Below are 70,728 nucleotides of genomic sequence, written 5' to 3'. Positions count from 1 at the left end.
GAGCCTGGAGAGGACAGTGGGGCGTGGAGAGGACAGTGGAGCCTGGAGAGGACAGCGGAGGAGGACAGTGGAGCCTGGAGAGGACAGTGGAGCCTGGAGAGGACAGTGGAGGAGGGCAGTGGGGCCTGGAGAGGACAGTGGAGCCTGGAGAGGACAGTGGAGCCTGGTGAGGACAGTGGAGCCTGGAGAGGACAGTGGAGCCTGGAGAGGACAGTGGATTCTGGAGAGGACAGTGGAGCCTGGAGAGGACAGTGGAGCCTGGAGAGGACAGTGGAGCCTGGAGAGGACAGTGGAGCCTGGAATGGACAGTGGAGGAGGACAGTGGAGCCTGTAGAGGACAGTGGAGCCTGAGGGGGCAGTGGAGCCTGGAGAATACATTGGAGCCTGGAGAAGACGATGGAGCCTGGAGAGAACAGAGGAGCCTGGAGAGGACAATGGAGCTTGGAGAAGACAGTGGAGCCTGGAGAGGACAGTGGAGCCTGGAGAGGACAGTGGATCCTGGAGAGGACAGTGTAGCCTGGAGAGGACAGTGGAGCCTGGAGAGGACAGTGGAGCCTGGAGAGGACAGTGGAGGAGGACAGTGGAGGAGGACAGTGGAGCCTGGAGAGGACAGTGGAGCCTGGAGAGGACAGTGGAGGAGGACAGTGGAGCCTGGAGAGGACAGTGGAGGAGGATAGTGGAGCCTGGAGAGGACAGTGGAGCCTGGAGAGGACAGTGGAGCCTGGAGAGGACAGTGGAGGAGGACAGTGGAGCCTGGAGAGGACAGTGGAGCCTGGAGAGGACAGTGGAGTAGGACAGTGGAGCCTGTAGAGGACAGTGGAGCCTGGAGAGGACAGTGGAGCCTGGAGAGGACAGTGGAGCCTGGAGAGGACATTGGAGCCTGGAGAGGACAGTGGAGCCTGGAGAGGACAGTGGAGCCTGGAGAGGACAGTGGAGGAGGACAGTGGAGGAGGACAGTGGAGCCTGGAGAGGCCAGAGGAGCCTGGAGAGGACAGTGGAGCCTGGAGAGGACAGTGGAGGAGGACAGTGGAGCCTGGAGAGGACAGTGGAGGAGGATAGTGGAGCCTGGAGAGGACAGTGGAGGAGGACAGTGGAGCCTGGAGAGGACAGTGGAGCCTGGAGAGGACAGTGGAGGAGGACAGTGGAGCCTGTAGAGGACAGTGGAGCCTGGAGAGGACAGTGGAGCCTGGAGAATACATTGGAGCCTGGAGAAGACGATGGAGCCTGGAGAGAACAGAGGAGCCTGGAGAGGACAGTGGAGCCTGGAGAGGACAGTGGAGCCTGGAGAGGACAGTGGAGCTTGGAAAGGACAGTGGAGCCTGGAGAGGACAGTGGAGCCTGGAGAGGACAGTGGAGGAGGACAGTGGAGCCTGGACAGGCCAGAGGAGCCTGGAGAGGACAGTGGAGCCTGGAGAGGACAGTGGAGCCTGGAGAGGACAGTGGAGGAGGACAGTGGAGCCTGGAGAGGACAGTGGAGCCTGGAGAGGCCAGAGGAGCCTGGAGAGGACAGTGGAGCCTGGAGAGGACAGTGGAGGAGGACAGTGGAGCCTGGACAGGCCAGAGGAGCCTGGAGAGGACAGTGGAGCCTGGAGAGGACAGTGGAGCCTGGAGAGGACAGTGGAGGAGGACAGTGGAGCCTGGACAGGCCAGAGGAGCCTGGAGAGGACAGTGGAGCCTGGAGAGGACAGTGGAGCCTGGAGAGGACAGTGGAGGAGGACAGTGGAGCCTGGAGAGGACAGTGGAGCCTGGAGAGGCCAGAGGAGCCTGGAGAGGACAGTGGAGCCTGGAGAGGACAGTGGAGGAGGACAGTGGAGCCTGGAGAGGACAGTGGAGGAGGACAGTGGAGGCTGGAGAGGACAATGGAGCCTGGAGAGGACAGTGGAGCCTGGAGAGGACAGTGGACACTGGAGAGGACAGTGGATCCTGGAGAGGACAGTGGAGCCTGGAGAGGACAGTGGAGCCTGGAGAGGACAGCGGAGCCTGGAGAGGACAGTGGAGGAGGACAGTGGAGCCTGTAGAGGACAGTGGAGCCTGGAGAGGACAGTGGAGCCTGGAGAATACATTGGAGCCTGGAGAAGACGATGGAGCCTGGAGGGAACAGAGGAGCCTGGAGAGGACAATGGAGCTTGGAGAAGACAGTGGAGCCTGGAGAGGACAGTGGAGGAGGACAGTGGAGCCTGGAGAGGACAGTGGAGCCTGGAGAGGACAGTGGAGGAGGACAGTGGAGCCTGGAGAGGACAGTGGAGCTTGGAAAGGACAGTGGAGCCTGGAGAGGACAGTGGAGCCTGGAGAGGACAGTGGAGGAGGACAGTGGAGGAGGACAGTGGAACCTGGAGAGGCCAGAGGAGCCTGGAGAGGACAGTGGAGCCTGGAGAGGACAGTGGAGGAGGACAGTGGAGCCTGGAGAGGACAGTGGAGGAGGACAGTGGAGCCTGGAGAGGCCAGAGGAGCCTGGAGAGGACAGTGGAGCCTGGAGAGGACAGTGGAGCCTGGAGAGGACAGTGGAGGAGGACAGTGGAGCCTGGAGAGGACAGTGGAGGAGGACAGTGGAGGCTGGAGAGGACAATGGAGCCTGGAGAGGACAGTGGAGCCTGGAGAGGACAGTGGACACTGGAGAGGACAGTGGATCCTGGAGAGGACAGTGGAGCCTGGAGAGGACAGTGGAGCCTGGAGAGGACAGTGGATCCTGGAATGGACAGTGGAGGAGGACAGTGGAGCCTGTAGAGGACAGTGGAGCCTGGAGAGGACAGTGGAGCCTGGAGAATACATTGGAGCCTGGAGAAGACGATGGAGCCTGGAGGGAACAGAGGAGCCTGGAGAGGACAATGGAGCTTGGAGAAGACAGTGGAGCCTGGAGAGGACAGTGGAGGAGGACAGTGGAGCCTGGAGAGGACAGTGGAGCCTGGAGAGGACAGTGGAGGAGGACAGTGGAGCCTGTAGAGGACAGTGGAGCCTGGAGAGGACAGTGGAGCCTGGAGAATACATTGGAGCCTGGAGAAGACGATGGAGCCTGGAGAGAACAGAGGAGGAGGACAGTGGAGCCTGGAGAGGACAGTGGAGCCTGGAGAGGACAGTGGAGGAGGACAGTGGAGCCTGGAGAGGACAGTGGAGCCTGGAGAGGACAGTGGAGGAGGACAGTGGAGCCTGGAGAGGACAGTGGAGCTTGGAAAGGACAGTGGAGCCTGGAGAGGACAGTGGAGCCTGGAGAGGACAGTGGAGGAGGACAGTGGAGGAGGACAGTGGAACCTGGAGAGGCCAGAGGAGCCTGGAGAGGACAGTGGAGCCTGGAGAGGACAGTGGAGGAGGACAGTGGAGCCTGGAGAGGACAGTGGAGGAGGACAGTGGAGCCTGGAGGAGGACAGAGGAGCCTGGAGGAGGACAGAGGAGCCTGGATAGGACAGAGGAGCCTGGAGAGGACAGTGGAGCCTGGAGAGGACAGTGGAGCCTGGAGAGGACAGTGGAGCTTGGAAAGGACAGTGGAGCCTGGAGAGGACAGTGGAGCCTGTAGAGGACAGTGGAGGAGGACAGTGGAGGAGGACAGTGGAGCCTGGAGAGGCCAGAGGAGCCTGGAGAGGACAGTGGAGCCTGGAGAGGACAGTGGAGGAGGACAGTGGAGCCTGGAGAGGACAGTGGAGGAGGACAGTGGAGCCTGGAGAGGACAGTGGAGGAGGACAGTGGAGCCTGGAGAGGACAGTGGAGCCTGGAGAGGACAGTGGAGCCTGGAGAGGACAGTGGAGCCTGCAGAGGACAGTGGATCCTGGAGAGGACAGTGGAGCCTGGAGAGGACAGTGGAGCCTGGAGAGGACAGTGGAGGAGGACAGTGGAGCCTGTAGAGGACAGTGGAGCCTGGAGAATACATTGGAGCCTGGAGAAGACGATGGAGCCTGGAGAGAACAGAGGAGCCTGGAGAGAACAGAGGAGCCTGGAGAGGACAATGGAGCTTGGAGAAGACAGTGGAGCCTGGAGAGGACAGTGGAGGAGGACAGTGGAGCCTGGAGAGGACAGTGGAGCCTGGAGAGTACAGTGGAGCCTGGAGAAGATGGTGGAGCCTGGAATGGACAGTAGAGCCTGGAGAGGACAGTGGAGCCTGGAGAGGACAGTGGGGCGTGGAGAGGACAGTGGAGCCTGGAGAGGACAGTGGAGGAGGACAGTGGAGCCTGGAGAGGACAGTGGAGCCTGTAGAGGACAGGGGAGGAGGACAGTGGAGCCTGGAGAGGACAGTGGAGCCTGGAGAGGACAGAGGAGCCTGGAGAGGACAGTGGAGCCTGGTGAGGACAGTGGAGCCTGGAGAGTACAGTGGAGCCTGGAGAAGATGGTGGAGCCTGGAATGGACAGTAGAGCCTGGAGAGGACAGTGGAGCCTGGAGAGGACAGTGGGGCGTGGAGAGGACAGTGGAGCCTGGAGAGGACAGTGGAGGAGGACAGTGGAGTCTGGAGGACAGTGGAGCCTGGAGAGGACAGTGGAGGAGGACAGTGGAGCCTGGAGAGGACAGTGGAGCCTGGAGAGGACAGTGGAGCCTGTAGAGGACAGTGGAGCTTGGAAAGGACAGTGGAGGGTGTACAGTGGAGCCTGGAGAAGATAGTGGAGCCTGGAGAGGACAGAGGAGCCTGGAGAGGACAAGGGAGCCTGGAGAGGACAGTGGAGCCTGGAGAGGACAGTGGAGCCTGGAGAGGACAGTGGAGCCTGGAGAGGACAGTACAGTGGAGCCTGGAGAGGACAGTGGAGCCTGGTGAGGACAGTGGAGCTTGGAGAGCACAGTGGAGGGTGTACAGTGCAGCCTGGAGAAGATAGAGGAGCCTGGAGAGGACAGAGGAGCCTGGAGAGGACAGTGGAGCCTGGAGAGGACAGTGGAGCCTGGAGAGGACAGTGGAGCCTGGAGAGCACAGTGGAGCCTGGAGAGGACAGTGGAGCCTGGAGAGGACAGTGGAGGAGGACAGTGGAGCCGGGAGAATACATTGGCGCCTGGAGAAGACGATGGAGCCTGGAGAGGACAGTGGAGCCTGGAGACGACAGTGGAGCCTGGAGAGGACAGTGGAGGAGGACAGTGGAGCCTGGAGATTACAGTGGAGCCTGGAGATTACAGTGGAGCCTAGAGAGGACAGTGGAGCCTGGAGAGGACAGTGGAGCCTGGAGAGGAGAGTGGAGTCTGGAGAGGAGAGTGGAGCTTGGAGAGGACAGTGGAGCCTGGAGAGGACAGTGGAGCCTGGAGAAGATGGTGGAGCCTGGAATGGACAGTAGAGCCTGGAGAGGACAGTGGAGCCTGGAGAGTACAGTGGAGGCTGGAGAGTACAGTAGAGCCTGGAGAGGACAGTGGAGGAGGACAGTGGAGCCTGGAGAGGACAGTGGAGCCTGGAGAGGACAGTGGAGGAGGACAGCGGAGGAGGACAGTGGAGCCGGGAGAATACATTGGAGCCTGGAGAGACAGTGGAGCCTGGAGAGGACAGTGGAGCCTGGAGAGGACAGTGGAGCCTGGAGTGGACAGTGGAGCCTGGAGAGGACAGTGGAGCCTGGAGAGGACAGTGGAGCCTGGAGAGTACAGTGGAGCCTGGAGAAGATGGTGGAGCCTGGAATGGACAGTAGAGCCTGGAGAGGACAGTGGAGCCTGGAGAGGACAGTGGGGCGTGAGAGGACAGTGGAGCCTGAGAGGACAGTGGAGGAGGACAGTGGAGTCTGGAGAGGACAGTGGAGCCTGGAGAGGACAGTGGAGGAGGACAGTGGAGCCTGGAGAGGACAGTGGAGGAGGACAGTGGAGGAGGACAGTGGAGCCTGGAGATTACAGTGGAGCCTAGAGAGGACAGTGGAGCCTGGAGAGGACAGTGGAGCCTGGAGAGGAGAGTGGAGTCTGGAGAGGAGAGTGGAGCTTGAGAGGACAGTGGAGCCTGGAGAGGACAGTGGAGGAGGACAGTGGAGCCTGGAGAGGACAGTAGAGCCTGGAGAAGATGGTGGAGCCTGGAATGGACAGTAGAGCCTGGAGAGGACAGTTGAGCCTGGAGAGGACAGTGGAGCCTGGAGAGTACAGTGGAGGCTGGAGAGTACAGTAGAGCCTGGAGAGGACAGTGGAGGAGGACAGTGGAGCCTGGAGAGGACAGTGGAGGAGGACAGTGGAGCCTGGAGAGGACAGTAGAGCCTGGAGAAGATGGTGGAGCCTGGAATGGACAGTAGAGCCTGGAGAGGACAGTTGAGCCTGGAGAGGACAGTGGAGCCTGGAGAGTACAGTGGAGCCTGGAGAAGATGGTGGAGCCTGGAATGGACAGTAGAGCCTGGAGAGGACAGTGGAGCCTGGAGAGGACAGTGGGGCGTGGAGAGGACAGTGGAGCCTGGAGAGGACAGTGGAGGAGACAGTGGAGTCTGGAGAGGACAGTGGAGCCTGGAGAGGACAGTGGAGGAGGACAGTGGAGCCTGGAGAGGACAGTGGAGGAGGACAGTGGAGGAGGACAGTGGAGCCTGGAGATTACAGTGGAGCCTAGAGAGGACAGTGGAGCCTGGAGAGGACAGTGGAGCCTGGAGAGGAGAGTGGAGTCTGGAGAGGAGAGTGGAGCTTGGAGAGGACAGTGGAGCCTGGAGAGGACAGTGGAGGAGGACAGTGGAGCCTGGAGAGGACAGTAGAGCCTGGAGAAGATGGTGGAGCCTGGAATGGACAGTAGAGCCTGGAGGACAGTTGAGCCTGGAGAGGACAGTGGAGCCTGGAGAGTACAGTGGAGGCTGGAGAGTACAGTAGAGCCTGGAGAGGACAGTGGAGGAGGACAGTGGAGCCTGGAGAGGACAGTGGAGGAGGACAGTGGAGCCTGGAGAGGACAGTAGAGCCTGGAGAAGATGGTGGAGCCTGGAATGGACAGTAGAGCCTGGAGAGGACAGTTGAGCCTGGAGAGGACAGTGGAGCCTGAGAGTACAGTGGAGGCTGGAGAGTACAGTAGAGCCTGGAGAGGACAGTGGAGGAGGACAGTGGAGCCTGGAGAGGACAGTGGAGGAGGACAGTGGAGCCTGGAGGACAGTGGAGGAGGACAGTGGAGCCTGGAGAGGACAGTGGAGCCTGGAGAGGACAGTGGAGCCTGGAGAGGACAGTGGAGCCTGCAGAGGACAGTGGATCCTGGAGAGGACAGTGGAGCCTGGAGAGGACAGTGGAGCCTGGAGAGGACAGTGGAGGAGGACAGTGGAGCCTGTAGAGGACAGTGGAGCCTGGAGAATACATTGGAGCCTGGAGAAGACGATGGAGCCTGGAGAGAACAGAGGAGCCTGGAGAGAACAGAGGAGCCTGGAGAGGACAATGGAGCTTGGAGAAGACAGTGGAGCCTGGAGAGGACAGTGGAGGAGGACAGTGGAGCCTGGAGAGGACAGTGGAGCCTGGAGAGTACAGTGGAGCCTGGAGAAGATGGTGGAGCCTGAATGGACAGTAGAGCCTGAGAGGACAGTGGAGCCTGGAGAGGACAGTGGGGCGTGGAGAGGACAGTGGAGCCTGGAGAGGACAGTGGAGGAGGACAGTGGAGCCTGGAGAGGACAGTGGAGCCTGTAGAGACAGGAGGAGGACAGTGGAGCCTGGAGAGGACAGTGGAGCCTGAGAGGACAGAGGAGCCTGGAGAGGACAGTGGAGCCTGGTGAGGACAGTGGAGCCTGGAGAGTACAGTGGAGCCTGGAGAAGATGGTGGAGCCTGGAATGGACAGTAGAGCCTGGAGAGGACAGTGGAGCCTGGAGAGGACAGTGGGGCGTGGAGAGGACAGTGGAGCCTGGAGAGGACAGTGGAGGAGGACAGTGGAGTCTAGAGAGGACAGTGGAGCCTGGAGAGGACAGTGGAGGAGGACAATGGAGCCTGGAGAGGACAGTGGAGCCTGGAGAGGACAGTGGAGCCCTAGAGGACAGTGGAGCTTGGAAAGGACAGTGGAGGGTGTACAGTGGAGCCTGGAGAAGATAGTGGAGCCTGGAGAGGACAGAGGAGCCTGGAGAGGACAGGGGGAGCCTGGAGAGGACAGTGGAGCCTGAGAGGACAGTGGAGCCTGGAGAGGACAGTGGAGCCTGGAGAGGACAGTACAGTGGAGCCTGGAGAGGACAGTGGAGCCTGGTGAGGACAGTGGAGCTTGGAGAGCACAGTGGAGGGTGTACAGTGCAGCCTGGAGAAGATAGAGGAGCCTGGAGAGGACAGAGGAGCCTGGAGAGGACAGTGGAGCCTGGAGAGGACAGTGGAGCCTGGAGAGAGACAGTGGAGCCTGGAGAGGACAGTGGAGCCTGGAGAGCACAGTGGAGCCTGGAGAGGACAGTGGAGCCTGGAGAGGACAGTGGAGGAGGACAGTGGAGCCGGGAGAATACATTGGCGCCTGGAGAAGACGATGGAGCCTGGAGAGGACAGTGGAGCCTGGAGACGACAGTGGAGCCTGGAGAGGACAGTACAGTGGAGCCTGGAGAGGACAGTGGAGCCTGGTGAGGACAGTGGAGCTTGGAGAGCACAGTGGAGGGTGTACAGTGCAGCCTGGAGAAGATAGAGGAGCCTGGAGAGGACAGAGGAGCCTGGAGAGGACAGTGGAGCCTGGAGAGGACAGTGGAGCCTGGAGAGGACAGTGGAGCCTGGAGAGGACAGTGGAGCCTGGAGAGCACAGTGGAGCCTGGAGAGGACAGTGGAGCCTGGAGAGGACAGTGGAGGAGGACAGTGGAGCCGGGAGAATACATTGGCGCCTGGAGAAGACGATGGAGCCTGGAGAGGACAGTGGAGCCTGGAGACGACAGTGGAGCCTGGAGAGGACAGTACAGTGGAGCCTGGAGAGGACAGTGGAGCCTGGTGAGGACAGTGGAGCTTGGAGAGCACAGTGGAGGGTGTACAGTGCAGCCTGGAGAAGATAGAGGAGCCTGGAGAGGACAGAGGAGCCTGGAGAGGACAGTGGAGCCTGGAGAGGACAGTGGAGCCTGGAGAGGACAGTGGAGCCTGGAGAGGACAGTGGAGCCTGGAGAGCACAGTGGAGCCTGGAGGACAGGGAGCCTGGAGAGGACAGTGGAGCCTGGAGAGGACAGTGGAGCCTGGAGAGGACAGTGGAGCCTGGAGAGGACAGTACAGTGGAGCCTGGAGAGGACAGTGGAGCCTGGTGAGGACAGTGGAGCTTGGAGAGCACAGTGGAGGGTGTACAGTGCAGCCTGGAGAAGATAGAGGAGCCTGGAGAGGACAGAGGAGCCTGGAGAGGACAGTGGAGCCTGGAGAGGACAGTGGAGCCTGGAGAGGACAGTGGAGCCTGGAGAGGACAGTGGAGCCTGGATAGCACAGTGGAGCCTGGAGAGGACAGTGGAGCCTGGAGAGGACAGTGGAGGAGGACAGTGGAGCCGGGAGAATACATTGGCGCCTGGAGAAGACGATGGAGCCTGGAGAGGACAGTGGAGCCTGGAGACGACAGTGGAGCCTGGAGAGGACAGTGGAGGAGGACAGTGGAGCCTGGAGATTACAGTGGAGCCTGGAGATTACAGTGGAGCCTAGAGAGGACAGTGGAGCCTGGAGAGGACAGTGGAGCCTGGAGAGGAGAGTGGAGTCTGGAGAGGAGAGTGGAGCTTGGAGAGGACAGTGGAGCCTGGAGAGGACAGTGGAGCCTGGAGAAGATGGTGGAGCCTGGAATGGACAGTAGAGCCTGGAGAGGACAGTTGAGCCTGGAGAGGACAGTGGAGCCTGGAGAGTACAGTGGAGGCTGGAGAGTACAGTAGAGCCTGGAGAGGACAGTGGAGGAGGACAGTGGAGCCTGGAGAGGACAGTGGAGCCTGGAGAGGACAGTGGAGGAGGACAGCGGAGGAGGACAGTGGAGCCGGGAGAATACATTGGAGCCTGGAGAGGACAGTGGAGCCTGGAGAGGACAGTGGAGCCTGGAGAGGACAGTGGAGCCTGGAGTGGACAGTGGAGCCTGGAGAGGACAGTGGAGCCTGGAGAGGACAGTGGAGCCTGGAGAGTACAGTGGAGCCTGGGAGAAGATGGTGGAGCCTGAATGGACAGTAGAGCCTGGAGAGGACAGTGGAGCCTGGAGAGGACAGTGGGCGTGGAGAGGACAGTGGAGCCTGGAGAGGACAGTGGAGGAGGACAGTGGAGTCTGGAGAGGACAGTGGAGCCTGGAGAGGACAGTGGAGGAGGACAGTGGAGCCTGGAGAGGACAGTGGAGGAGGACAGTGGAGGAGGACAGTGGAGCCTGGAGATTACAGTGGAGCCTAGAGAGGACAGTGGAGCCTGGAGAGGACAGTGGAGCCTGGAGAGGAGAGTGGAGTCTGGAGAGGAGAGTGGAGCTTGGAGAGGACAGTGGAGCCTGGAGAGGACAGTGGAGGAGGACAGTGGAGCCTGGAGAGGACAGTAGAGCCTGGAGAAGATGGTGGAGCCTGGAATGGACAGTAGAGCCTGGAGAGGACAGTTGAGCCTGGAGAGGACAGTGGAGCCTGGAGAGTACAGTGGAGGCTGGAGAGTACAGTAGAGCCTGGAGAGGACAGTGGAGGAGGACAGTGGAGCCTGGAGAGGACAGTGGAGGAGGACAGTGGAGCCTGGAGAGGACAGTAGAGCCTGGAGAAGATGGTGGAGCCTGGAATGGACAGTAGAGCCTGGAGAGGACAGTTGAGCCTGGAGAGGACAGTGGAGCCTGGAGAGTACAGTGGAGCCTGGAGAAGATGGTGGAGCCTGGAATGGACAGTAGAGCCTGGAGAGGACAGTGGAGCCTGGAGAGGACAGTGGGGCGTGGAGAGGACAGTGGAGCCTGGAGAGGACAGTGGAGGAGGACAGTGGAGTCTGGAGAGGACAGTGGAGCCTGGAGAGGACAGTGGAGGAGGACAGTGGAGCCTGGAGAGGACAGTGGAGGAGGACAGTGGAGGAGGACAGTGGAGCCTGGAGATTACAGTGGAGCCTAGAGAGGACAGTGGAGCCTGGAGAGGACAGTGGAGCCTGGAGAGGAGAGTGGAGTCTGGAGAGGAGAGTGGAGCTTGAGAGGACAGTGGAGCCTGGAGAGGACAGTGGAGGAGGACAGTGGAGCCTGGAGAGGACAGTAGAGCCTGGAGAAGATGGTGGAGCCTGGAATGGACAGTAGAGCCTGGAGAGGACAGTTGAGCCTGGAGAGGACAGTGGAGCCTGGAGAGTACAGTGGAGGCTGGAGAGTACAGTAGAGCCTGGAGAGGACAGTGGAGGAGGACAGTGGAGCCTGGAGAGGACAGTGGAGGAGGACAGTGGAGCCTGGAGAGGACAGTAGAGCCTGGAGAAGATGGTGGAGCCTGGAATGGACAGTAGAGCCTGGAGAGGACAGTTGAGCCTGGAGAGGACAGTGGAGCCTGGAGAGTACAGTGGAGGCTGGAGAGTACAGTAGAGCCTGGAGAGGACAGTGGAGGAGGACAGTGGAGCCTGGAGAGGACAGTGGAGGAGGACAGTGGAGCCTGGAGAGGACAGTGGAGGAGGACAGTGGAGCCTGGAGAGGACAGTGGAGCCTGGAGAGGACAGTGGAGCCTGGAGAGGACAGTGGAGCCTGCAGAGGACAGTGGATCCTGGAGAGGACAGTGGAGCCTGGAGAGGACAGTGGAGCCTGGAGAGGACAGTGGAGGAGGACAGTGGAGCCTGTAGAGGACAGTGGAGCCTGGAGAATACATTGGAGCCTGGAGAAGACGATGGAGCCTGGAGAGAACAGAGGAGCCTGGAGAGAACAGAGGAGCCTGGAGAGGACAATGGAGCTTGGAGAAGACAGTGGAGCCTGGAGAGGACAGTGGAGGAGGACAGTGGAGCCTGGAGAGGACAGTGGAGCCTGGAGAGTACAGTGGAGCCTGGAGAAGATGGTGGAGCCTGGAATGGACAGTAGAGCCTGGAGAGGACAGTGGAGCCTGGAGAGGACAGTGGGGCGTGGAGAGGACAGTGGAGCCTGGAGAGGACAGTGGAGGAGGACAGTGGAGCCTGGAGAGGACAGTGGAGCCTGTAGAGGACAGGGGAGGAGGACAGTGGAGCCTGGAGAGGACAGTGGAGCCTGGAGAGGACAGAGGAGCCTGGAGAGGACAGTGGAGCCTGGTGAGGACAGTGGAGCCTGGAGAGTACAGTGGAGCCTGGAGAAGATGGTGGAGCCTGGAATGGACAGTAGAGCCTGGAGAGGACAGTGGAGCCTGGAGAGGACAGTGGGGCGTGGAGAGGACAGTGGAGCCTGGAGAGGACAGTGGAGGAGGACAGTGGAGTCTGGAGAGGACAGTGGAGCCTGGAGAGGACAGTGGAGGAGGACAGTGGAGCCTGGAGAGGACAGTGGAGCCTGGAGAGGACAGTGGAGCCTGTAGAGGACAGTGGAGCTTGGAAAGGACAGTGGAGGGTGTACAGTGGAGCCTGGAGAAGATAGTGGAGCCTGGAGAGGACAGAGGAGCCTGGAGAGGACAGGGGAGCCTGGAGAGGACAGTGGAGCCTGGAGAGGACAGTGGAGCCTGGAGAGGACAGTGGAGCCTGGAGAGGACAGTACAGTGGAGCCTGGAGAGGACAGTGGAGCCTGGTGAGGACAGTGGAGCTTGGAGAGCACAGTGGAGGGTGTACAGTGCAGCCTGGAGAAGATAGAGGAGCCTGGAGAGGACAGAGGAGCCTGGAGAGGACAGTGGAGCCTGGAGAGGACAGTGGAGCCTGGAGAGGACAGTGGAGCCTGGAGAGGACAGTGGAGCCTGGAGAGCACAGTGGAGCCTGGAGAGGACAGTGGAGCCTGGAGAGGACAGTGGAGGAGGACAGTGGAGCCGGGAGAATACATTGGCGCCTGGAGAAGACGATGGAGCCTGGAGAGGACAGTGGAGCCTGGAGACGACAGTGGAGCCTGGAGAGGACAGTACAGTGGAGCCTGGAGAGGACAGTGGAGCCTGGTGAGGACAGTGGAGCTTGGAGAGCACAGTGGAGGGTGTACAGTGCAGCCTGGAGAAGATAGAGGAGCCTGGAGAGGACAGAGGAGCCTGGAGAGGACAGTGGAGCCTGAGAGGACAGTGGAGCCTGGAGAGGACAGTGGAGCCTGGAGAGGACAGTGGAGCCTGGAGAGCACAGTGGAGCCTGGAGAGGACAGTGGAGCCTGGAGAGGACAGTGGAGGAGGACAGTGGAGCCGGGAGAATACATTGGCGCCTGGAGAAGACGATGGAGCCTGGAGAGGACAGTGGAGCCTGGAGACGACAGTGGAGCCTGGAGAGGACAGTACAGTGGAGCCTGGAGAGGACAGTGGAGCCTGGTGAGGACAGTGGAGCTTGAGAGCACAGTGGAGGGTGTACAGTGCAGCCTGGAGAAGATAGAGGAGCCTGGAGAGGACAGAGGAGCCTGGAGAGGACAGTGGAGCCTGGAGAGGACAGTGGAGCCTGGAGAGGACAGTGGAGCCTGGAGAGGACAGTGGAGCCTGGAGAGCACAGTGGAGCCTGGAGAGGACAGGGGAGCCTGGAGAGGACAGTGGAGCCTGGAGAGGACAGTGGAGCCTGGAGAGGACAGTGGAGCCTGGAGAGGACAGTACAGTGGAGCCTGGAGAGGACAGTGGAGCCTGGTGAGGACAGTGGAGCTTGGAGAGCACAGTGGAGGGTGTACAGTGCAGCCTGGAGAAGATAGAGGAGCCTGGAGAGGACAGAGGAGCCTGGAGAGGACAGTGGAGCCTGGAGAGGACAGTGGAGCCTGGAGAGGACAGTGGAGCCTGGAGAGGACAGTGGAGCCTGGATAGCACAGTGGAGCCTGGAGAGGACAGTGGAGCCTGGAGAGGACAGTGGAGGAGGACAGTGGAGCCGGGAGAATACATTGGCGCCTGGAGAAGACGATGGAGCCTGGAGAGGACAGTGGAGCCTGGAGACGACAGTGGAGCCTGGAGAGGACAGTGGAGGAGGACAGTGGAGCCTGGAGATTACAGTGGAGCCTGGAGATTACAGTGGAGCCTAGAGAGGACAGTGGAGCCTGGAGAGGACAGTGGAGCCTGGAGAGGAGAGTGGAGTCTGGAGAGGAGAGTGGAGCTTGGAGAGGACAGTGGAGCCTGGAGAGGACAGTGGAGCCTGGAGAAGATGGTGGAGCCTGGAATGGACAGTAGAGCCTGGAGAGGACAGTTGAGCCTGGAGAGGACAGTGGAGCCTGGAGAGTACAGTGGAGGCTGGAGAGTACAGTAGAGCCTGGAGAGGACAGTGGAGGAGGACAGTGGAGCCTGGAGAGGACAGTGGAGCCTGGAGAGGACAGTGGAGCCTGGTGAGGACAGTGGAGCTTGGAGAGCACAGTGGAGGGTGTACAGTGCAGCCTGGAGAAGATAGAGGAGCCTGGAGAGGACAGAGGAGCCTGGAGAGGACAGTGGAGCCTGGAGAGGACAGTGGAGCCTGGAGAGGACAGTGGAGCCTGGAGAGGACAGTGGAGCCTGGAGAGCACAGTGGAGCCTGGAGAGGACAGTGGAGCCTGGAGAGGACAGTGGAGGAGGACAGTGGAGCCGGGAGAATACATTGGCGCCTGGAGAAGACGATGGAGCCTGGAGAGGACAGTGGAGCCTGGAGACGACAGTGGAGCCTGGAGAGGACAGTACAGTGGAGCCTGGAGAGGACAGTGGAGCCTGGTGAGGACAGTGGAGCTTGGAGAGCACAGTGGAGGGTGTACAGTGCAGCCTGGAGAAGATAGAGGAGCCTGGAGAGGACAGAGGAGCCTGGAGAGGACAGTGGAGCCTGGAGAGGACAGTGGAGCCTGGAGAGGACAGTGGAGCCTGGAGAGCACAGTGGAGCCTGGAGAGGACAGGGGAGCCTGGAGAGGACAGTGGAGCCTGGAGAGGACAGTGGAGCCTGGAGAGGACAGTGGAGCCTGGAGAGGACAGTACAGTGGAGCCTGGAGAGGACAGTGGAGCCTGGTGAGGACAGTGGAGCTTGGAGAGCACAGTGGAGGGTGTACAGTGCAGCCTGGAGAAGATAGAGGAGCCTGGAGAGGACAGAGGAGCCTGGAGAGGACAGTGGAGCCTGGAGAGGACAGTGGAGCCTGGAGAGGACAGTGGAGCCTGGAGAGGACAGTGGAGCCTGGATAGCACAGTGGAGCCTGGAGAGGACAGTGGAGCCTGGAGAGGACAGTGGAGGAGGACAGTGGAGCCGGGAGAATACATTGGCGCCTGGAGAAGACGATGGAGCCTGGAGAGGACAGTGGAGCCTGGAGACGACAGTGGAGCCTGGAGAGGACAGTGGAGGAGGACAGTGAGCCTGGAGATTACAGTGGAGCCTGGAGATTACAGTGGAGCCTAGAGAGGACAGTGGAGCCTGGAGAGGACAGTGGAGCCTGGAGAGGAGAGTGGAGTCTGGAGAGGAGAGTGGAGCTTGGAGAGGACAGTGGAGCCTGGAGAGGACAGTGGAGCCTGGAGAAGATGGTGGAGCCTGGAATGGACAGTAGAGCCTGGAGAGGACAGTTGAGCCTGGAGAGGACAGTGGAGCCTGGAGAGTACAGTGGAGGCTGGAGAGTACAGTAGAGCCTGGAGAGGACAGTGGAGGAGGACAGTGGAGCCTGGAGAGGACAGTGGAGCCTGGAGAGGACAGTGGAGGAGGACAGCGGAGGAGGACAGTGGAGCCGGGAGAATACATTGGAGCCTGGAGAGGACAGTGGAGCCTGGAGAGGACAGTGGAGCCTGGAGAGGACAGTGGAGCCTGGAGTGGACAGTGGAGCCTGGAGAGGACAGTGGAGCCTGGAGAGGACAGTGGAGCCTGGAGAGTACAGTGGAGCCTGGAGAAGATGGTGGAGCCTGGAATGGACAGTAGAGCCTGGAGAGGACAGTGGAGCCTGGAGAGGACAGTGGGGCGTGGAGAGGACAGTGGAGCCTGGAGAGGACAGTGGAGGAGGACAGTGGAGTCTGGAGAGGACAGTGGAGCCTGGAGAGGACAGTGGAGGAGGACAGTGGAGCCTGGAGAGGACAGTGGAGGAGGACAGTGGAGGAGGACAGTGGAGCCTGGAGATTACAGTGGAGCCTAGAGAGGACAGTGGAGCCTGGAGAGGACAGTGGAGCCTGGAGAGGAGAGTGGAGTCTGGAGAGGAGAGTGGAGCTTGGAGAGGACAGTGGAGCCTGGAGAGGACAGTGGAGGAGGACAGTGGAGCCTGGAGAGGACAGTAGAGCCTGGAGAAGATGGTGGAGCCTGGAATGGACAGTAGAGCCTGGAGAGGACAGTTGAGCCTGGAGAGGACAGTGGAGCCTGGAGAGTACAGTGGAGGCTGGAGAGTACAGTAGAGCCTGGAGAGGACAGTGGAGGAGGACAGTGGAGCCTGGAGAGGACAGTGGAGGAGGACAGTGGAGGAGGACAGTGGAGCCGGGAGAATACATTGGAGCCTGGAGAGGACAGTGGAGCCTGGAGAGGACAGTGGAGCCTGGAGAGGACAGTGGAGCCTGGAGAGGAGAGTGGAGTCTGGAGAGGAGAGTGGAGCTTGGAGAGGACAGTGGAGCCTGGAGAGGACAGTGGAGGAGGACAGTGGAGCCTGGAGAGGACAGTAGAGCCTGGAGAAGATGGTGGAGCCTGGAATGGACAGTAGAGCCTGGAGAGGACAGTTGAGCCTGGAGAGGACAGTGGAGCCTGGAGAGGACAGTGGAGCCTGGAGAGTACAGTGGAGGCTGGAGAGTACAGTAGAGCCTGGAGAGGACAGTGGAGGAGGACAGTGGAGCCTGGAGAGGACAGTGGAGGAGGACAGTGGAGGAGGACAGTGGAGCCGGGAGAATACATTGGAGCCTGGAGAGGACAGTGGAGCCTGGAGAGGACAGTGGAGCCTGGAGAGGACAGTGGAGCCTGGAGTGGACAGTGGAGCCTGGAGAGGACAGTGGAGCCTGGAGAGGACAGTGGAGCATGGAGAGGACAGTGGAGCCTGGAGAGGACAGTGGAGCCTGGAGAAGATGGTGGAGCCTGGAGTGGACAGTGGAGCCTGGAGAGGACAGTGGAGCCTGGAGAAGACGATGGAGCCTGGAGAAGACGATGGAGCCTGGAGAGAACAGAGGAGCCTGGAGAGGACAGTGGAGCCTGGAGAAGACAGTGCAGCCTGGAGAGGACAGTGGAGCCTGGAGAGGACAGTGGAGCCTCGAGAGGACAGTGGAGCCTGGAGAGGACAGTGGAGCCTGTAGAGGACAGTGGAGCTTGGAGAGGACAGTGGAGGAGTACAGTGGAGCCTGGAGAAGATAGTGGAGCCTGGAGTGGACAGAGGAGCCTGGAGAGGACAGTGGAGCCTGGAGAGGACAGTGGGGCCTGGAGAGGACAGTGGAGCCTGAAGAGGACAGTGGAGCCTGGAGAGGACAGTGGAGCCTGGAGAGGACAGTGGAGCCTGGAGAGGACAGTGGAGCCTGTAGAGGACAGTGGAGCTTGGAGAGGACAGTGGAGGGTGTACAGTGGAGCCTGGAGAAGATAGTGGAGCCTGGAGAGGACAGAGGAGCCTGGAGAGGACAGAGGAGCCTGGAGAGGACAGTGGAGCCTGGAGAGGACAGTGGAGCTTGGAGAGGACAGTGGAGCCTGGAGAGGACAGTGGAGCCTGGAGAGGACAGTGGAGCCTGGAGAGAACAGTGGAGCCTGGAGAGAACAGTGGAGCCTGGAGAGGACAGTGGAGCCTGGAGAGGACAGTGGAGGAGGACAGTGGAGCCGGGAGAATACATTGGAGCCTGGAGAAGACGATGCAGCCTGGAGAGAACAGTTGAGGAGGACAGTGGAGCCTGGAGAGGACAGTTGAGGAGGACAGTGGAGCCTGGAGATTACATTGGAGCCTGGAGAGGACAGTGGAGCCTGGAGAGGACAGTGGAGCCTGGAGAGGACAGTGGATCCTGGAGAGGACAGTGGAGCCTGGAGAGGACAGTGGAGCCTGGAGAGGACAGTGGAACCTGGAGAGGACAGTGGAGCCTGGAGAGTACAGTGGAGCCTGGCGAAGATGGTGCAGCCTGGAGAGTACAGTGGAGGTGGACAGTGGAGCCTGGAGAAGACGATGGAGCCTGGAGAGAACAGTGGAGCCTGGAGAGTACAGTGGAGCCTGGAGAAGATGGTGGAGCCTGGAGAGGACAATGGAGCCTGGAGAGGACAGTGGAGGAGGACAGTGGAGCCTGGAGAGGACAATGGAGCCTGGAGAGGACAGTGGAGCCTGGAGAGGACAGTGGAGCCTGGAGAGGACAGTGGAGGAGGACAGTGGAGCCTGGAGAGGACAGTTGAGGAGGACAGTGGAGCCTGGAGATTACATTGGAGCCTGGAGAGGACAGTGGAGCCTGGAGAGGACAGTGGAGCCTGGAGAGGACAGTGGATCCTGGAGAGGACAGTGGAGCCTGGAGAGGACAGTGGAGCCTGGAGAGGACAGTGGAGCCTGGAGAGGACAGTGGAACCTGGAGAGGACAGTGGAGCCTGGAGAGTACAGTGGAGCCTGGCGAAGATGGTGCAGCCTGGAGAGTACAGTGGAGCCTGGAGAAGACGATGGAGCCTGGAGAGAACAGTGGAGCCTGGAGAGTACAGTGGAGCCTGGAGAGTACAGTGGAGCCTGGAGAAGATGGTGGAGCCTGGAGAGGACAGTGGAGCCTGGAGAGGACAGTGGAGGAGGACAGTGGAGCCTGGAGAGGACAATGGAGCCTGGAGAGGACAGTGGAGCCTGGAGAGGACAGTGGAGGAGGACAGTGGAGCCGGGAGAATACATTGGAGCCTGGAGAAGACGATGCAGCCTGGAGAGAAGAGAAGAGCCTGGAGAGGACAGTTGAGGAGGACAGTGGAGCCTGGAGAGGACAGTTGAGGAGGACAGTGGAGCCTGGAGAAGACAGTGGAGCCTGGAGAGGACAGTGGAGGAGGACAGTGGAGCCTGGAGAGGACAGTGGAGCCTGGGGAGAACAGTGGAGCCTGGAGGGGACAGTGGAGCCTGGAGAAGATGGTGGAGCCTGGAATGGACAGTGGAGCCTGGAGAGAACAGAGGAATCTGGAGAGGACAGTGGAGCCTGGAGAGGACAGTGGAGCTTGGAGAGGAGAGAGGAGCCTGGAGCGGACAGAGGAGCCTGGAGAGGACAGTGGAGCCTGGAGAAGATGGTGGAGCCTGGAGAGGACAGGGGAGCCTGGAGAGGACATTGGAGCCTGGAGAGGACATTGGAGCCTGGAAAGGACAGTGGAGCCTTTAGAGCACAGTGGATCCTGGAGAGGACAGTGGAGCCTGGAGAGGACAATGTAGCCTGGAGAAGACGATGGAGCCTGGAGAGGACAGGGGAGCCTGGAGAGGACAGTGGATCCTGGAGAGGACAGTGGAGCCTGGAGAGGACAGTGGAGCCTGGAGAGGACAGTGGAACCTGGAGAGGACAGTGGAGCCTGGAGAGTACAGTGGAGCCTGGCGAAGATGGTGCAGCCTGGAGAGGACAGTGGAGGAGGACAGTGGAGCCTGGAGAAGACGATGGAGCCTGGAGAGAACAGTGGAGCCTGGAGAGTACAGTGGAGCCTGGAGAAGATGGTGGAGCCTGGAGAGGACAGTGGAGCCTGGAGAGGACAGTGGAGCCTGGAGAGGACAGTGGAGGAGGACAGTGGAGCCTGGAGAGGACAGTGGAGCCTGGAGATGACAGTGGAGCCTTTAGAGGACAGTTGAGCCTGGAAAGGACAGTGGATCCTGGAGAGGACAGTGGAGGAGGACAGTGGAGCCTGGAGAGGACAATGGAGCCTGGAGAGGACAGTGCAGACTGGAGAGGACAGTGGAGGAGGACAGTGGAGCCGGGAGAATACATTGGAGCCTGGAGAAGACGATGCAGCCTGGAGAGAACAGAAGAGCCTGGAGAGGACAGTTCAGGAGGACAGTGGAGACTGGAGAAGACAGTGGAGCCTGGAGAGGACAGTGGAGGAGGACAGTGGAGCCTGGAGAGGACAGTGGAGCCTGGGGAGAACAGTGGAGCCTGGAGGGGACAGTGGAGCCTGGAGAAGATGGTGGAGCCTGGAATGGACATTGGAGCCTGGAAAGGACAGTGGAGCCTTTAGAGCACAGTGGATCCTGGAGAGGACAGTGGAGCCTGGAGAGGACAATGTAGCCTGGAGAAGACGATGGAGCCTGGAGAGGACAGGGGAGCCTGGAGAGGACAGTGGATCCTGGAGAGGACAGTGGAGCCTGGAGAGGACAGTGGAGCCTGGAGAGGACAGTGGAACCTGGAGAGGACAGTGGAGCCTGGAGAGTACAGTGGAGCCTGGCGAAGATGGTGCAGCCTGGAGAGGACAGTGGAGGAGGACAGTGGAGCCTGGAGAAGACGATGGAGCCTGGAGAGAACAGTGGAGCCTGGAGAGTACAGTGGAGCCTGGAGAAGATGGTGGAGCCTGGAGAGGACAGTGGAGCCTGGAGAGGACAGTGGAGCCTGGAGAGGACAGTGGAGGAGGACAGTGGAGCCTGGAGAGGACAGTGGAGCCTGGAGATGACAGTGGAGCCTTTAGAGGACAGTTGAGCCTGGAAAGGACAGTGGATCCTGGAGAGGACAGTGGAGGAGGACAGTGGAGCCTGGAGAGGACAATGGAGCCTGGAGAGGACAGTGCAGACTGGAGAGGACAGTGGAGGAGGACAGTGGAGCCGGGAGAATACATTGGAGCCTGGAGAAGACGATGCAGCCTGGAGAGAACAGAAGAGCCTGGAGAGGACAGTTCAGGAGGACAGTGGAGACTGGAGAAGACAGTGGAGCCTGGAGAGGACAGTGGAGGAGGACAGTGGAGCCTGGAGAGGACAGTGGAGCCTGGGGAGAACAGTGGAGCCTGGAGGGGACAGTGGAGCCTGGAGAAGATGGTGGAGCCTGGAATGGACAGTGGAGCCTGGAGAGGACAGAGGAGCCTGGAGAGGACAGTGGAACCTGGAGAGGACAGTGGAGCCTGGAGAGGACAGTGGAGCCTGGAGAAGATGGTGGAGCCTGGAGAGGACAGGGGAGCCTGGAGAGTACAGTGGAGCCTGGAGAGGACAGTGGAGCCTGGAGAGGACAGTGGAGCCTGGAGAGGACAGTGGAGCCCGAAGAGGACAGTGGAACCTGGAGAGGACAGTGGAGCCTGGAGAGTACAGTGGAGCCTGGAGAAGATGGTGGAGCCTGGAGAGGACAGGGGAGCCTGGAGAGGACAGTGGAGCCTGGAGAGGACATTGGAGCCTGGAAAGGACAGTGGAGCCTTTAGAGCACAGTGGATCCTGGAGAGGACAGTGGAGCCTGGAGAGGACAATGGAGCCTGGAGAGGACTGTGGAGCCTGGAGAGTACAGTGGAGGAGGTCAGTGGAGCCTGGAGAAGATGGTGGAGCCTGGAAAGGACAGTAGAGCCTGGAGAGGACAGTGGAGCATGGAGAGGACAGTGGAGCCTGGAGATTACATTGGAGCTTGGAGAGGACAGTGGAGCCTGGAGAGGACAGTGGAGCCTGGAGAGGACAGTGGAGCCTGGAGAGGACAGTGGATCCTGGAGAGGACAGTGGAGCCTGGAGAGGACAGGACAGTGGAGCCTGGAGAGGACAGTGGAGCCTGGAGAGGACAGTGGAACCTGGAGAGGACAGTGGAGCCTGGAGAGGACAGTGGAGCCTGGAGAGTACAGTGGAGCCTGGCGAAGATGGTGCAGCCTGGAGAGTACAGTGGAGGTGGACAGTGGAGCCTGGAGAAGACGATGGAGCCTGGAGAGAACAGTGGAGCCTGGAGAGTACAGTGGAGGAGGACAGTGGAGCCTGGAGAGGACAATGGAGCCTGGAGAGGACAGTGGAGCCTGGAGAGGACAGTGGAGGAGGACAGTGGAGCCGGGAGAATACATTGGAGCCTGGAGAAGACGATGCAGCCTGGAGAGAACAGAAGAGCCTGGAGAGGACAGTTGAGGAGGACAGTGGAGCCTGGAGAGGACAGTTGAGGAGGACAGTGGAGCCTGGAGATTACATTGGAGCTTGGAGAGGACAGTGGAGCCTGGAGAGGACAGTGGAGCCTGGAGAGGACAGTGGATCCTGGAGAGGACAGTGGAGCCTGGAGAGGACAGTGGAGCCTGGAGAGGACAGTGGAGCCTGGAGAGGACAGTGGAACCTGGAGAGGACAGTGGAGCCTGGAGTACAGTGGAGCCTGGCGAAGATGGTGCAGCCTGGAGAGTACAGTGGAGGTGGACAGTGGAGCCTGGAGAAGACGATGGAGCCTGGAGAGAACAGTGGAGCCTGGAGAGTACAGTGGAGCCTGGAGAAGATGGTGGAGCCTGGAGAGGACAGTGGAGCCTGGAGAGGACAGTGGAGGAGGACAGTGGAGGAGGACAGTGGAGCCTGGAGAGGACAATGGAGCCTGGAGAGGACAGTGGAGCCTGGAGAGGACAGTGGAGGAGGACAGTGGAGCCGGGAGAATACATTGGAGCCTGGAGAAGACGATGCAGCCTGGAGAGAACAGAAGAGCCTGGAGAGGACAGTTGAGGAGGACAGTGGAGCCTGGAGAGGACAGTTGAGGAGGACAGTGGAGCCTGGAGAAGACAGTGGAGCCTGGAGAGGACAGTGGAGGAGGACAGTGGAGCCTGGAGAGGACAGTGGAGCCTGGGGAGAACAGTGGAGCCTGGAGGGGACAGTGGAGCCTGGAGAAGATGGTGGAGCCTGGAATGGACAGTGGAGCCTGGAGAGGACAGTGGAGCCTGGAGAGGACAGTGGAGCTTGAAGAGGACAAAGGAGCCTGGAGAGGACAGAGGAGCCTGGAGAGGACAGTGGAGCCTGGAGAGTACAGTGGAGCCTGGAGAGGACAGTGGAGCCTTTAGAGGACAGTGGAGCCTGGAGAGGACAGTGGAGCCCGAAGAGGACAGTGGAACCTGGAGAGGACAGTGGAGCCTGGAGAGTACAGTGGAGCCTGGAGAAGATGGTGGAGCCTGGAGAGGACAGGGGAGCCTGGAGAGGACAGTGGAGCCTGGAGAGGACATTGGAGCCTGGAAAGGAAGGTGGAGCCTTTAGAGCACAGTGGATCCTGGAGAGGACAGTGGAGCCTGGAGAGGACTGTGGAGCCTGGAGAGTACAGTGGAGGAGGTCAGTGGAGTCTGGAGAAGATGGTGGAGCCTGGAGAAGATGGTGGAGCCTGGAGAAGATGGTGGAGCCTGGAAAGGACAGTAGAGCCTGGAGAGGACAGTGGAGCCTGGAGATTACATTGGAGCTTGGAGAGGACAGTGGAGCCTGGAGAGGACAGTGGATCCTGGAGAGGACAGTGGAGCCTGGAGAGGACAGTGGAGCCTGGAGAGGACAGTGGAGCCTGGAGAGGACAGTGGAGCCTGGCGAAGATGGTGCAGCCTGGAGAGTACAGTGGAGGCGGACAGTGGAGCCTGGAGAAGACGATGGAGCCTGGAGAGAACAGTGGAGCCTGGAGATTACAGTGGAGCCTGGAGAAGATGGTGGAGCCTGGAGAGGACAGTGGAGCCTTTAGAGGACAGTTGAGCCTGGAGAGGACATTGGAGCCTGGAGAGGACAGTGGAGCCTGGAGAGGACAGTGGAGCCTGGAAGGTACAGTGCTCAAAGTGGACTCATTATCTTTCTCTATTATATCCAGTGGAGCCAGGAGAGGACATTGGAGCCTGGAGAGGACAGTGGAGCCTGGAGAGGACAGTGGAGCCTGGAGAGGACAGTGGAGGAGGACAGTGGAGCCGGGAGAATACATTGGAGCCTGGAGAAGACGATGCAGCCTGGAGAGAACAGAAGAGCCTGGAGAGGACAGTTGAGGAGGACAGTGGAGCCTGGAGAGGACAGTTGAGGAGGACAGTGGAGCCTGGAGATTACATTGGAGCTTGGAGAGGACAGTGGAGCCTGGAGAGGACAGTGGAGCCTGGAGAGGACAGTGGATCCTGGAGAGGACAGTGGAGCCTGGAGAGGACAGTGGAGCCTGGAGAGGACAGTGGAGCCTGGAGAGGACAGTGGAACCTGGAGAGGACAGTGGAGCCTGGAGAGTACAGTGGAGCCTGGCGAAGATGGTGCAGCCTGGAGAGTACAGTGGAGGTGGACAGTGGAGCCTGGAGAAGACGATGGAGCCTGGAGAGAACAGTGGAGCCTGGAGAGTACAGTGGAGCCTGGAGAAGATGGTGGAGCCTGGAGAGGACAGTGGAGCCTGGAGAGGACAGTGGAGGAGGACAGTGGAGGAGGACAGTGGAGCCTGGAGAGGACAATGGAGCCTGGAGAGGACAGTGGAGCCTGGAGAGGACAGTGGAGGAGGACAGTGGAGCCGGGAGAATACATTGGAGCCTGGAGAAGACGATGCAGCCTGAAGAGAACAGAAGAGCCTGGAGAGGACAGTTGAGGAGGACAGTGGAGCCTGGAGAGGACAGTTGAGGAGGACAGTGGAGCCTGGAGAAGACAGTGGAGCCTGGAGAGGACAGTGGAGGAGGACAGTGGAGCCTGGAGAGGACAGTGGAGCCTGGGGAGAACAGTGGAGCCTGGAGGGGACAGTGGAGCCTGGAGAAGATGGTGGAGCCTGGAATGGACAGTGGAGCCTGGAGAGGACAGTGGAGCCTGGAGAGGACAGTGGAGCTTGAAGAGGACAAAGGAGCCTGGAGAGGACAGAGGAGCCTGGAGAGGACAGTGGAGCCTGGAGAGTACAGTGGAGCCTGGAGAGGACAGTGGAGCCTTTAGAGGACAGTGGAGCCTGGAGAGGACAGTGGAGCCCGAAGAGGACAGTGGAACCTGGAGAGGACAGTGGAGCCTGGAGAGTACAGTGGAGCCTGGAGAAGATTGTGGAGCCTGGAGAGGACAGGGGAGCCTGGAGAGGACAGTGGAGCCTGGAGAGGACATTGGAGCCTGGAAAGGAAGGTGGAGCCTTTAGAGCACAGTGGATCCTGGAGAGGACAGTGGAGCCCGGAGAGGACTGTGGAGCCTGGAGAGTACAGTGGAGGAGGTCAGTGGAGTCTGGAGAAGATGGTGGAGCCTGGAGAAGATGGTGGAGCCTGGAGAAGATGGTGGAGCCTGGAAAGGACAGTAGAGCCTGGAGAGGACAGTGGAGCCTGGAGATTACATTGGAGCTTGGAGAGGACAGTGGAGCCTGGAGAGGACAGTGGATCCTGGAGAGGACAGTGGAGCCTGGAGAGGACAGTGGAGCCTGGAGAGGACAGTGGAGCCTGGCGAAGATGGTGCAGCCTGGAGAGTACAGTGGAGGCGGACAGTGGAGCCTGGAGAAGACGATGGAGCCTGGAGAGAACAGTGGAGCCTGGAGATTACAGTGGAGCCTGGAGAAGATGGTGGAGCCTGGAGAGGACAGTGGAGCCTGGATAGGACAGTGGAGGAGGACAGTGGAGCCTGGAGAGGACAGTGGAGCCTTTAGAGGACAGTTGAGCCTGGAGAGGACATTGGAGCCTGGAGAGGACAGTGGAGCCTGGAGAGGACAGTGGAGCCTGGAAGGTACAGTGCTCAAAGTGGACTCATTATCTTTCTCTATTATATCCAGTGGAGCCAGGAGAGGACATTGGAGCCTGGAGAGGACAGTGGAGCCTGGAGAGGACAGTGGAGCCTGGAGAGGACAGTGGAGGAGGACAGTGGAGCCGGGAGAATACATTGGAGCCTGGAGAAGACGATGCAGCCTGGAGAGAACAGAAGAGCCTGGAGAGGACAGTTGAGGAGGACAGTGGAGCCTGGAGAGGACAGTTGAGGAGGACAGTGGAGCCTGGAGAGGACAATGGAGCCTGGAGAGGACAGTGGAGCCTGGAGAGGACAGTGGAGGAGGACAGTGGAGCCGGGAGAATACATTGGAGCCTGGATAAGACGATGCAGCCTGGAGAGAACAGAAGAGCCTGGAGAGGACAGTTGAGGAGGACAGTGGAGCCTGGAGAGGACAGTTGAGGAGGACAGTGGAGCCTGGAGAAGACAGTGGAGCCTGGAGAGGACAGTAGAGGAGGACAGTGGAGCCTGGAGAGGACAGTGGAGCCTGGGGAGAACAGTGGAGCCTGGAGGGGACAGTGGAGCCTGGAGAAGATGGTGGAGCCTGGAATGGACAGTGGAGCCTGGAGAGGACAGTGGAGCCTGGAGAGGACAGTGGAGCTTGAAGAGGACAGAGGAGCCTGGAGAGGACAGAGGAGCCTGGAGAGGACAGTGGAGCCCGAAGAGGACTGTGGAACCTGGAGAGGACAGTGGAGCCTGGAGAGTACAGTGGAGCCTGGAGAAGATGGTGGAGCCTGGAGAGGACAGGGGAGCCTGGAGAGGACAGTGGAGGAGGACAGTGGAGCCTGGAGAGGACAATGGAGCCTGGAGAGGACAGTGGAGCCTGGAGAGGACAGTGGAGGAGGACAGTGGAGCCTGGAGAGAACAGAAGAGCCTGGAGAGGACAGTTCAGGAGGACAGTGGAGCCTGGAGAAGACAGTGGAGCCTGGAGAGGACAGTGGAGCCTGGAGAGGACAGTGGAGCCTGGGGAGAACAGTGGAGCCTGGAGGGGACAGTGGAGCCTGGAGAAGATGGTGGAGCCTGGAATGGACAGTGGAGCCTGGAGAGGACAGTGGAGCCTGGAGAGGACAGTGGAGCCTGGAGAGGACAGTGGAGCCTGGAGAGGACAGTGGAGCTTGAAGAGGACAGAGGAGCCTGGAGAGGACAGAGGAGCCTGGAGAGGACAGTGGAGCCTGGAGAGGACAGTGGAACCTGGAGAGGACAGTGGAGCCTGGAGAGGACAGTGGAGCCTGGAGAAGATGGTGGAGCCTGGAGAGGACATGGGAGCCTGGAGAGTACAGTGGAGCCTGGAGAGGACAGTGGAGCCTGGAGAGGACAGTGGAGCCTGGAGAGGACAGTGGAGCCTGGAGAGGACAGTGGAGCCCGAAGAGGACAGTGGAACCTGGAGAGGACAGTGGAGCCTGGAGAGTACAGTGGAGCCTGGAGAAGATGGTGGAGCCTGGAGAGGACAGGGAGCCTGGAGAGGACAGTGGAGCCTGGAGAGGACATTGGAGCCTGGAAAGGACAGTGGAGCCTTTAGAGCACAGTGGATCCTGGAGAGGACAGTGGAGCCTGGAGAGGACAATGGAGCCTGGAGAGGACTGTGGAGCCTGGAGAGTACAGTGGAGGAGGTCAGTGGAGCCTGGAGAAGATGGTGGAGCCTGGAAAGGACAGTAGAGCCTGGAGAGGACAGTGGAGCCTGGAGAGGACAGTGGAGTCTGGAGAGGACAGTGGAGGAGGACAGTGGAGCCTGGAGAGGACAATGGAGCCTGGAGAGGACAGTGGAGCCTGGAGAGGACAGTGGAGGAGGACAGTGGAGCCGGGAGAATACATTGGAGCCTGGATAAGACGATGCAGCCTGGAGAGAGAACAGAAGAGCCTGGAGAGGACAGTTGAGGAGGACAGTGGAGCCTGGAGAGGACAGTTGAGGAGGACAGTGGAGCCTGGAGAAGACAGTGGAGCCTGGAGAGGACAGTAGAGGAGGACAGTGGAGCCTGGAGAGGACAGTGGAGCCTGGGGAGAACAGTGGAGCCTGGAGGGGACAGTGGAGCCTGGAGAAGATGGTGGAGCCTGGAATGGACCGTGGAGCCTGGAGAGGACAGTGGAGCCTGGAGAGGACAGTGGAGCTTGAAGAGGACAGAGGAGCCTGGAGAGGACAGAGGAGCCTGGAGAGGACAGTGGAGCCCGAAGAGGACTGTGGAACCTGGAGAGGACAGTGGAGCCTGGAGAGTACAGTGGAGCCTGGAGAAGATGGTGGAGCCTGGAGAGGACAGGGGAGCCTGGAGAGGACAGTGGAGGAGGACAGTGGAGCCTGGAGAGGACAATGGAGCCTGGAGAGGACAGTGGAGCCTGGAGAGGACAGTGGAGGAGGACAGTGGAGCCTGGAGAGAACAGAAGAGCCTGGAGAGGACAGTTCAGGAGGACAGTGGAGCCTGGAGAAGACAGTGGAGCCTGAGAGGACAGTGGAGCCTGGAGAGGACAGTGGAGCCTGGGGAGAACAGTGGAGCCTGGAGGGGACAGTGGAGCCTGGAGAAGATGGTGGAGCCTGGAATGGACAGTGGAGCCTGGAGAGGACAGTGGAGCCTGGAGAGGACAGTGGAGCCTGGAGAGGACAGTGGAGCCTGGAGAGGACAGTGGAGCTTGAAGAGGACAGAGGAGCCTGGAGAGGACAGAGGAGCCTGGAGAGGACAGTGGAGCCTGGAGAGGACAGTGGAACCTGGAGAGGACAGTGGAGCCTGGAGAGGACAGTGGAGCCTGGAGAAGATGGTGGAGCCTGGAGAGGACATGGGAGCCTGGAGAGTACAGTGGAGCCTGGAGAGGACAGTGGAGCCTGGAGAGGACAGTGGAGCCTGGAGAGGACAGTGGAGCCTGGAGAGGACAGTGGAGCCCGAAGAGGACAGTGGAACCTGGAGAGGACAGTGGAGCCTGGAGAGTACAGTGGAGCCTGGAGAAGATGGTGGAGCCTGGAGAGGACAGGGGAGCCTGGAGAGGACAGTGGAGCCTGGAGAGGACATTGGAGCCTGGAAAGGACAGTGGAGCCTTTAGAGCACAGTGGATCCTGGAGAGGACAGTGGAGCCTGGAGAGGACAATGGAGCCTGGAGAGGACTGTGGAGCCTGGAGAGTACAGTGGAGGAGGTCAGTGGAGCCTGGAGAAGATGGTGGAGCCTGGAAAGGACAGTAGAGCCTGGAGAGGACAGTGGAGCCTGGAGAGGACAGTGGAGTCTGGAGAGGACAGTGGAGGAGGACAGTGGAGCCTGGAGAGGACAATGGAGCCTGGAGAGGACAGTGGAGCCTGGAGAGGACAGTGGAGGAGGACAGTGGAGCCGGGAGAATACATTGGAGCCTGGATAAGACGATGCAGCCTGGAGAGAACAGAAGAGCCTGGAGAGGACAGTTGAGGAGGACAGTGGAGCCTGGAGAGGACAGTTGAGGAGGACAGTGGAGCCTGGAGAAGACAGTGGAGCCTGGAGAGGACAGTAGAGGAGGACAGTGGAGCCTGGAGAGGACAGTGGAGCCTGGGGAGAACAGTGGAGCCTGGAGGGGACAGTGGAGCCTGGAGAAGATGGTGGAGCCTGGAATGGACAGTGGAGCCTGGAGAGGACAGTGGAGCCTGGAGAGGACAGTGGAGCTTGAAGAGGACAGAGGAGCCTGGAGAGGACAGAGGAGCCTGGAGAGGACAGTGGAGCCCGAAGAGGACTGTGGAACCTGGAGAGGACAGTGGAGCCTGGAGAGTACAGTGGAGCCTGGAGAAGATGGTGGAGCCTGGAGAGGACAGGGGAGCCTGGAGAGGACAGTGGAGGAGGACAGTGGAGCCTGGAGAGGACAATGGAGCCTGGAGAGGACAGTGGAGCCTGGAGAGGACAGTGGAGGAGGACAGTGGAGCCTGGAGAGAACAGAAGAGCCTGGAGAGGACAGTTCAGGAGGACAGTGGAGCCTGGAGAAGACAGTGGAGCCTGGAGAGGACAGTGGAGCCTGGAGAGGACAGTGGAGCCTGGGGAGAACAGTGGAGCCTGGAGGGGACAGTGGAGCCTGGAGAAGATGGTGGAGCCTGGAATGGACAGTGGAGCCTGGAGAGGACAGTGGAGCCTGGAGAGGACAGTGGAGCCTGGAGAGGACAGTGGAGCTTGAAGAGGACAGAGGAGCCTGGAGAGGACAGAGGAGCCTGGAGAGGACAGTGGAGCCTGGAGAGGACAGTGGAACCTGGAGAGGACAGTGGAGCCTGGAGAGGACAGTGGAGCCTGGAGAAGATGGTGGAGCCTGGAGAGGACATGGGAGCCTGGAGAGTACAGTGGAGCCTGGAGAGGACAGTGGAGCCTGGAGAGGACAGTGGAGCCTGGAGAGGACAGTGGAGCCTGGAGAGGACAGTGGGGCCTGGAGAGGACAGTGGAGCCCGAAGAGGACAGTGGAACCTGGAGAGGACAGTGGAGCCTGGAGAGTACAGTGGAGCCTGGAGAAGATGGTGGAGCCTGGAGAGGACAGGGGAGCCTGGAGAGGACAGTGGAGCCTGGAGAGGACATTGGAGCCTGGAAAGGACAGTGGAGCCTTTAGAGCACAGTGGATCCTGGAGAGGACAGTGGAGCCTGGAGAGGACAATGGAGCCTGGAGAGGACTGTGGAGCCTGGAGAGTACAGTGGAGGAGGTCAGTGGAGCCTGGAGAAGATGGTGGAGCCTGGAAAGGACAGTAGAGCCTGGAGAGGACAGTGGAGCCTGGAGAGGACAGTGGAGTCTGGAGATTACATTGGAGCTTGGAGAGGACAGTGGAGCCTGGAGAGGACAGTGGAGCCTGGAGAGGACAGTGGAGCCTGGAGAGGACAGTGGATCCTGGAGAGGACAGTGGAGCCTGGAGAGGACAGTGGAGCCTGGAGAGGACAGTGGAACCTGGAGAGGACAGTGGAGCCTGGAGAGTACAGTGGAGCCTGGCGAAGATGGTGGAGCCTGGAGAGGACAGGGGAGCCTGGAGAGGACAGTGGAGCCTGGAGAGGACATTGGAGCCTGGAAAGGACAGTGGAGCCTTTAGAGCACAGTGGATCCTGGAGAGGACAGTGGAGCCTGGAGAGGACAATGGAGCCTGGAGAGGACTGTGGAGCCTGGAGAGTACAGTGGAGGAGGTCAGTGGAGCCTGGAGAAGATGGTGGAGCCTGGAAAGGACAGTAGAGCCTGGAGAGGACAGTGGAGCCTGGAGAGGACAGTGGAGTCTGGAGATTACATTGGAGCTTGGAGAGGACAGTGGAGCCTGGAGAGGACAGTGGAGCCTGGAGAGGACAGTGGAGCCTGGAGAGGACAGTGGATCCTGGAGAGGACAGTGGAGCCTGGAGAGGACAGTGGAGCCTGGAGAGGACAGTGGAGCCTGGAGAGGACAGTGGAACCTGGAGAGGACAGTGGAGCCTGGAGAGTACAGTGGAGCCTGGCGAAGATGGTGCAGCCTGGAGAGTACAGTGGAGGCGGACAGTGGAGCCTGGAGAAGACGATGGAGCCTGGAGAGAACAGTGGAGCCTGGAGAGTACAGTGGAGCCTGGAGAAGATGGTGGAGCCTGGAGAGGACAGTGGAGCCTGGAGAGGACAGTGGAGGAGGACAGTGGAGCCTGGAGAGGACAGTGGAGCCTGGAGAGGACAGTGGAGCCTTTAGAGGACAGTTGAGCCTGGAGAGGACATTGGAGCCTGGAGAGGACAGTGGAGCCTGGAAGGTACAGTGCTCAAAGTGGACTCATTATCTTTCTCTATTATATCCAGTGGAGCCAGGAGAGGACATTGGAGCCTGGAGAGGACAGTGGAGCCTGGAGAGGACAGTGGAGCCTGGAAGGTACAGTGCTCAAAGTGGACTCATTATCTTTCTCTATTATATCCAGAGGAGCATTGGCACTCAGGGCCAAACTACATCATCTTGTCATGCAATCGATTAATTTATCTAAAATTATTTAGAGGTGCATTTGGTCCCTTGACTGTTTTATTATTGCTAGGCAACTGTACAGTATGTTTCCAAGCAGGACGTGTGTGTCATGTGTAAATGGCACTGAAGAACTCAGGTTCTTCCAGGTGATTTTAGTCAAACTTGACTAAGCTTTTTGGACCAGATGTGTCCCGTCTTGCGAAAACCAAACACTGCATTCAACAGTAAGAACCTCATACCAAAGTTCACGCATGGTAGTGGTAGTGTGATGGTGTGGGGATGCTTTGCTGCCTCAGGACCTGGATGACTTGCCTTAATAGAAGTAACCATGAATTCTGCTCTGTATCAGAAAATTCTACAGAACAATGTCAGGCCATCCGTCTGTGAGCTGAAGCTGAAGCTGAAGTGCAGCTGGGTCATGCAGCAAGACAATGATCCAAAACACACAATCAAGTCTACATGAAAATGGTCAAAAAGCAACACATTTTAAGTTTTGGAATGGCCTAGTCAAAGTCCAGACCTAATCCCAGTTGAGATGTTGTGGCAGGACTTGAATCGAGCAGTTCATTCTTGAACACCAAAAAATGTCACTGAGTTAAAGCAGTTCTGCATGCAAGAGTGGACCAAAATTGTGAGAGACTACATTTGGTTGTTGTCATTGCAGCTAACGTTGGCACAACCAGTTATTGAGCATATGGGGGCAATGACTTTTCACACAGGGGAATTGGGTGTCGAATAACTTTGTTAATGAAATAAATTAAGTAAATATACATTTTGGGGGGTTATTTGAAAACTCAGGTTCCCTTTACCTAATATTAGGTTTCAGTTGAAGATCTGAAAACATGAAATAGAGAAATCAGAAAGGGGAACCAGAAAAGGGGCAATACTTTTTCACGGCACTGAATAAGTGACAAGCTGTAGAAGCACCCATTCACTACATTCAAAATACTTCAACTGTTTTAATGAATGTAGCTTGCTTCTCTGGCCTTAGACTTGACTATGCTGTGCCTCATTAGCTGCATATAGGGGAATTCCTTTGGTGTGAGGAGCCTGGCACCAGTTTCATAGTGAACCCACCAGGTGAAGGGAGGGGTGAGAGGAGGGAAGGGGAAGTGAGGATAGAGAGGACAAGAGAGGAAAGGAGAGGGGAGGAAGGGAAGAGAGGAGAGGAGAAGAGAGGAAGAAAGGGGAGGGGAGGTGAGTGGAGAGGGGAGGTTTGGTGGATCTAGCTTAAAAGGTGGGGGAGGATAGGAAATAATGACATAGAGGTAAATATTGAGGCGAGGTCATGGGAGGTGAGGGGAGAGGAAGGAATGAGAGGAAGAGAGGATAGGATAGGAGGGATGGAGAGGAGGTGAATGAGAGAATAACAGGAGAGAATAACAATAGGAAGATAATCTGCCACCTTCACTCAGAGATATTGGTGCTGCGCTTTCATTCTCTGAGAGAAAGGGTTATCTCTGATCTGATCCGGATTGATGCTCACCAGCTGTCCCAGAATTAAACTCAAGGCGCTTTTCCTTTTGGTTTTTGTCACCTGCATGCATGCAAGGGTGAACTTTGGGGATTGATTATAGAAAGCGCTGGATCTGAAGATTCTCTCTGATGCTGGCCAACCAATTGTGAAGGAACGAAGTCAATGGGTGTGGAATTAAACTGTGCACCTACCATAGGGTTCTACATTGGAATATTCTCCAATACTTCAAAATACTCTAGTTTGCAATTTGCATTGTCATGGATCAGTAACTCTGCTGAAGTCCTGCTATAGGTTTTAAATAGCAAAGACACTGAACTTTTAAAAATAGATGATTTTTTTTTTGTAAAAATAAGGATTGGGCCATGGGTAGGCCTCTAGAGGAAGTTCAAACAGAAGTCAGAGGGAGAGACTCATGTCCATTACCTAGTGTCATGGAGTTGCTTTGATTTCTGAGAGTGAGCTGACACACTATTCCCTTTGAGATAAGGGTAGTTCCTCGAACTAAGGACCGAAAATAATCAGACATGACATTCTCAGAGAGCGTTCATCCTCAGATCATGTGTTGCCATCTCGTAGGTCTATTTCAGTTCATTAATCAAAGTCAAGATAGACCAAAGGGGTGTGCTCCCACATAATGGTACCCTCTCTCTCAAGCCCTTTAAGTTGAATCAAACTCAAGGCAATCCAAAGGGGTGTGCTCCCACATAGTGGTACCCTCTCTCTCAAGCCCTTTAAGTTGAATCAAACTCAAGCCAATCCAAAGGGGTGTGCTCCCACATAGTGGTACCCTCTCTCTCAAGCCCTTTAAGTTTAATCAAACTCAAGCCAATCCAAAGGGCTGTGCTCCCACATAGTGGTACCCTCTCTCTCAAGCCCTTTAAGTTGAATCAAACTCAAGGCAATCCAAAGGGCTGTGCTCCCACATAGTGGTACCCTCTCTCTCAAGCCCTTTAAGTTGAATCAAACTCAAGGCAATCCAAAGGGCTGTGCTCCCACATAGTGGTACCCTCTCTCTCAAGCCCTTTAAGTTGAATCAAACTCAAGGCAATCCAAAGGGGTGTGCTCCCACATAGTGGTACCCTCTCTCTCAAGCCCTTTAAGTTTAATCAAACTCAAGGCAATCCAAAGGTACCCTCTCAAGCCTGCATTTCCCTGGGAAATTAGTTTTGTGCAGAATATTTATAAGACATGGCAAATGAAGAAGTATTGGCAATCAGAAGAGAAATGTAATTCATTTACGCAGTCGCAGGAAGAGGTATAATTGTATTAAAGTGCCAGTGGCTACCCAACACAAGGTAGAAATGGAGACAGCTTCCAGATCACTGCCAACAATGCTACAATCTCCAGGAGACACAGACACACTTTTTGAAGGAAGAGATGACAATCAATTAAAATATCCTTCAAATCTCCTTAAAAACACTCGGTGCTTATTAAGCTTAATCTGTCAGCATAGCCACCCTGAGTAAACAGTTCTCTCTCCTCTGGTATAAAACATATGTGGAAAGGGAAGAGAGTTTGAACAAAAAGCATTTGCAGTATTGCGAAAATTTGCCAAAGGGATAAAATACTTAATACAGGGACGTGTGCTATAACTGCAGTGAAAATACTCTGAAGCTCAATACTCTAGTGTGGAGAAGGATTAGTTGGAGATCTTGTAGTTAGAGGTATTGTACTGTGTACTGTCCTTGGATTAACAGTTATCCCTGATGTATAACAGGATTAATCAACATCAGTTACAATCAATTGTGGTGAGAAATTAATTGTCTTCATATTCATATTATATGATTCTAGAATAGGGCTCCTGAGTGGCGCAGTGGTCTAAGGCACTGCATCTCAGTGCTAGAGGTGTCACTACAGACCATGTTCAATTCCAGGCTGTATCACAACTGGCCATGATTGGGAGTCTCATTAGGGTGGCACACAATTGGCCCAGCGTTATCCAGGTTAGGGTCGGGGTAGGCCGTCATTGTAAGAATTTGTTCTTAATGGAATAAAGGTTAAAATACTCTAATGTAACATGTGGAAAAAGTCAAGGGTTCTGAATACTTTCACAATGCACCGTAAGTGATAGATGCTGTTAGAACACTAATGCACATGTTTTGGGAATGTTCTGGTCACATGTTTCAGATTTCCTTACAAAAATTATTTCCCTGTGAACAAAGATCCACCTTTATTTGTTGAATGATGACTCTTAATTTTGAATGAAACTAGTTCATAAAATAATATTTATGCAAGGTTAACAGCAGCAACATTTTTTTCCCTTAGTGCTGATTACACCTGCAATCCTCACCTCAAACATGGTTGTTATATTTTCAAGATATTGTTCATATAGAACAATCAATGGTCCTACACGATAAGGGAGAGGGGGGGGTGACATTCTTTTCTGGGAATAGAATATTTTTTATTGTAAATTATACTCCCTTCCTGTAAATTTCATTTAGTCTATTTAAATCATTGACTATGTAAATAGTTTTATTGTATGTTTGTACAAAAGTGTGTTAGTGATGTCATGTCAGTTATTTGTAATGTGATCCTGTTTTAGGTGTATTGTATAATGTGAAAAAAATGTGGATAACAAAAATGACTTGGTAATCACCTATTCATGTAATCATTTGCAAAGTAAGGGCTCTGGTCAAGGTAGTGCACTAAATAGGGAATAGGGTTGTAAGGGTTTTCCTGTGGTGAAGTAGAGGCGGACCAAAACGCAGCGTGGTTATATTGATTCATGTTTAATAAAAACAGATAAACACAAACACTACAAAACAATAAACGTGGAAAACCAAAAGCAGCCCTATCTGGTGCAAAACACAGAGACAGGAACAATCACCCACAAACACACAGTGAAACCCAGGCTACCTAAATATGATTCTCAATCAGAGACAATTAATGACACCTGCCTCTGATTGAGAACCATACTAGGCCAAAACATAGAAATACCCCAAAACATAGAAAAAACAAACATAGACTGCCCACCCAACTCACGCCCTGACCATACTAAATAAATACAAAACAAAGGAAATAAAAGGTCAGAACGGTGACAGTACCACCACCCCCCCCCCCCCCAAAGGTGCGGACTCCGGCCGCAAAACCTTAACCTATAGGGGAGGGTTTGGGTGGGCGTCTGTCCACAGTGGCGGCTCTGGCACGGGACGCGGACCCCACTTCACCATTGTCTTAGTCCGCTTTATTGTCCGCCTCCGTGGCTTTCTAACCATGGCCACCCCTCTCAATGACCCCACTGGACAGAGGGGCAGGGGCTCTGGCGCCTCAGACTCCGGCAGCAGCGCCGGACAGGCGGGAGACTCCGGCAGCAGCGCCGGACAGGCGGGAGACTCCGGCAGCAGCGCCGGACAGGCGGGAGACTCCGGCAGCAGCGCCGGACAGGCGGGAGACTCCGGCAGCAGCGCCGGACAGGCGGGAGACTCCGGCAGCAGCGCCGGACAGGCGGGAGACTCCGGCAGCAGCGCCGGACAGGCGGGAGACTCCGGCAGGGAGGAGACAGAGACAGCCTGGTGCGTGGGGCTGCCACAGGAACCACCAGGCTGGGGAGACCTTCAGGAGGCTTGGTGTTAGGAGGAACCTGAAGGACCGGGCTGTGGGGGAGCACTGGAGCACAACCTTGGCACCACTTCCCCAGGCTGTACAACTACTCTAGCCCGGACCCTCCAGAGTGCAGGCACAGGTTGAACCGGGCTGTGGGTAAGCACGGGAGATCTAGTGCTTACTACACGCACCTCTCCCTTAGGCTCCACTCCCACATTTGCCCGGCACGAGCGGAGCGCAGGCAGAGGACGCACTGCACCCTCCCAGCGCCCCGGAGACACAGCACATGGTGCCTGACCAGTAATGCGCTGCTTATAATAAGCACGAGGAGTGAGCTCAGGTCTGCTACCTGGCTTAGTACCACACCTCGTCTGCCCTCCCCCCAAAGAAAATGTGGGGCTGCCTCTCGTACCGGTCGCACTGCCGTGCTGCCTCATATCGCTGCCTCCAGCTCTGCTTTGGGGCGGCGATATTCCCCAGCCTGTGCCCAGGGTCCCTCTCCGTTCAGTATCTCCTCCCATGTCCAGGAGTCCTGTGATGCTGGCCGCTGTTGTTGCTGCTGCTGTCGTCGCTGTCTTTTACCACGCCGCTTGGTCCTTGGTTGGTGGGTGATTCTGTAAGGGTTTTCCTGTGGTGAAGTAGAGGCGGACCAAAACGCAGCGTGGTTATATTGATTCATGTTTAATAAAAACAGATAAACATGAACACTACAAAACAATAAACGTAGAAACCCAAACACAGCCCTATCTGGTGCAAAACACAGAGACATGAACAATCACCCACAAACACACAGTGAAACCCAGGCTACCTAAGTATGATTCTCAATCAGAGACAATTAATGACACCTGCCTCTGATTGAGAACCATACTAGGCCGAAACATAGAAATACCCCAAAACATAGAAAAACAAACATAGACTGCCCACCCAACTCACCCAACCATACTAAATAAATACAAAACAAAGGAAATAAAGGTCAGAACGTGACAAGGGTGCTATTTGGGATGCACATAATGGCTGCTGCTGTTCCACTCTGAGTAAATGTGATAATTTTCAGCTCTGCCTCAGAGCCAATTACATCATCACCTGCAGGGCCGGGTCTCACGAGTCAAGTGGATGTCAGATACATCTAGTGCCTCTCAGTCTTCTTCAGTCGGCTACAGCACCAGGAAGTGTCAAGCTATTCTGATAACTCAAACTCTCACTCTCTAACTGCCTTTGGCTGGTAGGGTAACCGTGAAAGGAAACTTAGCCAAAGTTGACTTATACATTTGTTTGTTTCCCCCTCTTACTAAATGAGAGACATGTTTGTGTGAATAGCAGTGAATAACAGTGAATAGTACAACCAAGACATGGCTTTGGTGTAGCTTACTTACATCACAGGAGGTTGGTGGCACCTTAATTGGGGAGGATGGGCTCGTGGTAATGGCCGGAGCAGAATAAGTGTAATAGTATCAAATACATCAAACATATTGTTTCCTTGTGGTTGATGCCATTCCATTTGCTCAGTTCCAACTATTATTATGAGCCGTCATCCCCTCAGCAGCCTCCACTGACTTACACAACCATTGAAAACACTCAACATGATATAATGCACTGTTACAAAAATGACATATACAATTTCCAGTGTTTATTGGTTTTATTTGTGGTTACATATTTTTAACATAATCTATCATCTTGCCTTGGGAAAGGTATGAGTGCGCTGAAACCTTTTGAGCAGTTCAAAGTATTTGGCACCCAGTTGTAGAGAAAAACACATGACTCTGGCATTCCCTGGTCTCTAACATTCTGTCTTAATGGACTATATATTCACAGGCGTACTATTCCTGACGAAGACCCAATTTGGGTTTGAAATGTTGTCCTATTGTATCACACTTCAGAAGCATATATACCAGTGTGGAGGTACAATTTTTGTTATTTGTTAATTTACTCCCTATGATCACACAGTCTATGATTAGGGAGGTTGACACTGGGCCCGTTGCAGCTGCAGAGGTTCATGCCAATTACTGTTAGGCCAATTAAAATGTATTTGTAGGGATTGCTCATTTATCAAACAGAACAAAAGGTCAGACAGATTTAAAAACATACTTAATGCACTTTATTGGAAGAATTCATTTGCCTTGCAAGGACACATGCTTTCTGTTTGTGTGACCATGTTGTCCATCACAATTTAGCAATGAAATGAAATACAAAATGCAAAACATTTTGACTCCCTGGAAAGCTGTGGCAGATGTTACTGAGTGGACTATCCTAGTTAGATTAATACAAATGAATGAGAGCGATAGGAACATGAGAGATAAAAAGAGAGATATAATAAGAAAGCTAAATGGGAAGAGAAAAAGAGAAAACGTTAGAAGAAGAGAGAGGAGAGACATACAATATAGCCTATATGTAGAGAGAGAGAGAGAGAGAGACGGAGAACTAGCATGTGAGAAAGGTCGAGAGAGAGAGATTGGGAGATCGGGAGAGAGAGATCTGTAGAGCGAGAGTTAGATAGATGAAAGCTAGAGGGTGGGCTCTCTGATGTCTACACAGTCGTTAGTGGCCAGCCCCTGCAAAGGGGGTACCAGTAAGGGCCCACAGAAAACCACCCCACCTCACCTCAATATGATACAGTAAATGTGGTCCCTAATTAGGGGTTCACAGCGAAGCTGAACCCTATTGTGGTTCTCTGTATTCTTTTAATATTTTTTTCTCCAGCAGCCTGGTTGTCTGAGGGTAGAAACTATCGGCCAGTCTTTCAGTATTCGCCATGATGCTCCTGAACTGCCCGCGCCTGAGTGATTGAAACGGAGAGAACAGGGCATTGCTTGGATGGCGGGGTCCCTGATGATCTTTTTTGGCCTACCTGCAACACATAGTGTTGTAGGTATCCAGCAGGGCAGGCAGTGTGCACCCAATGCTGTGTTCAGCTGCACGTATCACTCTCTGAAGAGCCTTGCGGTCCGCGGGGGTGGAGTTGCTGTACCAGGCTGCGGATGCAGCAAGACACTATGCTCTCGATGGCGCTCCCGTAGAACACTGTGAGAGCCCTCAGGGACATGCCGAATTTCCTCAGCATCCTCAGTTGTAGAGTGCCTCCTTCACTACGTTGTATGTGTGGTTAGGTTGGTAACTTTTTTTCTAATTTGGCACAAGGAAACTACAGGCAAGTCAGTCTAGGAACAGTGGGTTAACTGCCTGTTCAGGAGCAGAATGACAGATTTGTACCTTGTCAGCTCGAGGTTTTGAACTTGCAACATTCCGGTTACTAGTCCACCGCTCTAACCACTAGGCTACCCTGCCGCCCGAGCAGTGATTGGAGGATAGATAGTGGTTGTATAAGCAGTTTCACTTAAAACCTCATATACATCGCCCTGTTTGACCTACCCACTTGGCAAAAACTGGTTGAATCAGCATTGTTTCCACGTCATTTAAACTAAAACAATCTATGTGAGGGCGCTGAACCAACGTGGAAAAGTCATCATTTTGTCTTTTTTTCGCCCAACTTTTAACCTAAATCCTTCTTCTTTTTTTCATGTTGAATTCAAGTTAGTTGACAACGAAAACCACATGTAAATAAAGGTTAAATAAAAAATAAAGGTTAAATAAAAATATATTTTTAAATTGACATTGAACTGACGCCTGTGCCCATGATGAACAAATTTGCCTCAAGGACCCATAAAGACCGTTAGGATAGATTTCAAATAACACCAAATTCCATATGCAGGTCCATGGAACACATCTAAACTTTTCCCTGTCAATTTAAATCCTTCATAAATTGACTCAACATGTTTGGCATTGATATTTTAATACAAATAAGGAAATGATTAATAATTCACCTTTTTGGCTATGTAACGCTAAAGCTTAAAATAATCATAAAAAATATTTTTCTCATGGTCTAAAAGTCAGATTCACTCCAAATGTGGTCTTTGGATTCATCACAATAGTTTATAAAGAGTTTGAGAAAATCATGTTTATGCATTCAAAGATGGCTACACTATACCAGTAGATGCATATTAGCACATACGCTAATATGCTAAAATAGGCAAAAAATACTTACAAAATCTTCTTCTCATGAACAGTAGGGCCAAATTACACCATGTAGGCCAATGGTACATGTCTTATCTTGAGACAAACTAAGGGATTGGTCAAAAGTTGTTGACAAATAAAAAATCTGATTTTATGTTTCCATTTAAACCACTGTAAATCCACTCCAAGCAAGACTACGCCAACAAGTTACTGGTACAAAAATTATTCCTGTAGAGATCTTTTCCAAGCTATAGCTGTTGCATTGTTTTATTTGAGAGAGTAACTGTTGTGAAACTCAATGTTAGGTGTTAGAAATGTGAACAACATTCAAAACACTCTATCCTTTCAACGACTGTTGGAACTTTTGGACAAAACTAGTTTAGGAGAGCAAATTATGTATTTGTTAACTGCCTCACTCTTGACAGATGTAGCCTACTGGAACCATACTATTGTAAAAAGACAGGAACCTTCCCTCTAGCCATGATTGTCTGATGTAATGGATGGGCTAGACATGTCGAGAGATGAGTTTGGATTGGTCTGTCGTGTAGTGCGTTTCTGTCTATAACATGAGCTGTTCAGTATATATTTTCTACTTTTTATTTTTTTATTTCACCTTTATTTAACCAGGTAGGCTAGTTGAGAACAAGTTCTCATTTACAACTGTTACCTGGCCAAGATTAAGCAAAGCACTGCAACACAAACAACAACACAGTGTTACACATGGAATAAAAAAGCATAGTCAATAACACAATAGAAAAAAAAGAAAGTCTATATACAGTGTGTGCAAATGGCGTGAGGAGGAAAATAGGTCATAGTAGCGAAGTAATTCAAATGTATCAAATTAACACTGGAGTGATAGATGAGCAAATGGTGATGTGCAAGTAGAAATACTGGTGTGCAAAAAAGCAGAAAAGTAAATAAAAACAATATGGGGATGAGGTAGGTAGATTGGGTGGGCTATTTACAGATGGGTTATGTACAGCTGCAGCGATCGGTTAGCTGCTCAGATAGCTGATGTTTGAAGTTAGTGAGGGAAATATAAGTCTCCAGCTTCAGCAATTTTTGCAATTCGTTCCAGTCATTGGCAGCAGAGAACTGGAAGGAAAGGCGGCCAAAGCAGGTGTTGGCTTTGGGGATGACCAGTGAGATATACCTGCTGGAGCGCAGGGTGGGTGTTGTTATCGTGACCAGTGAGCTGAGATAAGGTGGAGCTATACCTAGCATAGACTTATAGATGACCTGGAGCCAGTGGGTCTGGCGACAAATATGTAGCGAGGGCCAGCCGACTAGAGCATACAGGTCGCAGTGGTGGGTGGTATAAGGGGCTTTGGTGACAAAACGGATGGCACTGTGATAGACTGCATCCAGTTTGCTGAGTAGAGTATTGGAAGCTATTTTGTAAATGACATTGCCAAAGTCGAGGTTCGGTAGGATAGTCAGTTTTACGATGGTATGTTTGGCGGCATGAGTGAAGGAGGCTTTGTTGCGAAATAGGAAGCCGATTCTAGATGTGATTTTGGATTGGAGATGTTAATTGTGAGACTGGAAGGAGGATTTACAGTCTAGCCAGACACCTAGGTATTTGTAGTTGTCCACATATTCTAAGTCAGAACCGTCCAGAGCAGTGACGCTAGTCGGGCGGGTGCAGGCAGCGAATCGGTTGAAGAGCATGCATTTGGTTTTTCAGAGCAGTTGGAGGCCACGGAAGGAGTGTTGTATGGTATTGAAGCTGGTCTGGAGGTTAGCTAACACAGTGTCCAAAGAAGGGCCAGATGTATACAGAATGGTGCCGTCTGCGTAGAGGTGGATCAGGGAATCACCTGGAGCAAGAGCGACATCGTTGATATATACAGAGAAAAGAGTCGGCCCGAGAATTTAACCCTGTGTCACCCTCATAGAGACTGCCAGAGGTCCGGACAACAGGCCCTCCGATTTGAGACACGGAACTTTGTCTGAGAAGTAGTTTGTGAACCAGGCGAGGCAGTCATTTGAGAAACCAAGGCTGTTGAGTCTGCCGATAAGAATGCGGTGATTGACAGAGTCGAAAGCCTTGGCCAGGTCAATGAAGACGGCTGCACAGTACTGTCTTTTATCGATGGCGGTTATGATATCGCCCGTGACCAGCTTCGAAAACCGGATTGCACAGCGGAGAAGGTACGGTGGGATTCGAAATGGTCGGTGATCTGTTTATTAACTTGGCTTTAGAAGACTTTAGAAAGGCAGGGCAGGATGGATATAGGTATATAACAGTTTGGGTCTAGAGTGTCACCCCCTTCGAAGTGGGGCATGACCGCGGCAGCTTTCCAATCTTTAGGGATCTCGGACGATACGAAAGACAGGTTGAACAGACTAGTAATAGGGGGTGCAACAATGGCTGTGGATAATTTTAGAAAGAGAGGGTCCAGATTGTCTAGCCCAGCTGATTTGTACAGGTCCAGGTTTTGCAGCTCTTTCAGAACATCTGCTATCTGAATTTGGGTGAATGAGAAGCTGGGGAGGCTTGGACAAGTAGCTGCGGGGGGTGTGGAGCTGATGGCCGGGGATGGGGTAGCCAGGAGGAAAGCATGGCCAGTCGTAGAGAAATGCTTATTGAAATTCTCATGAAATTCATGTTTTAGTGCCGGTCGATGGCAGTCAGGTCTGGAATGAACCAAGTGCTATATCTGTTCTTAGTTTTACATTTATTGAAAGGTAAGCCTTTCTAGGTAAGCCTTTCTAACATGTTTTTTTAAAGATACCATGAAGAACTGCAAAAGTGTTGCTAATGCTCTCCACTTTCTGGAGAACCAAGTTTTGAAATCAGTGGACTGCCAGTGGAAGCAGAATGTGATCGCCAAGGAGATGGAGAAAGTCCAGGCGTTTGATTGCAAATATGCGGAGGGAGTTGAAAAGAGAACGCACAGAAAGCTGTTGTATAAAACACCCGTCTCTGGATTATATCTTCAAATGAAGGGCAACCATTGCATCTGTGACAGAGAGGGAGAAGCGTATTTCCATGTATGTTTCTAACTTGAATGCATACTGTTACCTAGCTAGCTAATGTTACCTGGCTGGCTGGTTTGCTTGCTAATGCTACGTGTATGATCTGTGTAGTAATATTATCCATATCTCAGAGTAATTTGCATTGCTAGTTATAGCCTAATGTTAGCTAGCTAACATTGAACCTAGTTGGTTAGCTTTAACTACTTGTAGATTCATGCAGGGTAGTAATGTTATGAGATGGGATTATGGTTCATTGTTTAGCTAGCTAGCTACATGTCTAAACAAAAGACTCCACTATGCAAGTCACCATTTCACTGTACAGTTTACACCTTCTGTATCCTGTTCATGTGACAAATGAACTTTTATTTCATTTGATATAGTGTGTGTTTACCAGAGACGGTAATGTGAAGAACATGACCTGCACCAAAGTCAAATTAGAATATAACAGTAGGCCAACGAGACAGTGTCCATGTTCTAAAATTCACCGGTAGAATGTCAAGCTTTTATTTCATCACACTCACAACCGTAAGCTATTTTCTGTAATTAGTTTGCCATTAACTTGTAAATAATGATCTTGTTGTGAGTTAAGTTATAGACGTCAGCTATGATATGGTCATTATTTGATCTGGTTAGCCTGCTAACGTAACGTTAGCTAGCCAACTAGCTAGCCAATACATTCTTTAGAAAGTTGCTTTTAGTTGCCTGGTTTGTTAGATTGATATATACTAAATCCAATTTTAAACAGATACACCAGTTATGCTATTTTGGACCACCAGGCTGCTGATGTCATTTTTGTGTTTATACTTTTTCATAACTACAATGACAAGTTTGATGTCGAACGACAATAGAATGGTCATGATGTCACTGTGACAACTGTACACAGAAATGTCAATAGAGGTAGCATAAACCCGCCTTTAGTCTTGAAATCTTTGATTTAGTACACTACTGTACTCACTCTGTTTAGCACATAGCCTCACATATGAATGCCTAAAGAGATGGGTGGGGCTATGGCTTAAGAGGGGGTTTTGTGCTTGATACTGTAGGCCTATCTTACTGTCAGAGAAACACAGGAGCACCATTCAACATCCCACTAATCACACACCAAAGACATCCATGATAATATATGCTTTACATTGCGAACAGCAATTCAACTATTTCTATTTCCAATAGAATGTAACCATTAACATGCCAACCAGTGGGCAAAACTGACAATAAACTCATGCATCCTGGTGCACCGGACGTGGATACAAATTAGCACCAAGGACATCTATACTCTGTTAGGGAAGGCCAAATGAAGGCAATTCTGAACAGATGCACACGAGCGCGCGCACACACAGAGAGAGGTAAAGTGTTTTCTTTGGAGATTGCGTTACAGTGGGGCGAGGAGAGAGCGATAGAGAGAGGTGGGCTCAGTAATGGGGACTTACTTAAATACCTTGCAAGTCAACCAGCAAGACACAGAGCACTCTGCTGTTTGGATTGACAATAATATGGACGGATTGAAACTTCAATTGATCCAACAGATTGTATAGTTGGCGTGTCTGCGCGTTTGGGGTCAGCATGAGCGCGGACTGCACGAGCTACTACAACGCAGAGAAAGTGCTCGTAAACGAGTTCACGTGCCCTAAACCGGACAACGATGCAGGAGCTCTTTTCTGCTGTGGCTTCAATGACATGAAATACTGTTGTGATGACCCTAACAGTTTTTTCCCATACGAGTATGGATACATGTGGTGGTTGAGGTAAGAATAATAATGTAACTTTGCTAACTTATAAGGAATGCTTATAACACTTTGCACTGCACTCTTTCTTTTATACAGTGAATTTCTCTCTGGCAACTCCCAAATGTGATAGGTGTAGTGGTGTATTGGTGAAAATATGTTTTGTGTATTGGTAAAAAGCAACTACAATGCTAGAAGCCATGCATCAATGGCTCCATCATGATGAACACATCACAGGAAGGTGCTTGTTGCATTATGTAAACCTATAAGTGAAAATAAATGCTGTCAAGTCCCCACATTAACATACTCATATAAAACAAATCTAATGATGATGCAGCCAGTGGATTTAAGAATGAGTGACCTTTGCAGCATTGCAGTGTAGGAGAGGTGAAGACTTCAATAAGCAAATTAGTAGAAGCTGTGGAAAATTAGATGCGCTTGATATTGTGAGGATCCAGATCTGAGTTTCTACAAAAATGCATTGAAATGTAAGTCGCTCTGGATAAGAGCGTCTGCTAAATGACTTAAATGTAAATGTAAATGTCAGAGAATAGCCTACCAAAGTGCTAAACTTGAAGGGCATTTTGTATTTGGGTCTTTTTTTAATTGAATTTCAACTTGATGTCACAGATAGGTCTGCAAAATGCTTTGACATATGAAATGAGTGTTCTAATGACAGTAGCATGTCATAAACACTTCCCATGAACACTTAATTGGACGTTTAGCCAGTGATACAAAAGCTATTATATGAGTCATTCAGAAGCTGTCAGAAGGCACATTGTACTACTGTACTATAACGTCTTCTTCACGATGTGAAGATGATGTAGCCAGCTGTTGAGTCTGTCAGGCAGGTAGTCATCATGTATAAAAGCCACTTTAAAGCACCAATCTGCAGTTCAAACAATAAACAGTTGAGGGATGCAGCTTGAGAAACTCTAGACAGAGCCATGGATGCAAGGACTGACCATCCATGAGATGAAAATGATAGTTTTAAGCATGTTTTGAAGCTAGAAAAGTGTTTATCATTGACTTTGTTTACAAACATTGGAGTAAAACAAAAATCAATGGCTATACATATATCATTCATTTAACAGTCTAAAAATGAATGTAGCAACTGCGGATTGCCCCTTTAATGCATTATTCAGTTATGCAGGCTTTTAAACATTTCCATGGAGTCAGTCCTTCAAACCACCCAACATTATGAGAGGGGGTTCTGTTTTCTCCTACAAATACAGTAGTATCCTGTAGCGATATTGTGTTTGAGCAGTAGCTGTCTTACGATCTCTTTCATTCACATGGAAACAAAACGCCTGGCTAACCTGTAGTGTTTGTGATATTTTATAATTGTACTTCAATGTTTTTAATGAAAAGGCTGCGAGGCTCCATGCGAGGCTCCCTGTGAGGCTCCCTACGAGTGAGCTGTTTTAAGGCTCCCTGTGAGGCTCCCTACGAGTGAACTGCTTTAAGGCTCCATGTGAGCTGCTTTAAGGCTCCCTGTGAACTGCTTTAAGGCTAAATGCGAGAATCATTGCGAGGTTCCCTGTGAGGCACCGTGCGAGGCTCCCTGTGAGCTGCTTTAAAGCTACTTACGAGGCTCCCTGTGAGGCTCCATGTGAAGCTCCCTGTGAGGCTCCCTGTGAGGCTCCCTATGAGCTGCTTTAAGGCAACCAGCAATGGGGAAGGTTCCTGTCAACAGCATCCCCTCTCCTTCTCATCTAGTTCTATAAATAGATCACAAGGGCAAGCTGTGGAGAAAGAAAGTCATTTTGAAAGGGCTTTCCGTCGACCTATGGAGAAAGTCATCTTGAAAGGGCTTCTTGTTGCCCTGTGGAGAAAGAAAGCCATCTTGAAAGGGCTTTCTGAGGATCCCACAGTGAATGACTGGTCATAGAGAGATCACATGAATAAGGGTTGCTGCTGTGAAAGAAGTGAAAGAAGTCCTTACAGAACTGAACAGAAAAGTTTATGATTTTAATCCCATGGCAGAGAGTGATGCAGGTTCGGAAGTGTTCCTTTGATGCCTTGGTTAATAACAGGAAGTTGAAAATTATACATCAGGCTTAGGTTGTTTGTGTGTGTGTGTGTGTGTGTGTGTGTGTGTGTGTGTGTGTGCGTGTGTGCACGGGCCAAACATAATATAAAATAATCTGTTGCTGATCCTAATGCCTTTTCAAAAAGCTGCTCTGTGTCGCTTTCAGACTCATTCATCATTATTGTTAAGTTGTGGCACTGGCATCTTGTGGTAACAGTGATCTGTCTTCATAAACCACTATAGGCTCTTTCAGAATGCATATTAAATGCACTTGTAATTGATTGATAATATTCCGCCTGACTAGGCACTGATACAGGATAACTATTCCCTCCACTCTCTTGTGCTTTAAGTTTTAGGTGAGACTTAATTGATTTGATTGATTTAACAGTCAATTAGTTTGATTGAAGTTGTTTTCTTAGGTGCTTTGCATTTTGGGTAAAACAAAATAAGAATGTTCTAGTTTCTGATTGGGAATGAAACACCAGTCAGTCAAAGCAGAAATTAAAAGTAAATGCAAATAGTCTGATATAATTTCAAATGAAAATACTTAGAGGCAGTGATTGTAGATATCATTTTTTTTTCATCAAAGGACTTTTCTTCTCATTTCAGTGGAATGCATGTGTCATCACTGCATACAGGGGAAGAATTTCATTTGAATTTGATGATATGTGCATTTTCTGAAGTGGAACGTTGTCAAAGTGGAAATTATGTTTTGCCTTTGATCACACTCAACAGTCTCTCAGTTACTGCTGCACAACTTCTAAAACGTATGATAACATTTTCAAACGTCAAAAGAAATGTTTATATCTTTGAAAGTGCATAGAAGAACTTAAATATCTCTTGTTTCCTTCCTCTCCTATTCTCTCTTTCATTTGTCTGCTGTACTTTATATTCTCTTTTCTCTTTCATTCGTTCCATGAAATTCTCTCTCGCTCTTGCTCTCTCTCTATCGCTCTCTCACTCACACTCCCTCTCTCTATTCCTCCCCTCTTCTCACCCACTCTGTCTGACAGTCTGGGAGCGCTGGTTGGCCTGTCCATAGCAGCTGTGGTCCTGCTAGCGTTCATCATCACTATCTGTGTCCTGTGCTATCTGTTCATCGCAACCAAACCCAGAGGGCTTGACAACGGACTGCCCCTCATAGCACCAGGTATGTCACCAATTGTATGACCCATTATTACAAGGCAAGGTTCGTATTCACTAAGCACCAAACGGAAGAAAACTGAAACAGGGAGGGACTACCTGTTTTCGTTTTCTGTTAAAAAACGCATTGCTACGTTGTGCCCCAATGAATAGGACCCATGCCAAAAGAGCCTATAGAATTCAATATAGTATCATATGTTCATTTGATGGCTATAAAAATGCATTTTATTTGAATTGCGTTTATCCGACCCTCAAGGTGCTTTAATGCTACAGTATATGATGGAAACATAAGATATGAACAGAAGTTAAGCTCATCTCTATGGAAATCATTTTAATTTGACATGCCAGAAAGGCTTGGGGCATCTGGTGTATAGGATGCAGTAAGATGCCCATTCCTTAGTACAGTAGGAACAAATAACATTGAAAACAGGGGCTGATTATGAATGCTCTAGCAAAGGGCTCCTACAGTGGCTCAATGACTTTCCACTTATCTGGCAGAATAACCTCCATGCCTTAAAATCCATTATCATCATAGATACCAAGATTGTACTTAATATAAGTAGCCTTCTTAGAATAAAAGTTCATTGTGAGAGAGAGAGAGTGAGAGTGAGAGTCCGTATAAAATGTGTGTGTGAGCAAATTAAGTGAGTGTGTGTGTTGAAGTGTCAGTGTGTGTGAGTGTGTAGAGTCCTGTGAGTGTGTGTTGAAGTGTCAGTGTGTGTGAGTGTGTAGAGTCCTGTGAGTGTGTGTGTTGAAGTGTCAGTGTGTGAGTGTGTAGAATCCTGTGAGTGTGTGTGTTGAAGTGTCAGTGTGTGTGAGTGTGTAGAGTCCTGTGAGTGTGTGTGTTGAAGTGTCAGTGTGTGTGAGTGTGTAGAGTCCTGTGAGTGTGCATAGAGAAAAAATACAAGGGTAAACTCAGATAGTCTGTGTAGCCATTTTGTTAGCTATTTAGCAAATTTATGGCTTGGGGATTGAAACTGTTCAGGATACTGTTGGTATCAGACTTGATGCACCGGTACCGCTTGCCTTGCGGAAGCAGAGAGAACAGTCTATGGCTTGGGTGGCTGGAGTCTTTAACAAGTTTTGTCTGGTAGAGAGGCATTGTAGGGCAGATCACAGTTGGGTCTTCCCCTGTAATCAGTAATGGACTGTAGCCCCTGTCACATGCGGCAGGTGTCGGCATCTATGTAATATGATTCCACCTTTCCTATATTGTCCTTTTGCTCGTTTGATGACTCTGTGGAGGTCGTAGCAGGATTTTTTTGTACTTGTCAGCGATAACCCTGTGTGCGGTAACCCTGTCCTTTAGTTTAGCGACAATCTCTGTGTTATTTCAGGGCTTTTGATTGGGGAAGCAGTGAACTTTCACTGTGGGGACAACGTTGCTGATGCATTTCCTAATGAAGCCGGTGACAGAGGTGGTTAGCTCGTTGATGTTATCGGGGGAGTTTCGGAACATAGTTCAGTCACCGCTAGCAAAGCAGTCCTGTAGCATAATCTCTGATTCTGATGACCAATTCTCAACAAAGCAAGTCACTGGTACTTCGTGTTTGACCTTCTTCTTGTAAAACAGGAAACAGGAGTACATAGTCATGATCTGATTTGCCGAATGGGGGACGCAGGAGTAGGAATGTGGCGGTCATGAAATTTTGTCACCCGGTGATTGTCAATTACTGCCAGACTCACTGTAATTTACCGTTAACTTCTTCGAGATAGGGGGCGCTCTTTTAATTTTTGGATAAAAAACGTTCTCGTTTTAAACAAGATATTTTGTCACGAAAAGATGCTCGACTATGCATGTAAGTGACAGCTTTGGAAAGAAAAAACTCTGATGTTTCCAAAACTGCAAAGATATTATCTGTGAGTGCCCCAGAACTAATGCTACAGGCGAAACCCAGATGAAATTTCATACAGGAAATTGTCCAGATTTTGAATGCCCTGTGTTCCAATGTCTCCTTATATGACTGTGAATGCGCCAGGAATGAGCCTGCACTTTCTGTCGTTTCCCCAAGGTGTCTGCAGCATTGTGACGTATTTGTAGGCATATCATTGGAAGATTGACCATAAGAGACTACATTTACCAGGTGTCCGCCCGGTGTCCTCCGTCGAAATTATTGCGTAATCTCCAGGTCCATGCGCGTTTCATTTTCTTCAGAGGAGAAACCAAACTGCCACGAATGATTTATCATCGATAGATATGTGAAAAACACCTTGAGGATTGATTCTAAACAACGTTTGCCATGTTTCTGTCAATATTATGGAGTTAATTTGGAAAAAAGTTCACGTTGTAATGACTTAATTTTCGTTTTTTTTCTTACCCAAACGTGATGAACAAAACGGAGCGATTTGTCCTACACAAATAATATTTTTGGAAAAACTGAACATTTGCTATCTAACTGAGAGTCTCCTCATTGAAAACATCTGAAGTTCTTCAAAGATAAATGGTTTTATTTGAATGCTTTTCTTGTTTTTGTGAAAATGTTGCATGCTGAATGCTAAGGTTAAATGCTATGCTAGGCTATCAATACTCTTACACAAATGCTTGTTTAGCTATGGTTCAAAAGCATATTTTGAAAATCTGAGATGACAGTGTTGTTAACAAAAGGCTAAGCTTGAGAGCTAATATATTTATTTCATTTCATTTGCGATTTTCATGAATAGTTAACGTTGCGTTATGATAATGAGCTTGCGGCGATAATTACACTCCTGGATACAGGTTTTTTTCGTAGCCAAACGTGATGAACAAAACGGAGCGATTTGTCCTACACAAATAATCTTTTTGGAAAAACGGAACATTTGCTATCTAACTGAGAGTCTCCTCATTGAAAACATCTGAAGTTCTTCAAAGGTAAATGATTTTATTTGAATGCTTTTCTTGTTTTTGTGAAAATGTTGCATGCTGAATGCTAGGCTTAATGCAATGCTAGGCTATCAATACTCTTACACAAATGCTTGTTTAGCTATGGTTCAAAAGCATATTTTGAAAATCTGAGATGACAGTGTTGTTAACAAAAGGCTAACCTTGAGAAAAAATATATTTATTTCATTTCATTTGCGATTTTCATGAATAGTTAACGTTGTATTATGGTAATGAGCTTGAGGCTATAAATAGGATCCCGGATACGGGATTGCTCGTCGCAACAGGTTAATTAGCTTAAACACATTTAGCATCTCCTAGCTTCCATGCATAGCCTACAAGCCACTGATTCAGACCTTTGGAACACCTACATTTTAAAAAGTCTAATAAATCCATTTAATATATAGCCTACACCATCACAATAAATCACACAATAGACAGGTACTTTGTGTTGTAGATTACAGGAAAAGGAAGACCGAGCACGCCCCCATTCTCGTCGACGGGGCTGTAGTGGAGCAGGTTGGGAGCTTCAAGTTCCTTGGTGTCCACATTACCAACAAACTAACATTGTTCAAGCTAGAGGTCGACCGATTAATCGGCATGGTTAATTAGGGCCGATTTCAAGTTTTCATAACAATCGGTAATCAGACTTTTTGGACGCCAATTATGGCCGATTACATTGCAATCCACGAGGAAACTGCACGGCAGGCTGACCACCTGTTGTGCGAGTGCAGCGTCAAAAGGACCTTGTGGCTGCAAGAAGCCAAGGTAAGTTGCTAGCTAGCATTCAACTTATTATTATTTTATTTTTTAAATTCACCTTTATTTAACCAGGTAGGCCAGTTGAGAACAAGTTCTCATTTACAACTGTGACCTGGCCAAGATAAAGCAAAGCAAAGCAGTGCGACAAAAACAATGACAAAGAGTTACACATAGGATAAACAAACATACAGTCAATAACACAATATAATTTTTTTTATCTGTATACAGTGTGTGCAAATGAAGGCAATAAATAGGCCAATGGTGGCGAAGTAATTACAATTGAGCAATTTACACTGGAGTGATATATGTGCAGTAGAAATATTGATGTGCAAAAGAGCAGAAAAACGAAAACAAATATGGGAATGAGGTAGGTAGTTGGTTGGATGGGCTATTTACAGATGGGCTGTGTACAGCTGCAGCGATCGGTAAGCTGCTCAGACAGCTGATGCTTAAAGTTATTGAGGGAGGTATAAGTCTCCAACTTCAGGGATTTTTGCAATTCGTTCCAGTCATTGGCAGCAGAGAACTGGAAGGAAAAGCGGCCAAAAGAGGTGATAGCTTTGTGGATGACCAGTGAAGTATACCTGCTGGAGCGCATGCTATGGGTGGGTATTGCTATGGTGACCAGTGAGCTGAGATAAGGCGGAGCTATACCTAGCAAAGACTTATAGATTACCTGGAGCCAGTGGGTTTGGCTACGAATATGTAGAGAGGACCAGCCAATGAGAGCATACAGGTCGCAGTGGTGGGTAGTATATGGGGCTTTAGTGACAAAACGGATGGCACTGTGATAGACTGCATCCAATTTGCTGAGTAGAGTGTTGGAGGCTAATTTGTAAATGGCATCGCTGAAGTCAAGGATCGGCAGGATAGTCAGTTTTACAAGGGTAAGTTTGGCAGCATGAGTGAAGGAGGCTTTTTTGTGAAATAGGAAGCCAATTCTAGATTTAACTTTGGATTGGAGATGCTTAATGTGAGTCTGGAAGGAGAGTTTACAGTCTAACCAGACACCTAGGTATTTGTAGTTGTCCACATATTCTAAGTCAGAACCGTCCAGAGTAGTGATGCTAGTCGGGCGGGCGGGTGTGGGCAGCGATAGGTTGAAGAGCATTCATTTACTAGTATTTAAGAGCAGTCGGAGGCCACGGAAGGAGAGTTGTATGGCATTGAAGCTCGTTTGGAGGTTTGTTAACATAGTGTCCAAAGAAGGGCCAGATGTATACAGAATGGTGCCGTCTGCGTAGAGATGGATCAGAAAATCCATCTCTACGTCATCCTGACCAACTGGCCCTCCAAATACACCTCCGCTGTCTTCAACCAGGATCTCAGCGATCACTGCCTCATTGCCTGTATCCGCCACGGAGCCGCAGTCAAACGACCACCCCTCATCACTGTCAAACACTCCCTAAAACACTTCTGTGAGCAGGCCTTTCTAATCGACCTGGCCCGGGTATCCTGGAAGGACATTGACCTCATCCCGTCAGTTGAGGATGCCTGGTCATTCTTTAAAAGTAACTTCCTCACCATTTTAGATAAGCATGCTCCGTTCAAAAAATGCAGAACCAAGAACAGATACAGCCCTTGGTTCACTCCAGACCTGACTGCCCTCGACCAGCACAAAAACATCCTGTGGCGGACTGCAATAGCATCGAATAGCCCCGTGATATGCAACTGTTCAGGGAAGTCAGGAACCAATACACGCAGTCAGTCAGGAAAGCTAAGGCCAGCTTCTTCAGGCAGAAGTTTGCATCCTGTAGCTCCAACTCCAAAAGTTCTGGGACACTGTGAAGTCCATGGAGAACAAGAGCACCTCCTCCCAGCTGCCCACTGCACTGAGGCTAGGTAACACGGTCTCCACCGATAAATCCACGATTATCGAAAGCTTCAATAAGCACTTCTCAACGGCTGGCCATGCCTTCCGCCTGGCTACTCCAACCTCGGCCAACAGCTCCACCCCCCGCAGCTCCTCGCCCAAGCCTCTCCAGGTTCTCCTTTACCCAAATCCAGATAGCAGATGTTCTGAAAGAGCTGCAAAACCTAGACCCGTACAAATCAGCTGGGCTTGACAATCTGGACCCTCTATTTCTGAAACTATCTGCCGCCATTGTCGCAACCCCTATTACCAGCCTGTTCAACCTCTCTTTCATATCGTCTGAGATCCCCAAGGATTGGAAAGCTGCCGCAGTCATCCCCCTCTTCAAAGGGAGACACCCTGGACCCAAACTGCTATAGACCTATATCCATCCTGCCCTGCCTATCTAAGGTCTTCGAAAGCCAAGTCAACAAACAGGTCACTGACCATCTCGAATCCCACCGTACCTTCTCCGCTGTGCAATCTGGTTTCCGAGCCGGTCACGGGTGCACCTCAGCCACGCTCAAGGTACTAAACGATATCATAACCGCCATCGATAAAAGACAGTACTGTGCAGCCGTCTTCATCGACCTCGCCAAGGCTTTCGACTCTGTCAATCACCATATTCTTATCGGCAGACTCAATAGCCTCGGTTTCTCGGATGACTGCCTTGCCTGGTTCACCAATTACTTTGCAGACAGAGTTCAGTGTGTCAAATCGGAGGGCATGCTGTCCGGTCCTCTGGCAGTCTCTATGGGGGTGCCACAGGGTTCAATTCTCGGGCCGACTCTTTTCTCTGTATATATCAATGATGTTGCTCTTGCTGCGGGCGATTCCCTGATCCACCTCTACGCAGACGACACCATTCTATATACTTTCGGCCCGTCATTGGACACTGTGCTATCTAACCTCAAACGAGCTTCAATGCCATACAGCACTCCTTCCGTGGCCTCCAACTGCTCTTAAACGCGAGTAAAACCAAATGCATGCTTTTCAACCGATCGCTGCCTGCACCCGCATGCCCGACTAGCATCACCACCCTGGATGGTTCCGACCTTGAATATGTGGACATCTATAAGTACCTAGGTGTCTGGCTAGACTGCAAACTCTCCTTCCAGACTCACATCAAACATCTCCAATCGAAAATCAAATCAAGAGTCGGCTTTCTATTCCGCAACAAAGCCTCCTTCACTCACGCCGCCAAGCTTACCCTAGTAAAACTGACTATCCTACCGATCCTCGATTTCGCGATGTCATCTACAAAATGGCTTCCAACACTCTACTCAGCAAACTGGATGCAGTCTATCACAGTGCCATCCGTTTTGTCACCAAAGCACCTTATACCACCCACCACTGCGACTTGTATGCTCTAGTCGGCTGGCCCTCGCTACATATTCGTCGCCAGACCCACTGGCTCCAGGTCATCTACAAGTCCATGCTAGGTAAAGCTCCGCCTTATCTCAGTTCACTGGTCACGATGGCAACACCCATCCGTAGCACACGCTCCAGCAGGTGTATCTCACTGATCATCCCTAAAGCCAACACCTCATTTGGCCGCCTTTCGTTCCAGTACTCTGCTGCCTGTGACTGGAACGAACTGCAAAAATCGCTGAAGTTGGAGACTTTTATCTCCCTCACCAACTTCAAACATCAGCTATCCGAGCAGCTAACCGATCGCTGCAGCTGTACATAGTCTATTGGTAAATAGCCCACCCATTTTCACCTACCTCATTCCCATACTGTTTTTATACTGTTTTTTTTATTTATTTATTTACTTTTCTGCTCTTTTGCACACCAATATCTCTACCTGTACATGACCATCTGATCATTTATCACCCCAGTGTTAATCTGCAAAATTGTATTATACGCCTACCTCCTCATGCCTTTTGCACACATTGTATATAGACTGCCCATTTTTTTTCTACTGTGTTATTGACTTGTTAATTGTTTACTCCATGTGTAACTCTGTGTTGTCTGTTCACACTGCTATGCTTTATCTTGGCCAGGTCGCAGTTGCAAATGAGAACTTGTTCTCAACTAGCCTACCTGGTTAAATAAAGGTGAAAATAAAAAAATAATAAAAATAAAATCAAATATATTTATATAGCCCTTCGTACATCAGCTGATATCTCAAAGTGCTGTACAGAAACCCAGCCTAAAACCCCAAACAGCAAGCAATGCAGGTGTAGAAGCACGGTGGCTAGGAAAAACTCCCTAGAAAGGCCAAAACCTAGGAAGAAACCTAGAGAGGATCCAGGCTATGTGGGGTGGCCAGTCTTCTTCTGGCTGTGCCGGGTGGAGATTATAACAGAACATGGCCAAGATGTTCAAATGTTCATAAATGACCAGCATGGTCAAATAATAATAAGGCAGAACAGTTGAAACTGGAGCAGCAGCACGGCCAGGTGGACTGGGGACAGCAAGGAGTCATCATGTCAGGTAGTCCTGAGGCATGGTCCTAGGGCTCAGGTCCTCCGAGAGAGAGAAAGAAAGAGAGAAAGAGAGAATTAGAGAGAGCACACTTAAATTCACACAGGACACCGAATAGGACAGGAGAAGTACTCCAGATATAACAAACTGACCCTAGCCCCCCGACACATAAACTACTGCAGCATAAATACTGGAGGCTGAGACAGGAGGGGTCAGGAGCCACTGTGGCCCCATCCAAGGACACCCCCGGACAGGGCCTAACAGGAAGAATATAACCCCACCCACTTTGCCAAAGCACAGCCCCCACACCACTAGAGGGATATCTTCAACCACCAACTTACCATCCTGAGACAAGGCCGAGTATAGCCCACAAAGATCTCCGCCACGGCACAACCCAAGGGGGAGGGGGGGGCGCCAACCCAGACAGGAAGATCACATCAGTGACTCAACCCACTCAAGTGATGCACCCCTCCCAGGGACGGTATGAAAGAGCCCCAGTAAGCCAGTGACTCAGCCCCTGTAATAGGGTTAGAGGCAGAGAATCCCAGTGGAAAGAGGGGAACCGGCCAGGCAGAGACAGCAAGGGCGGTTCGTTGCTCCAGAGCCTTTCCGTTCACCTTCCCACTCCTGGGCCAGACTACACTCAATCATATGACCCACTGAAGAGATGAGTCTTCAGTAAAGACTTAAAGGTTGAGACCGAGTTTGCGTCTCTTACATGGGTAGGTAGACCATTCCATAAAAATGGAGCTCTATAGGAGAAAGCCCTGCCTCCAGCTGTTTGCTTAGAAATTCTAGGGACAATTAGGAGGCCTGTGTCTTGTGACTGTAGTGTACGTGTAGGTATGTACGGCAGGACCAAATCAGAGAGATAGGTAGGAGTAAGCCCATGTAATGCTTTGTAGGTTAGCAGTAAAACCTTGAAATCAGCCCTTGCCTTGACAGGAAGCCAGTGTAGGGAGGCTAGCACTGGAGTAATATGATCAAATTTTGGGGTTCTTTAGTGCTTTATCCGGGTAGCCGGAAAGTAGAGCATTGCAGTAGTCTAACCTAAAAGTGACAAAAGCATGGATAAATTTTTCTGCATCATTTTTGGACAGAAAGTTTCTGATTTTTACAATGTTACGTAGATGGAAAAAAGCTGTCCTTGAAATGGTCTTGATATGTTCTTCAAAAGAGAGATCGGGGTCCAGAGTAACGCCGAGGTCCTTCACAGTTTTATTTGAGACGACTGTACAACCATTAAGATTAATTGTCAGATTCAACAGAAGATCTCTTTGTTTCTTGGGACCTAGAACAAGCATCTCTGTTTTGTCCGAGTTTAAAAGTAGAAAGTTTGCAGCCATCAACTTCCTTATGTCTGAAACACATGCTTCTAGCGAGGGCAATTTTGGGGCTTCACCATGTTTCATTGAAATGTACAGCTGTGTGTCATCCGCATAGCAGTGAAAGTTAACATTATGTTTTCGAATGACATCCCCAAGAGGTAAAATATATAGTGAAAACAATAGTGGTCCTAAAACGGAACCTTGAGGAACACCGGAATTTACAGTTTATTTGTCAGAGGACAAACCATTCACAGAGACAAACTGATATCTTTCCGACAGATAAGATCTAAACCAGGCCAGAACTTGTCCGTGTAGACCAATTTGGGTTTCCAATCTCTCCAGATGAATGTGGTGATTGATGGTATCAAAAGCAGCACTAAGGTCTAGGAGCACGAGGACAGATGCAGAGCCTCCGTCTGATGCCATTAAAAGGTCATTTACCACCTTCACAAGTGCAGTCTCAGTGCTATGATGGGGTCTAAAACCAGACTGAAGCATTTTGTATACATTGTTTGTCTTCAGGAAGGCAGTGAGTTGCTGCGCAACAGCCTTTTCTAAAATTTTTGAGAGGAATGGAAGATTCGATATAGGCCGATAGTTTTTTTTATTTTCTGTGTCAAGGTTTGGCTTTTTCAAGAGAGGCTTTATTACTGCCACTTTTAGTGAGTTTGGTACACATCTGGTGGATAGAGAGCCGTTTATTATGTTCAACATAGGATGGCCAAGCACAGGAAGCAGCTCTTTCAGTAGTTTAGTTGGAATAGGGTCCAGTATGCAACTTGAAGGTTTAGAGGCCATGATTATTTTCATCATTATGTCAAGAGATATAGTACTAAAACACTTGAGCGTCTCTCTTGATCCTAGGTCCTGGCAGAGTTGTGTAGACTCAGGACAACTGAGCTTTGAAGGAATACGAAGATTTAAAGATGAGTCCGTAATTTGCTTTCTAATAATCATGATCTTTTCCTCAAAGAAGTTCATGAATTTATCACTGCTGAAGTGAAAGCCATCCTCTCTTGGAGAATGCTGCTTTTTAGTTAGTTTTGCGACAGTATCAAAAAGGAATTTCGGATTGTTCTTATTTTTCTCAATTAAGTTGGAAAAATAGGATGATTGAGCAGCAGTAAGGGCTCTTTGGTACTGCACGGTACTGTCTTTCCAAGCTAGTCGGAAGACTTCCAGTTTGGTGTGGCGCCATTTCCGTTCCAATTTTCTGGAAGCTTGCTTCAGAGCTCGGGTATTTTCTGTGTACCAGGGAGCTAGTTTCTTATGAGAAATGTTTTTAGTTTTTAGGGGTGCAACTGCGTCTAGGGTATTGCGCAAGGTTAAATTGAGTTCCTCAGTTAGGTGATTAACGGATTTCTGTCCTCTGGCGTCCTTGGGTAGACAGAGGGAATCTGGAAGGACATCAAGGAATCTTTGTGTTGTCTGTGATTTATAGCTCGACTTTTGATGTTCCTTGGTTGGGGTCTGAGCAGATTATTTGTTGCAATTGCAAACGTAATAAAATGGTGGTCCGATAGTCCGCCTTTGCGGGATGCACGGGGGATATGGTCACTAGTGTAGCCAGGAGGTGAGGCCTCATTTAACACAGTAAATTCATCAGGCTTAAGCCATGTTTCAGTCAGGCCAATCACATCAAGATTATGATCAGTGATTAGTTCATTGACTATAATTGCCTTTGAAGTAAGGGATCTAACATTAAGTAACCCTATTTTGAGATGTGAGGTATGATGATCTCTTTCAATAATGACAGGAATGGAGGAGGTCTTTATTCTAGTGAGATTGCTAAGGCGAACACCGCCATGTTTAGTTTTGCCCAACCTAGGTCGAGGCACAGACACGTTCTCAATGGGGATAGCTGAGCTGACAACACTTGCTAGTGCGAGTGGCAGACTCCACTATGCTGGCAGGCTGGCTAACAGCCTGCTGCCTGGCCTGCACCCTATTTCATTGTGGAGCTAGAGGAGTTAGAGCCCTGTCTATGTTGGTAGATAAGATGAGAGCACCCCTCCAGCTAGGATGGAGTCCGTCACTCCTCAGCAGGTCAGGCTTGGTCCTGTTTGTGGGTGAGTCCCAGAAAGAGGGCCAATTATCTACAAATTCTATCTTTTGGGAGGGGCAGAAAACAGTTTTCAACCAGCGATTGAGTTGTGAGACTCTGCTGTAGAGCTCATCACTCCCCCTAACTGGGAGGGGGCCAGAGACAATTACTTGATGCCGACACATCTTTCTAGCTGATTTACACGCTGAAGCTATGTTGCGCTTGGTGATCGCTATGTTGCGCCGACGTGGATAACAATATCTCCATACTCGCCAGTTTTAGCTTTAGCCAGCACCATCTTCAGATTAGCCTTAATGTCGATAGCCCTGCCCCCTGGTAAACAGTGTATGATCGCTGGATGATTCGTTTTAAGTCTAATACTGCGGGTAATGGAGTCGCCAATGACTAGAGTTTTCAATTTGTCAGAGCTAATGGTGGAAAGCTACAGCGTCTCAGACCCCGTAACGGGAGGAGTAGAGACAAGAGAAGGCTCGGCCTCTGACTCCCACTCGCTGCTTAATGGGGAAAACCGGTTGAAAGTTTCTGTCGGCTGAATGAGCGACACCGGTTTAGCATTCCTACAGCATTTCCTTCCAGAAACCGTGAGAAAGTTGTCCGGCTGCGGGGACCGTGCAAGGGGATTTATACTAACGTTACTATTTGTACTTACTGGTGGCACAGATGCTGTTTCATCCTTTCCTACACTGAAATTACCCTTGCCTAACGATTGCGTCTGAAGCTGGGCTTGTAGCACATCGTTTTCCTGTATATTATGAGTACAGCGACTGCAATTAGAAGGTATCATGTTAATGTTACTACTTAGCTTCGGCTGTTGGAGGTCCTGACGAACCATGTCCAGATAAAGCGTCCGGAGTGAAAAAGTTGAGGGAAAAAACAAAAATATAAACGGTAAAAAGTAAATACCGTAAAGTTGTCAGGTAGCAAAGTAAGGTTGGCAACAAAACGCACAGCAACACCTAAACAAGTCTGCAAGTTGTGACCGGAAATGGCGTGAATCACCCGCAGCAAGAGCGACATCATTGATATATACAGAGAAAAGAGTCTGCACGAGAATTGAACTCTGTGGCACCCCCATAGAGACTGCCAGAGGTCCGGAAAAGAGGCCCTTTGATTTGACACACAACTCTATCTGAGAAGTAGTTAGTGAACCAGGTGAGGCAGTCATTAGAGAAACCAAGGTCTGTTGAGTCTGCCGATAACAATGCGGTGATTGACAGTGTCGAAAGCCTTGGCCAGGTCGATGAACACGGCTGCACAGTATTGTCTTTTATCGATGATGATTATGATATCATTTAGGACATTGAGCGTGGCAGAGGTGCACCCATGACCAGCTCGGAAACCAGATTGCATAGTGGAGAAGGTACGGTGGGATTCGAAATGGTCGGTGATCTGTTTGTTCACTTGGCTTTCAAAGACTTTAGAAAGGCAGGGTAGGATGGATATAGGTGTGTAACAGTTTGGGTCTAGAGTGTCTCCCCCTTTGAAGAGGGGAATGACCGCGGCCGCTTTCCAATCTTTGGGAATCTCAGACGATACGAAAGAGGGGTTGAACAGACTAGTAATAGTAATTTTATCTTAGAAAAAACAATCAATCTTCACATAATCACTAGTTAACTACACATGGTTGATGATAATACTAGGTTAACTAGCTTGTTCTGCATTGCAAACAATCAATGCGGTGCCTGTTAATTTATCATCGAATCACAGCCTACTTCAACTTCGCCAAACGGGTGATGATTTAACAAAAGATAATTTGTGAAAATAGCACAATCGTTTCACAAATGAACCAACCCATAAACATCAATGCCTTTCTTAAAATCAATACACAGATGTATATTTTTTTAAACCTGCATATTTAGTTAAAATAAATTCATTTTAGCAGGCAATATTAACGAGGGAAATGGTGTCACTTCGCTTGCGTTCAGTGCAAGCAGAGTCCGGGTATATGCAACAGTTTGGCTCAGTTTGGCGAACCGTGTGAATATCGTAATTAATTTGCCAAAATTGTACATAATTATGACATAACATTGAAGGTTGTGCAATGTAACAGCAATATTTAGACTTAGGGTTGCCACCCTTTCGATAAAATTCGGAACGGTTCTGTATTTTACTGAAAGAATAAATGTTTTGTTTTCGAAATGATAGTTTCCGGATTTGACCATATTAATGACCAAAGACTCGTATTTCTGTGTTTATTATATTATAATTAAGTCTAGGATTTGATATTTGATAGAGCAGTCTGACTGAGCGGTGGTAGGCAGCAGCCTGCTCGTAAGCATTCATTCAAACAGCACTTTACTGCATTTTGCCAGCAGCTCTTAGCAATGCTTGAAGCACAGCGCTGTTTATGACTTCAAGCCTATCAACTCCCGAGATTAGGCTGGCAATACTAAAGTGCCTATAAGAACATCCAATAGTCAAAGGTATATGAAATACAAATGGTATAGAGAGAAATAGTTGACGCGTCATAATTCCTATAGTAACTACAACCTAAAACTTCTTAACTGGGAATATTGAAGAACTGAGAATATTGAACCACCAGCTTTCATATGTTCTCATGTTCTGAGCAAGGAACTTAATCATTAGCTTTTTTACATGGCACATTTACTTTTACTTTCTTCTCTACTCTACTTTCTTCTCTAGCACTGTGTTTTTGCATTACTTAAACCAAATTGAACATGTTTCATTATTTATTTGAGACTTAATAGATTTTATTTATGTATTATATTAAGTTAAAATAAAAGTTTTAATTCAGTATTGTTGTAATTGTCATTATTACAAATATATATATAAAAATCGCCCAATTAATCGGTATCAGCTTTTTTTGGTCCTCCAATAACCGTTATCGGTATTGAAAAACCATAATCGGTCGACCTCTAGTCCAAGCACACCAAGACAGTCGTGAAGAGGGCACTACAAAACCTATTCCCCCTCAGGAGACTGAAAAGATTTGGCATGAATCCTCAGATCCTCAAAAGTTCTACAGCTGCACCATGGAGAGCATCCTGACTGGTTGCATCACAGCCTGGTATGGCAACTGCTCGGCCTCAGGCCGCAAGGCACTACAGAGGGTAGTGCGTACAGCCCAGTACATCACTGGGGCCAAGCTTCCTGCCATTCAGGACCTTTATACCAGGCGATGTCAGAGGAAGGCCCCCTAGTCATAGACTGTTCTCTCTGCTACCGCATGGTAAGCGGTACCGGAGCACCAAGTCTAGGTCCAAGAAGCTTCTAAACAGCTTCTAACCCCAAGACTCCTGAACATCTCATCAAATGGCTACCCAGACTATTTGCATGCACCCCCCCTATTTTACGCCGCTGCTACTCTCTGTTATTATTTGTGTTTAGTCACTTTAATAACTCTACCTACATGTACATATTACCTCAACTAACCGGTGCCCCCGCACATTGACTCTGTACTGGTATCCCCTGTATATAGTCTCGCTATTGTTATTTTACTGCTGCTCTTTATTTGACTTGTTCCTTTTATTTCTTAATCGTATTCATATTTTTTACACTGCATTGTTGGTTAGGGGCTTGTAAGTAAGCATTTCACTGTATTTGGCGCATGTGACTAATAAAAGGTGATTTGATTTGATATGTGGTAGTGGAGTACGGGCCTGAGGGCACACACTTAGTGTGTTGTGAATGTTTTAAAAATTGTATAACTGCCTTAACTTTGCTGGACCTCAGGAAAAGTAGCTACTGCCTTGGCAGCAGCTAATGGGGATCCATAATAAATACAAATATAAATGTCAGAGTGATTACACCAAAAGTGTGTTTTTTGATCAGTTTAATACCATGCTTAGGGAATGTGATTTTGGGAAAGAGGTCATCTTAATGGGAGATTTTAACATTAATTATGAAGACAAGTGTTGTAGGAAAACCCTCAAACGGATCACTAATACCTTTGACCTTACACAGCTAGTTAAAGGGCCAACCAGGGTGACTTGTTGCTCTAAAACACAGATTGATTTGGTGTTCAGTAATAAACCAGAGAGAGTGACTAAATCATTCAATATGGTTACTGGGCTGTCTGATCATAATCTGACACTTATAGCCAGAAAGCTGTCTAAGAGCAGGTTTAACCTCTCTACTGTTAGAAAGCCGGATCAACTCAGAATACCTAAGAGTGAATTAAACTATTTTGAAAAAGCAATTAAGGGAATAAACTGGAATGATCTCTTGTCCTATACAGACGTGGAAGCTGATAGTCAGGTTTTTCTATCCACAATCCAGACTACAATAAATGGCTTCCTAAAGAAAATCAAATCCAAACCTGGCCAAAAGAGCACTCTTCCTTGGCTAAATGGAGAAATCTGGAAATTGATGAAAGAACGAGATTATGCTCTAGAAATAGCCCTAAAATCTAAATTAGAGCATGACAGACGTAGGTTTACCATGTTGAGAAATAAGGTGATAAAAGAAATCAGACAGGCCAAGGCAAACTTTTTTATTAACATAATTGGTGAAGCAAAGGGAATTTCTAAATTGATATGGGAGAATCTAAAAATGTTAACAGGGAAAGACCATAGTAACACTGCAAAAAGACTAGAAATCATGGTGAATAACAATCTAACACAGGATGCAGTTGAAATAGCAACAGCCTTCAATTCCTACTTTATTGACTCTGTCAGGTTACTGACACAGAACCCCTCCACTGATTTCTTGGGCTCAGTGCTAGTGAATGACACTCAACCTGTCTTCATCATAAGGGAGGTTTCTGAGTCAAAGGTGAACAAGGTGATTAGCTCACTAAAGAACTCTAAAGCCAAATATGTGTTTGGGATGGACTCTACCTTTCTTAAAAACTACAAAGAGTCACTCATTGGCCCCATTACTAAGGTCACCAACACATCTATTGGTCTCGGTGTGTTTCCAAGGGTATGGAAGTCGGCCATAATAACGGCCATCTTTAAATCAGGCGACCCTGCTGACGTGAGTAACTACAGGCCCATTAGTATACTACCTGTGGTGTCAAAGGTTGTTGAAAAGTGTGTAGCAGAACAACTGATTGCCCACCTCAACAACAGCCCCTTCACATTACACTCCATGCAGTTTGGCTTCAGAGCGAAACACTCCACAGAAACGGCCAACTGCTTTCTTCTGGAAAATGTGAAGTCCAAGATGGACAAAGGGGGTGCTGTTGGGGCTGTGTTTCTGGACCTAAGGAAGGCTTTTGATACTGTTAACCATGAGATTCTCATCACAAAATTGTCCAAGTTCAACTTTTCCCCTGATGCCTTGAGATGGATGAAATCATACCTTGAAGGCAGAACTCAGTGTGTCAGAGTGAGCAATGAGCTGTCGCCCACTCGTAGCTATGATGTGGGCGTGCCCCAAGGGTCAATACTGGGGCCCCTCCTGTTCAGCCTGTACATTAATGATCTGCCTTCTGTCTGTACTGGGTCTGAAGTTCAAATGTATGCAGATGATACAGTGATATATGTGCATGCAAAGAGCAAACAACAAGCTGCACAAGAACTCACTACTGTAATGGTCCAGATTACAAAGTGGCTCAGTGACTCGTGTTTGCATCTCAATGTGAAAAAAACTGTTTGCATGTTCTTCACAAAGAGGGCAACAGATGCTACTGAGCCAGATGTCTATGTGTCAGGGGAGAAGCTCCAGGTGGTATCCGATTTTAAGTACCTTGGCATCATACTTGATTCCAACCTCTCTTTTAAAAAGCATGTGAAAAGGTAATTCAAATAACTAAATTCAATCTAGCTAATTTCCGATTTATACGAAATTGTTTGACTACAGAGGTAGCAAAACTGTACTTCAAATCTATGATACTCCCCCACTTAACATACTGCTTGACTAGTTGGGCCCAAGCTTGCTGTACAACATTAAAACCTATTCAGTCTGTCTACAAACAGGCTCTCAAAGTGCTTGATAGGAAGCCTAATAGCCATCATCATTGTCACATCCTTAGAAAGCATGAGCTCTTGAGTTGGGAAAATCTTGTGCAATACACCGACGCATGTCTTGTATTCAAGATCCTTAATGGCCTGGCTCCCCCTCCACTCAATATTTTTGTTAAACAGAAAACCCAGACATATGGCAGCAGATCCACAAGGTCTGCCATGAGAGGTGACTGTATAGTTCCCCTAAGGAAAAGCACCTTTAGTAAATCTGCATTCTCTGTGAGAGCTTCCCATGTCTGGAATACACTGCCATCAGACACACATAACTGCACCACATATCACACTTTCACAAAATGCTTGAAGACCTGGCTGAAGGTCAATCAGATTTGTGAACATGGTCCCTAGCTGTGTGTTGCCGCTTTCCATGTTGTCTGTTGTCTGTAGCTTGTGAGGTGTGGAAACACTTTGTTGCTTTTATGAATTTTGTCTTGCTGCTTTTTGTTCTATGTTGCTCTGTCTGTATGCTATGTCTTGTTTGTCCTATGTTGCTATGTCTTGCTTGTTCTATGGTGCTATTGTCTATATTGTAATTGTTTTTAATAACCTGCCCAGGGACTGCGGTTGAAAATTAGCCGGCTGGCTAAAACCGGCACTTTTACTGAAACGTTGATTAATGTGCACTGTCCCTGTAAAAATAAAATGAACTAAAAAAAAAAAAAAAAAAAAAATAGAGTGCTGAGTACCAAGTTTGGTAGGTTACTAATGACCATCAGCAGCATCAGTGTAACGGCTGTCGTCGGTGGAAGAAGGTGAGGACCAAGGTGCAGCGGGGTAGGTGTTCATGATTTTTAATATAATCAACACTGAACACTAAACAAAATAATAACTAGGAAGAACCAACAAACAAAACAGTCCTGTCTAGTGAAATACACACAAAACAGAAAATAAACACCCACGAAATCCAGGTGGAAAAAGGCTACCTAAGTATGATTCTCAATCAGAGACAACTAACGACACTTGCCTCTGATTGAGAACCATACCAGGCCAAACGCAAAATACAACATAGAAAAACAAACAGACTGCCCACCCCAACTCACGCCCTGACCATACTAAAACAAAGACAAAACAAAGGAACTAAGGCCAGAACGTGACAATCAGAACTTGGAGAAGACTAATTATCATGACTAAGCCGTCATGTGGATTTTGAATGCTGTTATGACTCGTAACCAGTGGTGGAAAAAGAAGCCAATTGTCATTCTTGACTAAAAATAAAGATACCTAAATAGAAAATGGCTCAAGTAAAAGTGAAAGTCACCCAGTAAAATACTACTTGAGTAAAAGTCTAAAAGTATTTGGTTTTAAATATACATATCAAAAGTATCAAAAGTAATGGCATGGAATTAACATCAAGAGAAACAAGGAAATCAGCTTCTGGGTGCAAGTTTACCTGCTTGTTTATAGCCTCGTACACTTTTTTAAGTGCCAGGTGGAATGTGTACAACAGTCACAATAACAGCTGAAAACTCCCTGGAGAGGTAGAAGCGTCGGCATTTGACCATCAGATGAACAATGGTTCTAGACTTCCACTGCGCTTGATTAAGCACAACATTTGTTGTTGATGAAGAGGTAAACCCCTCCCCCTCTCGATTTCCCTGACTGGATAGCCATAGAGGAAGACTGCAGGAAGCCAGAAAGCGTCTGTTAATAGAAAAGTTCACAGTTAATTTCTTCTCACACCTGCTGAGATAATTGTCTGTGTTTGCGTGTGTGTTTCTGTGCGCTTGCGCATGCGTGTGTGCGTGGTTGCCTCCAACCCACGCCTGTACATTCCTTCACCCTGGAGGTACATGGTCTCACAACACTCTGCCTGAGTTACTTAACGAGTCTAAAGCCCATGGTACGCTGGCAAGAACTGGGGAGGATCCTTCTAATCCTTCTCTTATTCAAAAATATTTGAACATGCCTTGAAAAATTATTCAAGTGCACATTTTTCACATTTTGTATCCTTGGAGCCTTCAATTTGTGCAGCACATTCGAAACATGACCCTGTGTGAAGCGTACATTCTAATTGGTTTTTATTTCTCACGTGTTTGTATTTTATCTTATTCTTACCTTAGATATACTGCATTATTGGGAAAGAGCTTGCTAGTAAGCGTTTCACTGTACTGTTTACACCTGCTGTATCCTGTGCACGTGACAAATAAACCATTTTTTTATATGCATCAACTGAACTGGGTGAATACTTTTTCAAACTGTGTGTGTGTGTATATTTGTGAGTGTCTCTTTGTGTGGCTGCCAGGCCAGAGCAATAACAAAATATACCCACTGCTGCCATGCGGAGAAAAACAATGAATGCTGCGTAGCCCTTGAAATTTGATGGGGAACCAGAAGAAAACACAGCCAATCCACAGTGGAGTGTACTACTGATGTTAATCCTCTGCGATCAGTTTCAAGGTGGGGGATGAAACTGAGCTGATGCTGAAAGGGGCGGCTGTCTGCTCGTAATTGTAATGTAGATTCATGCAGCATTCAGAGTGCCTTTCGTTAACTACACAACTCGACTCTCAAAATTAAAGCGTCATTAACCAAAAAGAAAGTGTCGTTCTGAAAATCCAAAAGGGTTATTTGAGATTAAATTCTGTAGCATTCTCAAAGTAAGGACTCAGGGTAGTCGTTTCCATATGAAAGTCTATCTCACTCACGAACACTCACTCTCAATATGCACAGTTTGACCAGTCTAGCAACGGCAACCAATAACTTCCATTGTGATTGCCTTTGTCTGATTGGTAAAGTTAATCAAATCCATTGGCTAACTGGCTACCGAGATCATGGAGTTTAAGGTTTTTATAGTGAAAATAATTTAATTAGATGTTGGACATGCCTGTAGGAGTCGATTATTTGTCACTCTGTGTAATCAGTTCATGTGAAAGTAGACTGATTCATTTTACAAGATGGTGTACAAGATGTCCCTAATAAGAATAGTGAAAAATATATTTTTAGACAGCCCCTATTTAGGATTCCTCCTTGTCCTTTCCACTTGAGATATGAAAGGATTTCAGTTAGCTATCCAATTGTATGCTTTCCAGCATGGCTACTCAGAAACCATATTTTTTTGAATAAGAAGCTACTGGTTCTGGAGTATAAGGAAAATAACTAAGACTCGATTTCAGTCAGCAGATATTTGTAACATTTTAGAGCGGGGACCCATAGAGAGAAAAGCTCTCCATCTCATAGTAATGTATTACATGATTCTTCATCAGACACAAAATACAAAATACTAATACTGATGTGAAAACATTGTATTTTCAGGTGCTGAACCCAGTCCACGAGAGGGGCCGAGTCAGAGTCACCCCAGTAGCCCCCCTACGGGTCCCCAAGGGTTTAAGAAGCACTTCTTGAGTGGTAAACTGGACTGTGACAACCAGCCTCCAGATCCAGACCGCCTCTTCCAGAGGTGCTTCATGGCCACCGTCACCACCATCAATGTGGAGGGGTCCTCATAGACTGGCCTAGGACTCTCAAACCAGTATAGACTGGGAGGAGAGGGGGATGGCTGTGTAAGAGGAGGAGAAGATAGGAGCATTAAACCAGACTGACAATGCATCTACTACCAGGACTCTCTTTCTCTCTATTTTTGTCTCCTCTTTAAAGGTCCAATGCAGCCTTTTATATCTCAATATCAAATTCTTTATGGGTAATAATTAAGTATCTTACTGTGACTGTTTTCAATTCAAATGGCCAAAAATATGCAAAAATAGCTTCTTAGCAAAGAGCTATTTCTCAAGCAAGAATTTTGCTAGGACTGTCTAGGAGTTGCCTGAGTGAAGGGAACACTGAAAACTCATTGGCAGAGAGGATTGGAACTCTCTTTCTTATTGTGCTGTTAACTAATTTTCCGCCTGGTAATGTCACCAGGAAGGCCAAAACATTTCAGGCGGTCTTTTCAAACAGCTCTTACAATTAAAGGGCATTATCATAATTTCCACAATTTCACAGTATTATTCTAATCTCAGTGTGGAAATATATATAAAATACAAGAAAAGGGACTGCACTGGGCCTTTAACTCTCTCACCCCCCTCCCCACTCTCTTGTCGGTAATAATTTGTGGCTGTCCAACTGTTGCAGCTCTGGTGAAGCTATAGGGGAAGGGTAAAGGAAGAGAGGGGAGGGTAAAGGAAGGGGAGGGTAAAGGTGATTAGGGGAGGGTAAAGGTGGGCAGGGGAGGGTAAAGGTGAGTAGGGGAGGGTGAAGGTGAGTAGGGGAGTGTAAAAGTGGGGAGTGGAGGGTAAAAGTTGGGTAGGGGTGGGGAGGGGAGGGTAAAGGTGGGGAGGGGAGGGTTAAGGAAGTGAGGGTGGATAAAATAAGGGAGGGGAGGGCAATAGAAGGGAGGGTAGGGTAAAGGAAGGGAGGGAGGGAAAAAGGAAGGGAGGGTAAAGGAAGGGAGGGGGTAAAGGAAGGGAGGGTAGGGTAAAGGAAGGGAGGGAGAGTGAAGGAAGGGGGATAAAGGAAGGGAGGGGGATAAGGGAAGGGAAGGAGGGTAAAGGAAGGGAAGGAGGGTAAAGGAAGGGAGGGAGGGGGTTAAAGGAAGGAGGGAGGGTAAAGGAAGGAAGGGAGGGAGGGAGGGAGGGTAAAGGAAGGGGTTTAAAGGAAGGGAGGGGTTTAAAGGAAGGGAGGGAGGGTAAAGGAAGGAAGGGAGGGAGGGAGGGAGGGTAAAGAAAGGAAGGGAGGGAGGGTAAAGGGAAGGGAGGGAGGGTAAAGGAAGGGAGGGGGGGTAAAGGAAGGGAGGGGGATAAGGGAAGGGAAGGAGTGGGTTAAAGGAAGGGAGGGGGATAAGGGAAGGGAAGGAGTGGGTTAAAGGAAGGGAAGGAGGGTAAAGGAAGGGGGGTAAAGGAAGGGGGTAAAGGAAGGGAGGGGGTAAAGGAAGGGAGGGAGGCTAAAGGAAGGGAGGGGGTAAAGGAAGGGAGGGGGATAAAGGAAGGGAAGGAGGGTAAAGGAAGGGGGTAAAGGAAGGGGGGGGTTAAAGGAAGGGAGGGAGGATAAGGGAAGGGAGGGGGGGTAAAGGAAGGGAGGGGGGATAAGGGAAGGGAAGGAGGGTAAAGGAAGGGAAGGAGGGTAAAGTGAATGTCTGACCCATTACGGATGCAGGCAATGAGGCAGTGATTGCTGAGATCTTGGTTGAAAACAGCAGAGGTGTATTTAGAGGGCAAGTTGGTTAGGATGATATCCATGAGGGTGCCTGTGTTTAAGGCTTTGGGGTGGTACCTGGTAGGTTCATTGATAATTTGTGTGAGATTGTGGGCATCAAGCTTAGATTGTAGGATGGCTGGGGTGTTAAGCATGTTCCAGTTCAGGTCACCGAGCTCTGAAGATAGATGGGGGGCAATCAGTTCACATATGGTGTCCAGAGCACAGCTAGGGGCAGAGGGTGGTCTATAGAAGGCTTATAGCAGGTTATGGCTTAATACCCCCTGCTAAAATGTGGATAAAGAATTACTTATCTAACAGAACACAGAGGGTGTTATTTAATGGAAGCCTCTCAAACATAATCCAGG

At 50.6% G+C, this 70,728-nt stretch overlaps 1 protein-coding gene across 1 annotated transcript; it reads left to right on the top strand.

The window, feature by feature from the left end:
• Nucleotides 1-44,595: 44,595 nt before the first annotated feature.
• LOC115107438 (protein shisa-like-2A) lies at nucleotides 44,596-69,316 on the top strand. Its single transcript, XM_029630837.2, has 3 exons — nucleotides 44,596-44,858; nucleotides 47,883-48,019; nucleotides 68,486-69,316. The coding sequence occupies exons 1-3, from the start codon at nucleotides 44,677-44,679 to the stop codon at nucleotides 68,677-68,679; spliced, it is 513 nt and encodes a 170-aa protein (XP_029486697.1). The 5' UTR covers nucleotides 44,596-44,676; the 3' UTR covers nucleotides 68,680-69,316.
• Nucleotides 69,317-70,728: the final 1,412 nt, after the last annotated feature.

This window comes from Oncorhynchus nerka, linkage group LG24 (assembly GCF_034236695.1).
Source record: "Oncorhynchus nerka isolate Pitt River linkage group LG24, Oner_Uvic_2.0, whole genome shotgun sequence".
Classification (NCBI taxonomy): domain Eukaryota; kingdom Metazoa; phylum Chordata; class Actinopteri; order Salmoniformes; family Salmonidae; genus Oncorhynchus; species Oncorhynchus nerka.
The sequence above is the reverse complement of the archived record's forward strand: the minus strand, read 5'-3'. Positions and strand labels throughout refer to the sequence as shown.

Coding starts and splice junctions, on each gene's coding strand:
- LOC115107438 (XM_029630837.2), top strand. CDS start 44,677: ATGAGCGCGGACTGCACGAGCTACTACAACGCAGAGAAAGTGCTCGTA. Junction 44,859..47,882: donor GGATACATGTGGTGGTTGAG/GTAAGAATAATA, acceptor TCTGTCTGACAG/TCTGGGAGCGCTGGTTGGCC. Junction 48,020..68,485: donor ACTGCCCCTCATAGCACCAG/GTATGTCACCAA, acceptor TTGTATTTTCAG/GTGCTGAACCCAGTCCACGA.